Source organism: Rhopilema esculentum, chromosome 16, assembly GCF_057945365.1.
Source record: "Rhopilema esculentum isolate cy_ngs chromosome 16, ASM5794536v1, whole genome shotgun sequence".
Taxonomy (NCBI): domain Eukaryota; kingdom Metazoa; phylum Cnidaria; class Scyphozoa; order Rhizostomeae; family Rhizostomatidae; genus Rhopilema; species Rhopilema esculentum.
In genome coordinates this window covers 15,520,167-15,588,462 of record NC_142830.1, presented here as the reverse complement: position 1 = coordinate 15,588,462, position 68,296 = coordinate 15,520,167, and the positions used below count along the sequence as shown (strand labels likewise).

The 68,296-nt window shown below is 35.0% G+C and overlaps 4 protein-coding genes across 4 annotated transcripts; 2 read left to right on the top strand and 2 right to left on the bottom strand.

Annotated features, from left to right (window-relative positions):
• The first annotated feature begins 15,356 nt into the window (after positions 1-15,356).
• On the top strand, positions 15,357-22,454 carry LOC135681985 (uncharacterized). The gene is made up of 2 exons (XM_065196675.2): positions 15,357-15,998; positions 21,005-22,454. Exons 1-2 carry the CDS (start codon positions 15,716-15,718, stop codon positions 21,406-21,408), a joined length of 687 nt encoding a protein of 228 aa, XP_065052747.1. The 5' UTR covers positions 15,357-15,715; the 3' UTR covers positions 21,409-22,454.
• Positions 22,455-35,533: 13,079 nt separating this feature from the next.
• Positions 35,534-39,266, top strand: LOC135681986 (uncharacterized). The gene is made up of 2 exons (XM_065196676.2): positions 35,534-36,255; positions 37,707-39,266. The coding sequence occupies exons 1-2, from the start codon at positions 36,033-36,035 to the stop codon at positions 38,342-38,344; spliced, it is 861 nt and encodes a 286-aa protein (XP_065052748.2). The 5' UTR covers positions 35,534-36,032; the 3' UTR covers positions 38,345-39,266.
• A 5,245-nt stretch (positions 39,267-44,511) lies between these two features.
• On the bottom strand, positions 44,512-67,566 carry LOC135681987 (cytoplasmic dynein 1 intermediate chain 2). The gene is made up of 17 exons (XM_065196677.2): positions 67,279-67,566; positions 63,944-64,061; positions 62,047-62,122; positions 61,678-61,741; positions 61,141-61,201; positions 51,418-51,525; positions 50,778-50,940; positions 49,292-49,391; positions 48,809-48,934; positions 48,208-48,354; positions 47,772-47,885; positions 47,527-47,660; positions 47,059-47,137; positions 46,616-46,681; positions 46,149-46,289; positions 45,352-45,477; positions 44,512-44,772 (listed from the first exon to the last, which is right to left on the bottom strand). The coding sequence occupies exons 1-17, from the start codon at positions 67,357-67,359 to the stop codon at positions 44,623-44,625; spliced, it is 1,854 nt and encodes a 617-aa protein (XP_065052749.2). The 5' UTR covers positions 67,360-67,566; the 3' UTR covers positions 44,512-44,622.
• On the bottom strand, positions 51,532-61,134 carry LOC135681989 (nociceptin receptor). Its single transcript, XM_065196679.2, has one exon. The coding sequence runs from the start codon at positions 57,939-57,941 to the stop codon at positions 56,868-56,870; it is 1,074 nt and encodes a 357-aa protein (XP_065052751.2). The 5' UTR covers positions 57,942-61,134; the 3' UTR covers positions 51,532-56,867.
• Positions 67,567-68,296: the final 730 nt, after the last annotated feature.

Genomic DNA, 68,296 nt, shown 5'->3' with positions numbered 1-68,296 from the left:
TTTGTCTTCATCAACCTTACTTTGATTTTAGCATCTATTGCTTCATTTGTTATTTTTCTTTAAAATCCTCTTTCTTTTTCCCATACGCTATTTGTTCCACTAAAATTCAAATGGAGACCAGAAGCGGACTGGCCCACCGGGACACAGGGAAATTTTCCCGGTGCGCCCCTGTCCCAAGTTGCATTTTTCAAAAAAAAACTTGAAAACTTTCAAAAGGCAAACAATCTTTGCGAATTGAGTGAAATTAAGACCAATTGCAAAGTTTCCTCAATTTATCGTTATTGTTTAATGCATTGAAGGCGATCAGCAAATTCTCCATGGTTTTTCGAAATCTTTTAAAGAACATATTTGTGTTTTTGACAGCAGTGTCATAATTGTAGCAGCACCGAGAAGGCCTAGTCTCACTACAAACCTGGCTCGCTTGTATTTTTTTCAAGCAAGTCCACAATACTTGCAGTGATTCCATATGTGCCGAGGGTGAAGAAGGGGTGTTTCTAGATGACTCGCAGACTTTTTTGCCAACTGAATAATTACTTTCGCTATCTGAAAAATTTGCCAACTAAAAGGGGTGGTTGGTGCCTTGCTAATGGATCTCTCAAAGCATTTGATTGCATAGACCATGAACTATTAATTGCAAAATTTAATGCCCATGGTTTTTGTAAAGATGCTCAACTATTGATTTATAATTACCTGTCCGGTAGAAAACAAAGGGTAAAATTAAATGGTTGATTCAGCATTTGGTGAGAAACCTTTGCAGGTATACCACAAGGATCAGTCCTTGGGCTTCTTCTATTCAATTTATAAGTTGTTGATAAGGTTTAGGGAGGTGACTACAATAATCTTATTGATAAACATTCTTCCTCTCTCTACATTTACCCAAACTTAAAATAAATAATTTCTAGAAATCTAACCGGCTCTTTGAACCATATCAACCCGGTCTAGACCCGCGCCTGACTAAAATTCCACGTTTTTGAGATAAGACGTTGTTCAAAATTAAAATTTATAGTTGCTCAGCTTGTTCTCATTTTGTTCTTAACTTTTGACCAATTTTGAGGCTCGTTTTCTTATAAAATCGTTCTTATAAAAAATGATTGTGATTCATAACGGACATTGCATTTCCCACCAAGTACTTTTGCACCATTTTTCTGACTTTTGCGCCTTTCTCAAGTGAAGAACGACCTATGAACTGCTATTTCAATTTTCTGTTCTATTCTATTCCTATGCCATTCGTTTTCTGGTTGTTGTTGATGTTTCTGTTTTCAAATGGCTCTTTTGGTAATCATGTCAAAACAGTTAAAGAAAAGGCTCAGGAATCGTATTACGCACTTTTATCGAAAAGTAGGGATTGGGATGGATTTAATCCAAGGCTTTTCATGTTCTTGTTCGACAAATTGAGCATCCATATTTTGAATTATTCGTTTGAGGTTTGGGGCCAAAAGGAGTGAGAAACTCTGGAAAATTTACACTTGCAAGCCTGCAAATATGCTCTAGGGGGCAAATCGTCAACGACCTCATATGCAATTTACGCAGAATTAGGCAGAATTAATATATTAGCTACGCGGCATTTCGCCATGATCAAATTTTACTTTAGATTATGTAATTTTAGTCCGGAACGCTACGCAAAGCTTGCTTTCCTTATCTTATCAGATGATGCTTTGACTGGAGTTAAAACCTGGATTTCAGATACCAAGGAACTGGTCACATTCTACAACATTAAGGTCATATCTTTAACGAAAAGAAGCTACGGATCTATGCGCTATTCAAAACCACTTTTACGTTTGAAAAGTATCAAGATATTATTCCAGATATTGAGAAAAGAAGCATGCTTTGCAGATTAAGACTTAGTTCTCACAACTTGCATATTGAGACTGTCAGATATGGCAACGAGCCTACCCCCTAAGGATGAAAAAATCTGCAGATAATGCCATTCGATCTTCAGCCAAGCTATTGAAGACGAATTCTTTTTGCAATGGTTTGCCCCCTTTACTCTGAAGAAAGGAATAAACTGTCGATGAAAATTGAAAAGAGGCATCTCTATATAAAAAATCTTAGTCATGAAAACAAGTTTGTTTAGATGATGAGTCAAGAAGATACTGATTTTATTAAAATTCTTGCGATAACAGTAACGCGAGAAATTCAAAAGCGTGAAATTTATCAGACCTTATGAAAAAATGTGCTTTTCAGTTTACTGCTGTATATTTAAGCTGTTACAATTTTTTTAGTCATTTGTAGTAAAATTTAAGATTTAGCAATTTTGATTAACCATTTAAAATTACGACGTTTTGTTTTGATGAAGTAGATTAAGGGCCATTTCGGCCTATGCATTTATTATTATGATGGCCGGTTCCATAGGGGGGTGTAATTTTATATAGAGATGCCTCCCAACCCCCGCCCCCCTCAAGAAGAATAGTCATTCGTGTTTTAGTCGGTAAAATTTGAATTTTAGTCCGTAAAATTGGGATTTTGCCGAGTAGATAAACTTTTTATAGAAAATAGTACTTCGTGTAATTTTTAAAAACATTCAAAGATATTAAAATGTTCTGCAGTTCAGGTTTTCCATTGATCCAGAAGAGAATTTTCAGGAACATCACAGAAGAAGATTAATCCCATGATTTTTGACAAAAACAAAGACAATTTTAGCCTGGGAGATGCATTTTTAGCCATTCTAGAAGGCTTAATTTCAAAAAATTTCTTTCGCGTCGGATCCAACCATGGTTTGTTCTCCTATGTCACTAAACTTTATTCTTAGCCCCCCAGGCTCAGTTTTGTGGCCCCATCTCTGAGACTGCGAAGCACAATGCACCAGTCGTCGTCTACATCTCTTTACGCTAATTTCGTGCAAGAAATACATTTCACAGAACCTATCTGTTATCAAGAAGTGGGTCCAGTTGAAAAACAGAAGAATTCTATTCAGTGTTTCTAAAGGATGGATAAACTACGTGACCACAAAAGCTTATTCAAGAACTTTCATAAAACTAATAATTTCACAGCTGAAGTTGCTTTGTAATAGCTGAAATCTAAATACTAACAATGCAAAATATTCTCGTCCCCCCAGTTCTCGGCAGGATCAATTTTGTATTTCGTCTAAATCCTTATGAGAAAATGTTGGGCGAGGGCTAAAATTTTGGCAACGTACTTTTTGTGATGTTACCCTATGATTTTCAAACTGCCTGTAAATAGCCAAAAATGGGTCATGGGCGTTCCCTGCAGGTAAAAATTGCGTTCCTTGTTAGTTAAAGGGCGTTTTCTGGTGCAAAAAGAGGCGTGGTCTAAAATCTTTTGTTTTGTCCCCCCAGAGCGTAGTGGCTTGCGCCGCCATTGCCCAGGCGTTTACACGAGATCCGATCCAAAACCATTTGCGTTTACACGGCACGGATCCAGACAAGATCTAGAGATCAAACCCATGCGCTTTATCGAAAATGGCATGCATCAACGCTTTTCAAACAACTGAGATTAAAGCAAACAATCCAAACTGAACAATTTAGTAAAGCCAGTCACAATTTAGCCTGAAAGAGCTGGTAAAAAAGATAAACGCCCGCGCGCACAAAAAATGTCAAATGGAAATCGGCCTTTAACAACACATCATGCTGTGCTAAGTCGTTAGAATGTTATATACGTAATTGCCGTAGAAAAATTGTAGTAAATTGCAACACGTTAGTATTTGATTGGTTGCCGGGGTACGCTTTCTTTATTTTGATTGGTTTATATTTTTGTCGCATTTCATATTTCCTCGTTGACTAACATAAAAACGTCATGTGAATCAGGTGTAGGAGGAGTAGATACGTGGAGTTGTAAGAAGAAAATGAAGGATTACGAGACTTGAAATCAAGCTGAAGTCTTTTCTCTGCGTTCATTCTCTTGTTGATGCTAAAAACTAGCGTTCTGGAGTTGAATTCTCCAATAGATTGAAGATATCCATGAACATTTGAAAAGACGACGAAACTTCTTAAAAAAGTTTCTAAGCTTGTTGTTTCCTCTGTAAAGCTCTGTACATTCAAAACTGACGCTCTAGACAGTGGCGGCATTAGCCATTAGGCTGTCGTAGGGACAAAATATAGACTTTTAAAGACTTATTTAGGACACGCCACTTTTACTGACAGAAAACAGCTTTTTCCAACACTAAAAGGCCCAAATGCAATAACAGGAAAAAGGCCATGCCTTTTTTTATCTACTTAGAGGCATTTCTTAAGTTCATAGAGTTGCATTAAATAGATTACCTTGCAAAAAATTACTCCTTCCCCAAATTTATTTCTCAATTTAGACAAATACAAAATAGAGCTAGCCAAGAAAGTCACGTGGAAAAAGCTCAAGGGTTCTGAAGCAAACGTCTCATGACATAACTTTAATATCAGATAAACGTAACATACATGAAGTGGTTACAGAACAATTTGACTCGTATACAAGCATCCCAGTTATTGTTGAGGAATTGAAAAGAACGATCAGATTATAATTCTGAGGTTGTTCGGGAGATTAATCATGCCCTTCTTCCAGACATGCACTAGCCTCGTTTCAGAGTCATTGCATATGCGCATTATCACTGGAAGCCCTGGCAGAAATTTCAAGAGTTGTGTGCTCACAGGCAGAACAGTTGTGCGAATACTGTTATTAATGCACACGTGCAATGAACCTGCAACACTGATTGGTTTAAGATGGTATTGTTTCGAAACAAAGACTGAAGGTCTCGTCTCGCGAACAAGAGGATAGCTTGAAGAGATATGCTTACTGCTGCAAGTGCTTCGTCTTCTTTTACATATACATAGCTCCTGCGGGTTTTTTTCATAATTCCTAGAATGAATGGCCATCTTAAGGTTATGAAAGCTGAACTTTAAAGTATAATTTAAGCAACAAAGGCTATGTTGATATGATGGGATGTCGAAAACCGTTTCTGCGGCAATGTAAGAGTAAAGACTTTTGTGTGCATAATATAAATTCTCAATGACATTAGAGAAAAATTTGACAAAGTTTTTGAAAAATTAAATTCTCACAACGGGAAGGTAACAGGAGCGGAGACTGCTTTATTCTTGGCATTATTTTAGATTAGGATTCCGGTTGCAACATTAAGTTGATCTCCCCTAAATGTTAGTGTTGCAACATTTGGAGCATTACATGCGTCACAAGTTAATCAAGAACTATTTTCCACGCAGGTTAAAAGATCTTGACTAACTTCGATGGGCGAAGCTGTGAAACTGATCAGGAAGAGGCGATATAGGAAAGAGGCTTATAAAGGGAGGGTTTGTTTGACGACAAGGCTTGACTTAAAAAACCTAAAGATTTGCTCCTTTCACAAATTAATCTGAAAAGGAGACAAAATCGTAGTTGAATAATACTATTTGAAAAAGAAGTTGAGCTGGAATTTGATGTTTGCGACAATAGGTTGAGTCGCGTTAATCTTTGGCATTTTAGTGAACCACAATTAGGTCAAAAGTAGCGTTGCAAGTTCTTTACACGACATTAGTGCCGATTATATAGTCATGAATATGATCAACCGCTTTGTACAAAGAGATATATTTTTCAAATCCACTTGTTTTCAGTGTTATTAAAAACCATCACATATTATTTAGAGTAAATCACTTATTATAATCCCAGCGCATAGAAATCGGCCGAGCAAAAGGCCACATGAGCCTCACTATCTTCTGCTGGGTCATTCGCAATTCACATACAATCCCTAATAGCATTTTCATCTTCTTTTAATTTTATCAACCTTTTGTAATTATCTGAAGTTGAAAAACAAATTTTATTAATTATAACCAATCGAAATTATTTTCCACACCTTTTTCTGCTTTCCGGCTTCGGTTTCCTTTGTAGGTCGTGCAATTATTCTTCCGATCAAGAAACAGCAAAACAATGAGCATATTGATATTTAACTGCACAACTACGAACAAAATGCAGTATAACTATGGGCAAATGCTGAATTAAAAATAGAATCAAATATAAAAACAAGCTCCATAACATATATGTTGTGATTTTATCCTATTGCATCAGGAGAAGGTCATGCTTGTGATCTAATGCGTGTTCTCATATAGATGGCTTTAAATCCTTTTGACTTGTTTTGATTTGAAGGATTTCCTTTCGAACAGATATAATGCAACTACTGTACTGAACGACCTCCTTTTCATGAACGTTAATCACGAGATATAGTCTCTGTCTCGTGAAATGGATTTTACAACTGAGTATCACATTCAACAGACCTCATTTAAGCATAATTTAACGATTATCTAGAACTGATTTCTTTCTTACTTAATTATTTATCTTCACAAACCTTGATTTCTTTTAATCCAATGGAATTTTTATTAACTGTTTTATCAACTCATTCTGTAATCCAATCGTTTCTCATATTACGGAAATTGTATTTTCTCCGATTTGTTGATTTGCTCGCTTTGTAATTAGCACCTTTAACCCCAGCTTTTCTAATTGCAAGAAACTTGTACAGAAAATGTATTTTGGGTTACTTGACTGGGACTCATTATTTGTAAATCGCAATTAGAAAAATTAAAGACTTGTTGAATGCGGAATTGGAAAAAAGGATATATTATTTGAACTTGTTCTTGGAAGTAAAACAATGATTATGAACAAGGTTTAGTTGTTTACAAGACCTGGGGAGGAAGGATGAGCTATTAAATAGAGTTCATGAATAAGTCAAAGGGACTTTGAAAGAATTAGTGCTGGAAGAGTATCTGGTATTTCAAACAGGACTCTTCTATGGAAAAGAAGCGCGTTTTAGCTTCAATCTCCATCATGATAAATTGAAGTAATGGTCTAAAACAATTTGATCTTTTGGGTAAAGGGGCTCTTTAAAATATTGAAAGTACTAGTTACGTTTTGACTTTCTGAATCAAGTTTGAACGTTGTAGCAAAATATATTTTTCATAAAGTAGAAAATCAAACTCTTTTGGGCTCTGAAGTAATGTTTTTTGTGGCTCTGCGCAACGAAAATGAAGCTGACAAAACGAAAAAAATCATGAAATTTGGCCTGCTATCTGAAAAAAATCAACTGAACCAGTTGCTTGTGTTTTCGTGGTCGATATGAATTACAAATGGCAAGTGATTTACATGAAGACAAGGAAAACTGTGCAAACCATAGCAACAAATGATTTAATTTACAGCAAGCTATGTTTACGATACTGATATAGCTCGCAAGATGAACTCGAAATACACGTTTTAACTATACCTAGCAGCTGTTATTCTGACGGGTTATTGAAAAAATGCATAATGTCATGTGATCATTCAAGGCAATACCTCCTTAAATACTCGAAACGGAAAATTTGTAGCATAAAAATCATACCTATAACTGAAAAGGATCACTGGTCAAAGCTCACATTCCCTTTGAGTATGCAATTTTTAGATTTTTTTATCACTTTTTACCTTATCTAGCTATCTAATTAAGTCATTAATTAAGCAAGCAATAAATATCTATCTATCTTCAAAAATCTGTCTGTTTCCTATTTTTAATTTAAGATTGAAACCAATGAGCTTATCATACCCTTGATTATTTAAATTTGATATTTTGGAAATACATACACATGTAAAGCTTTTTTATTCCTGTTGATCAGTGCTAAAAGAAGTTAAAAGATATTTTTCAGACCATTTTCAAGTCTGAGAAATACAGTTCTGCTATTAATTTTTCTTTCCCGTTTTATACATTTTCAACGTAACAAGCATAAACTTTTGGACGCTAAAAACATAGACACTGAATGCATTTCTAAATACGGAGCTTGTCAGAAAAATAAAAAATTTTGAAAATTCTCTCTTTGCATTTACTTAGAAATTTTAATTTCATCTGTGCCAATAATTGGAAAGTCACCTAGATACACGGATGAGAGATTATAGAGGATGAATCAAAGTCAAATATGATGTTGCATTAATTGAATTTAAAGGAAGGAAGCTGTTTCTACGAGAACAAAAATATCTGGAGAATGAGAATCCAGAATATCCCATCTACAGAATCCATTTCATCCAAAAATAATTGTCCGCTTAGTCCGCTTATCGCCATTTCACAAGACATAAATGCATCCAAATAAATGCCTTGAAATGTATGCATCTTGCTGGAAAAAGTAAATTCTATATCTAGTTGTCGTGAAATTTGTCGTTGAATGAGTTTTTGAAAAATTTTGCTACGTTTTTTCCATAGAAAGTGAAGTAGTCAATTCGACGATTCTTTGTTTGATTGTAATTTTCTTCAAAACATTTAAAATGAAATCTTTACTGAACTATTCCTTATCAAATTGAACTTTTAAGTACATAAAAACTGGGAATAGAAGATCTTTTTCACGCTTGACCAAAGACTTGTATCTGCGTTTTCTGGTCGAAAAGAAATACGTAAACTCTTAAAACGCCATTTTATAAGTCATAAAAGCATCTAAATCTTTCCAAAACTGCGAGTTGTCAGAAACAGCGAGGCTGCGCAAGTTCTTGATCATCTTCTTTTCGATAAAGTTGAAAAGAATACTAAAACTGAGAAAATATTGAAATTATTGGTTATAAAATGTTGGGTGATCATTATGTCATGTTCACTGTATAAGTCGTGAATTTTGTAAACAACCTTAAAGAGTTTACTCGAAAAGACTAACACTAAATGTTAGATGCATCTTTTGACTTTCTGTTTAAGCAAATAACAATTGCCATTTTTAGCTAAAATTTCTGAAGCGTATTCGTTTGTTATTTCAGCATTAATGAGGCTTGCCTGCTTGCAATTGAAGACGATTTTTTATTTTGAAAAATCTTCGTCTCTCCTAAAATGATGGCTGTACCGACTTAAAATTCCCGATAATCAAAAAATAATGAAAAACAGTGCAAGTTTAATGTGCTAATTTCAGTGTGACAACATTTCTATTAAACCTTGATTAACTCTTTTTATGAATTTTGAGATATTTGCGTTCAAAATTCAAAGCTGTGTGGTATTGACGAAGGAAAAATATCAGCTAATGATTTTTTTCAGAAAATTTTATTATGCTGCTAATATTTTAAACAAGATGGTCGCCTCATATCGTTCTTTTTATGCCTTTTTTGCTTTTGAAAGTTTTTTACCGATGTCATTATAGTCAAACAAGAAATTTGTTGAGGTTGACAATAATTTTATTTTTTAGCAAAGCTTAGGATACTAGCTGCTCTTTCCAAAAAGCTAGAAAATCAGATCAGACATACATGTGAAAAATGAGCAGGTTTGAGCATCTTTTGCATTTAGTTTCCCTGTGATACCTTCTATATTTATACTCAACGTTACCTGATAAAGTATTAAGAAATGAGCTATGTTGTGCAATTGTGCAGCTCTTGGATGAACATATCAAAAAGATGAAAAACGATTGAGACTAATTCAAAGAAGTTTGAATTTTTGATATATTGCATTCAAGATCACCACGAGCATTATGTTTGCTAAGGACGATGGTTATTTACCAAATCTATTAATTTAAGAATTGCTTAAAAACCACCATGTTATATGGCGTCCTGTAAAACTGCCATGGATACAAAGCTAAGAAAGAACAGAGAATAGAAAAATGTATTTGAACTAAAGAGCAATTAATTATGTCCCTAAATTTGCTTGAAATGTGATTGAGATAAATCTGAAAGTTGAATATTGTAATGGGTTGCTAGATAACGGAATTTTTTCAATCTTATTGAAATTTGACATCATCGTCATCATAAATTATTCTAGAATTTCGATAATTGAGCTGTTTTTTCTTTGCAATAAGTGTTGATTGTTATTAGATTTTACATTGAAAACTGATTTTCGTCTAGAAATAATAAAGCATACCTAATTCTCAATGGCTTTGAGCAGTTTGTCTAAATTGCTATTTCTAAACTGTTTTAAGCATGACTGCAGAAAGACTGTGATGAATAGACTTTAGTTTGCAAGTACTGATTTAAAGGGATTGAAAACCCAACTTTAAAAACAAAGAACTGCATTCTGGGACTCATATCTGTTGTCCCTTTCTTATAAGTTCCTTGAGATTGTCTTTATCCACACAATGCGATTGTGTCAGCCCTATTTCCGCTGTATTTGTTGTAGGAGATGGTATCGATTCAATTTCGGGCAAAAAGTTGCATCTATCCTACCCTGGGTACCATTTCATATATAGTGAGTCTGGTACCCAGGGTACATCTATCCAAGTGGTTGCAGAAAAGGTTTCCAAAAAGAAGTACCCGTTGCATTGGGCAGTACAAGAGGTTTCAATAAAGTTGGTTCAAAACCTTTTTTCGTCAGGCTGATTTGACTGATATTCTGAAAAGATTTGAAAAGTACTTGAAAAATTGAGAAGGAAGGCATGATTTGATTAGGAAATTCAAAGAGTTTTGCGAAATGTAAAAAATAATTTCTGCCAAAAACAAAAGAAATGTTTATAGGATGCAATAATTGTATTGTTCGTTGCTACTATAATTGGTGTATTTGATTAATTCTTAGGGCATTTAGCACCAATCGGTTTTCTCAAAGAAATGCAATTAATCAAATTACATAATGTTCTACAAATTGCTAGCCTATCGAATAAAAAGGTATCCGCTGAATTCACATTGTATTGGCAATGCGGTAGACAGTTTTGCTCAAAGGACTGAAAAAGAACTTCGGATAAGGATTAAACACCCGAACAAAATATAGCCAGTATCTTCCTTGCAGCAGAGTTTTTGAAAGCGGAAAATCTATCCCTGATACGATTATTGCATTAATAAAATAACTAACGACTTACGAAATTAGATGCGAAGATTGATGCAATTTCAAAAAAGACACATTATCAGTTAAATGCTGAAATAATACACACAGCAGCTGCATGTAAACATTGAAACAATATCTATGATGAAATAATCTCAAACGCAAAAATATGTGTGAATTTTAATTATCACCATAATATTCGGTAAGATGAAAAGCAAATACTTATTGTGAACTAAAAGTATAAAGGGAGGTAATAATTAGATAAGAAATGGAATTTTGAAATTGCTAATTAAACTAAACACAGGATCTCGAATAACATCATAGAAAATGATTCATTCTTTCAGCTTTTCATCCCGTCTTTGATTGATTATCCTTCTTTGGAAAGGGTACCTTGTCTATAGCGATGAGAGCATGACCCAGCCTAGCGCGGAGTACAGAAAGCGCGCTCTTTGTTGATGGCGTCCTTATCCATTGGTTGAGGCTTGCCTTTTTGTAAATTGTAAGAATATTCACCACGGGAGAACTAGGATTTCAAAGGCTTAATCACATTGTCCATGCGATTCATCAAAAAGGATACTGTAAGATATTTTGATTTTTAGCTTATTACAAAACGCCGAAATCAATGTCTAATTTTCTTTCAAAAATACGCACCTTTAATATATCGATTTCATTCACTTAGTTACTGAGATTTTTAGCCAACTCTCAGCCTTTCCTATGGACTTCGTTACATTCTCATTCCTTCGCGGTGGGCGCTCAGGTTTCTCTACGAAGGCTGATGACGTTTTATCGTCAAGGAAAAGGATTTTCTTAAGACAACTATCAAAATTAGATGAATTTATAGTTCCCCGCAACTTCACAAAGATATGCTTATTGTTAGTGAACAAAACTATGGCGATTTCAATAAACACAAAACAGCTCTAAAAATAATGTCGCTTTAGATTTATGATAAAACCATTTCCTCAAACACTTCAAACACCGAATGGAGAATACATACAACCAGTTTTTTGTTTTCTTTCTACCTAGCATCCGAAGGTAGCACCTAGCAGTGTCCTCATACTTCCTTTTGGTGTGACAACAATCGTGATTCCTACGCCTGGAATTGCAGAGCTGTTGACTTTCCTTTCTCTTGGTGAAAGTCTAGTCATGTCAGGGTCTCACACCCAAGATCCTTAGATCTGTAGCTCGCGACCCTTCCCACTGAGCCACCTCGCTCCTCAAACCTGCGATGAAAGATTCTTTTGTGTGGTTCATTAATCAAATTTGTACAATAACTCGAGCAGAGTTAAAATGTTAAAGAGTATAATTGTTAACTCTGCATCTTTAACACCAAATTTTCATTTTAGGCATTTTTCATTGCCAATGGCAATCAAAGTACAGATTTGCCGTAAAGCATTTTGTGATAATTTTTCCCAATAATCTGTCGATTGGACGGACCTGAGGATAAAGAACACTTTTTGCTGCCTTGCCTTACCTACATGGTGCAAAGACCGGGTTTTCTTGTTATCATTAACACTATGTTAGAACCTTAAACTTTTTCAAACTTTATCAAACTTTTTTAATAAAGTGATTCTCACAATCGCTCTTCCTGGCAGAAAAAGTTTCCCACTTAAGGCAAATAACTATCATTTTTGATACAAAATTAAAGTATATATCAACGCAACAGGACGCTTCCGCTGAACCAATGCCATTTTTTTCAACACACACGTGCAGTGAGCTCGCCACATAGCGAATCCTCGGTTCAACGACTCTTCAAGTTTAAAGACCTATATTCCAGGGACAAATCTCTTGTAGACCAGTTCTCGGCTCAACACACCTCTGGACCATGTACCCTTGTTATGAGGATTTTATGGAGTGGCCACTGTGACGATTCTTCTTTTTTAGTGGAACTCTTTTCAGTTTATTTGTATTAGTATATATATATATATATATCAAATAATATTTCTTTAAGTGTAACCATGTAACTAGCAATCACTGTTACTATGAAATGGGATGTCTTGTTTAGGTGCAACGTGGCAATACGTTTTCATACTCCTTGCATTGTCAGCGTGTAGCGTTATTTGCTCGTTAGTAAATTAGATACTTTAGTTGAATTCATTAAAAAAGCCTGTCAATTGTGAAGCGAAAAAGATAAATATTATGAACCTAATGCTGCTAATACTTTAAGTTCTTGTAAGGTTTTATACTATTTGGGTTGGTCACGTGTTTTGAAATGCCTTCTTGAGAGCTGGGAGATGTTTTACATTGTTTACAGAAAATTGGACTCGTTAGTTGATTTTAACTTGAAAAAATAAATTTTGATGCATTCTGAAATAATTTTGCAATTTTGGCATTTCCAGTTTTTGGCTTTTCGGCGATTCGATAAGAAATCTTTGGAACATTTAAATCATGCTATTTCCAGGCTCTTTGGTTTAGACAAAGAATTGTTTTAGACTTGTTTCTATGTATTGCTCAACATATTTCGCATCCAAGATGACATATCTATCAGATAAACACTGCAGTGTTTATGGAGGGGACAAATCGCAAATCAATAAATGCCATGTCTTCTAAGCAAAATAAAGAAATAGTTCAGTGGAGAGAGTTTTGTTTGCACATTGCTTGATTAAAAAGAGTGTTTCGATAATATTACAAATAAAAGAAAATAAATTCATCCATAAAGAATCAAAAATATTCGAATAGAAACTAAAGATATCTTGAATGTCAATGAAACTTGTGATTTTGTTTTTATTCCATGACTCAATCAAGACCATTGACACAAACATTTTTCAAACATCTTACCCGTGTTTCTTAAGCAAAAAGGTTATTTCAATCGATATAAAATAGTTCCTGATTTAGATGTCTTAGTTTGTATCAAGCATTCCATAGTGGACAAAAGCTATACCTTACTGTACGTTAATGTATACTTTTAATGCTTGTCCTTTTGCAACTGGCTCAGTTCTTGATTAAACGTTAATCTTCTCTGTGTCATTTTATATTTGCAAGTTGATAATGGCATTAGGTTCTTTTTTTGCTAAGATATTGAATATGGTTTTTTTCGATACACAAAAAAACGTTTTACCAGAAAATTTGACTTGACTCCATGTTCAAGTTTTTATTGTCTGAAAAAATGCTTGAAAACCTGACCATATTTGTGTAGACTTGAAGAAAATTTTGCTTTTAGAACTAACTGGATCTTTTTCGTGTAAATTGAAAATTTATGTCCCACGTCATTAGCGTCAACGGTACAGGAGCCAAAATGAGGGTAAGAAGTGAGCGTAGATCTCTTAAGCTTACTAGCCTCGTTTTGAATTCTTCCCATTATATAATGCTTAGTAGCGGCTTTTACCTATTGATTTCAATTTTTAAAAAAATCAAAAGGTAAATTTTCAGAGTCACGCCGACTCTATTGGTAGTAGCTTTAATGATTAATTTCAATTTAAAATGAGTTCCAACGGATATATAATGATCTTGCAGAGCATTCTGAAACCTGCTTAGTTCAAATAGAATTGCAACACAAGTTGCCTGTCTTCGATGCAGCCCAGCTCTAAACTTTGGTCTTTTTAGCAAAGCTGCAGGGAGTGGAAAAAATTTATGGCATGAATTCATGTATAAAATGTAGAAGTCTTTACCACCTTTTAAGAGCAATCTTCTAAATTATAGCAATTGCAGAATAAGGTGACCATTTGCTGACTTACAGAAATTTTCATCTTGAGTTATACACCATTTTAAAAAAAGCATTTTCGATTTAGAAGCTTCTTATCCTGATGCGTTGTCTTACATGGATGATAGAATAATGTTTTTTTAAAGGTTGCAATTGCTGATGAATTTCTAAATGGTTTTCACGACTTGTTTTCTTAAATGCTTTTACTCATGCAATTGATTGATTATGTCAATTTGCATTTTTGTTTTTCACATTCAAGTTAGAATATTTATCATCTACTTATCTATTTGCTGTATAATTTTGTTACTTATTAACAACTTTGTTTCATTATTTTTCTAACCATTTACTTGTTTTGTTTTTCTTTTTGATTGCATAAATTACTGACTTATTCATTTAACTTATAATTACCTTACAAATTTATTGACTAACTGATTTATTTATTCATTCATTCATTCAGTTATTCATCAACTTTGTGTTTCATTGATCTCTGTCACTTCAAAATCCAATGAATCAATATCACCTGAAAACTGGATCTCTTATGTAATAATAAGAGTTTAGTTGAAATACATTTTACTGAAAATTTTGTGAGAAAAAAATTATGCTCATTTAATGAAAAATATTATATTGATTGCCTTTGGGAAGACTTGTGATAATCATGCATAATGACATGAAATTTATCGGAAAAGGGGTGTTTGTAAAACAGAAGAAATAAATGGAAGTCGGAAATGCAAAAATGCAGATTAATACAGTTAATTGATGACCTGAACGATGCATATGAGAAAGGGCGCAATGTCGAAAATTGCCACACGAGATTGCTTGATTCTTTGTGCAGCAAGGTCATCTTTTGTTTGAGAAAACCCTATAATGAAACTTAGCATGACATTTAGCAAGAATAATTACCGTCTTTCTAAGAAAGATTTCTCATTAAATCTTTCCGCATTAACAAATAATTTTAAGCTGCTACAAACACTGTCGGCTGTTTGCAACCATCCAGGACAAAATTCCCCACTTGCAATTACCTTCATTACACCCCTGTACAACAACTACTATACAGAGAAAGCCATCAGAGTAATGCTGAAAATGCTCTCACAAGAGCATATGAAATGAGATAAATGATATTAATTGACAAAAAAGGCTTTATGATGTTCCGATTTTATTATCTGAAACCTCTCGAAGAACCAGCTGGGCCTTTGAGTATTAATCCATCCATTACATTACTGGCACACTGACAACAATGAACGACTTAGAAAACAAGGGATGGCTTATAACTGTCTTTGACCTAGTTACATTTGCCGTTTTCGCCAAACAGCATCCGTATCGCGTTCATCTGAGATTCAGTAAACAACCATACGCCGAGAGTATCGGGCTAATAGGATACGTTGTTAGCGTAGTCTCAGTAAGTGATCACTGATACAAGATATCGCACGCACTGCATCAAGATGTGGAGGCCGAATTCTTGCTGTGCTAAGCATCCTCCTTGTTATAGCAGCTCATGTGTACTTGAGTCATCAAAGATACTTTCCGAATACATGCAGAGGTATCACAGTTATCATGGAAGTGAGTCAAGCAGTCATCATTCCCCTACTTTTTGTGGCAGGACGCTTTCAGGCTACAGAGAAAATATATCAAGCTATCCAGCCTACCCTACATATGCAACACATTACCAGCCGACTTGCTCCTACTGGCACAGCAGGATTTCCAAATACCATGACAGCATCGCAGGTATACCCTTTCGTACAACGGATCCGCTAGCACATTTCTAATACTTTGAGTCATATAAATATGAAAGGATGAAAACATTCAAAACAGCTCAACTAAAGCTTGTGTTTTCAGAATTTACATTTCAAAGTAATTTTCACGTTGCCGTGCTTTTTCATGGTTATGATTCCATATCAAACAAGGTTAAATGAACAAACCAAAACATTATTAACTTTATTTGATGAAATAGCCATGAAGCCTTAGCTAGTAAAACGGAGTTTACCAAGTAAAAGAATCCCGAAGAAAACTTGATTCAGATTGGAAACGAGCTTTTTGAAAGACCCAGAGAAGTTTTTATTTTATCTCTCATCAATAATCAACAGTTAGTAATCAGTCATCTACAAATGCTCTTAATTCATTTTATCATTTTGGAATGGCATATTTGTGGTGAAATGTCAACATATGGAAGCACTAGGCATCAACAGGGGTGTTATAATGTCTCAAACAGCTCGTTGCTGAAGATTTTAGAGTCATATTTCATTCCGTAGTTCCTAATAGCCTGGCCAATAAGGTGTGAGTAATAAAGCATATATAGGTTTGTAAAATAAAGGAAGACAAGCGTCTGTAACATAAGAATCTGTAGAATATTTTACAGATAGTTTACTGAGGAAGAAAATATTCAAAAACTAATTAAAACCTGCTGCGAAAGAATGATGGGAAACGGTGATGCAATCTTATTGGAGAAAATATTCAGGTTGCTCAGTACTGATGCAACATACAGGGAAATACCAGATATTGAAGAGCTAACAGTGGCATTTTGCTCTTCACTGAGCTTTACTAAACTTCTCTTAGTATGAATCTAAAGTATTCGTTTAATTACAATCCTAAAGGAAAAACATTTGAAAGTAAGCATTTTACAAGTTAAAAGATGCTCTCATTAGGACGTAAGATTTCATAATTAGCAAGACAGCTTTTATCCATTTGTCGATGTATAGGGCGACTATTGATCAAAATTGATCTATTTCAATTTCTTAAAGCTCTTTTTATCTAAGATGAACAAAACTAAAAGAAAATGAACGTAATTTATTTTAATCTATGACAGAAAATGAACGTAAACTATCTATGAATGAAAAGCACCAAAACATCAAAAATTACCTTAACATTTAGGTAATTGATACTACTGGCAGAGGGAGGGAGGAAGCGCGACAGAGAGAGTATTCGATCAAAGCCTATCGACAATGTCACTGCGAGTATTTTGAAGACAAACCTTAAGCAAAACTACAATGAGATCGTTAAATATTCAAGAATCACCAGAAAACGTTGTCCATTAAATGCATGAGACAAATGCAAGGGAAAGCTAGAAGGAGTGGCACTGACTTTGCCTCCAAAATGTGCAAAGTTTCAAATTGTATTAGTTTAAAATGCGTTTAGAGCTTTGGCCGTGTCATTTTGATAAATTTGATATTTACTTCGTTTCTATTTTTTTGTTCATTTACCCAAGTTACAAATGGCTCCAGTAACTTCACTGAGAAAATCTTGTATACAAAGTGAAAGGCAATGATTACCAATTTCGGAAAAATTTCTTTGCGGCTACAACCCTTTCCTCTCACTGAAATAAAGCTAAAATATACATTTTCGTATTAATTTTCTAGTAAAACCTTTAGACATTTGTATTGAAAAGATAATTGAAATCTTCGGATATCTTAAAAGTCCAAACAGGGAAATTTTTATGTTAGAAATTTTGGTTCTTTCAAAGAGAGCTACGTTGTAGTTTCAGAAAGATAGTATAAATGTTACACAAGATTGAAGAAAAACATTTTAACCTCATTTTAGTATCTACACTAAGATATACCTTTTGTAAAGATTAGTTTATATCACCCAAATTTTGACATTATCAGGAAGATTCGCTTTACACAATTTGCAAGAATTCTTTGAAATCTTTATCAGTACAGCTTTTTCCTTTAAGAGGCAAAAATTAGAATTGAAATTGTTCATACATTCAGCTTAACCGACCCTCTGAATGTTTACTTTTACAAATATTTTGTGGTCAACGGTTTTTGAAGTCAAAAGTCAATCTCTAGAATTTCCATGCAGTTTTAGTAGCACTGCCTTGACTAAGAAATGAAAATATTAGATAGAATTTTTGTAGCATTGTACTGGAACGTTCCTTCGTTTAAATTTTATAGTTGTATACGCAATGGTTCATAAATAGGTAAAATCGAACGGCAGCTCAAGAATCAAGATTTTTCACCTAGCTACTTTTTACACTGATTCGGTAATGTCTGCTGTGATTTTTCAAAGTTCATTTAAATAGTTGCAACAAATTGACGCAATTGGAAAGTTTTTTAGTTGTTAAAACAGATTATAAATGAAGATCATGTCAAGAAAGCATTATTGTCCTTGAAAGCAATTGTGTTGAAACAAGCGTAGTACCAATTCAAATGAAATTGTTCATGTCATTAAAAAACTGGATATTCTCAGTGTTATCAAGGTTAACAAACTTTACTGACAAAGGTTAACAAGACTTTGAAGATAGATTTCTATTTCCAAAATCCGCTTTCTCGTCATCTGAAGACTTGGCTACTTTTCTTTGCCTGATCTCAAAAGTTGTCAAGCAATAAAATGCATTTGCATTTGTTTTTATGCAAACACCCAAAACAGATCAAAATGGGAACGTTTGGACTTACGAACAACAAAAACAGTTTAATGCACTAATTCATGTTATGTTTCTTAGTGATTAGAAAGCTAGTTTCCAGGTGTTCAGAATACTGTTAGAAAGGTTTAGTAGACCTATTGTCAAAATTAAACTTTGATGAATGTTGCCTGTTTTTCTTTACAAGATTCATTTCTGTTTTGATAAAATCATTCTCTTTTTCCTTACTATCCATTTCTTCACAGACCGTATTAATACATATTCATAAATCGATAAAAACTACTTTGAGGTTAAAATAAAAAGACGGACAAGCTTCAAAACCATTGATCCAATTGCTTTTTGCAGCGCTTCCTTCTTCATCTTGATTTCAACGTATTTTTAAACAAGCCGCAAGCGTAGTTAGACAAATCTCAGCAGGGCGTTGCCTCCCTTTATGATAAGATTTACCGCATTTTTTAGAATGCAAACCTGTTTCAGCTTGAAGGGAAAGACCCCCTTTGAGCTTTAGTCCTTAAAATTAAATTCTCTGATAGTAAATCGTTGAGCACTGTAAGTGAGAAAAGATCATAGCCAATGCTAGAAAAGTGAGTCGTAAAACTCTAGAAGCGTTATAATTTTTTGATCTGATGTAGATTTGAGTTCATATATGATAATAACTTATTATAGTCTATATAAAAGGCAATGATAGGCTTAATAAAACAAACATGTTTCATCAAAATGTGGAGACGAACTGTATGGTAGCAAAGGCATAAAGATAGGTTAAAAAAAAGAGTATTTAGACTTAATTGCATTCGAAAGCTAACGATGGAGAAAACCACCAAGAAAGACAGCATATAGTTAGTAACAAATAATTCATTTAAATTGATCAACTTTGCGTTGAGATTTTTATTCACCCTAATACCTAATACCTATGCATTTTCACCCCTTGTATTTTTTAAAATTAAGCATTGTTCTTGTAATAAGCAATCTAGTTCATGTTTTAGTTAGAAGCCAAAATACTAGCTACACTAATAGAGGCTCTTTTTAAAGAAAGACATTTGCATCTTGAGATCCAAGAACTTTATTCTACAATTTTGAGATCCAAGAACTATCTCAGAGATATAATATACGGGAATTTTTTCACCTGTTCAGGATAAAATGTCTACCTAATATTTTTTAACTATATTTTATTTATACAACAGTCTTTACAAATTACAAAAGACTGAGACAGTTGATTTATTCTTTGATTTTTTAGTAAAAATGCAAAGTTAAAAATAAGATTAACTATTTACTTGTTTCGAAATCCTAGAAAAATTGTTTAAATTTTTTTTTTGTGTATTTTTATACAAAGAAAGGAAGTTCTGCACGACTCGTGGTCTTCAAAATGTTTCAAGCAATATTAGTTACAAAGTAAATCACGCTTTTTATGTTTTGATAAAGCACCTAAAAGCTGTTTAGTTATTAAGCGAAACTTTCAGCAAAATTTAAGTATTGGTAATCGAATCAGTTTCCTGGTGATTCAAGCAAAATAAATATATTGCATAAAGTTGTTAGAATCTTTAACAGAACGCAGCCTACTTGCTTCCATATAACCTGTTCTATCTTTCTATAATGGAAAGAACTAAGCAAATTTGCACTCATAAAAACTTCTTTTAAAAGCTCAAATATAAGAAAGGCAGAATTAAAATTCAAGTATAACAGCTGTCTTGGTTACGCAACTGATAAAATCTTGTTAATTAAGTAATGCTTACTTTTATTCATCATCCCGATTAGGCTACAATGTGTTAGTATGCGCCAGATGACCTGTTAACAAGGTGCAAATATCTTTATTGCTTCTTAAGTGATACAAAATCAACAGTTCAGGGCCTTGTGGAAAAGAATACCTGCCAATTGACAGTAAACCACTGATACAGTCATCCATGTAATGTCATGAAATATAAATTAATATTAAAGAGTTTTCGAAGACAGTAACAAAAAGAAGAAACTAAAATGTTTCACTCGGGCTACCAAGGAATTTCGCAATTTACGAATTACAGAGCTTTAGATTGAATCAATTATGTTTAAAATCTTAATAATATATTGTTATCATAACCAAACAACAATTATAATCATTTTAAATTATTAGAAAAATGTTTAAAATGAAATAGACAGTTTTGTCACAAAGTGTAGTCAATTTGAAACGAAATGAAGTTTGTTAACTTTTGACTTGTTGAATTGTGTACGTGTGTTAGTTCATTCTTTATCGTATTTAGGATTGCAATACAGAAAATGTAATTAAAACCAGACAGTTGCATCATTTTTAGACCTGATGGCAGACCAGAATTCATAGTTTTGAAAAGGGGAATTCAGCTTTGGGAGAGGTCTCGTTAAACTGAGCCGTTCTTTTCATTCTTTCTAGGCACATTGGGGTACCCATATCCGAGGGATACAAATAAAAGGTTCAGGACTAGCTTCACGACAACACAGTTAACAGAACTTGAAAAAGAATTTCATTATAACAAATACCTAACAAGAAGACGAAGGGTAGAACTTGCACTTGGGCTCAATTTGACGGAGAAGCAAGTCAAAGTTTGGTTTCAAAACAGACGAATGAAATGGAAAAAACAGCTCAAGACTGTGAAAGACGGAAACATAAAAACCGAGGAAAATGACGATCAATTGAACAATGAACGATGTATTGCAGATAATACTGAAACCGAACAGGAAAGTCAGAGGGAAACTGAAGATAGTGATGTTCAGGAAACTGAAGAAGATGACGATGACATTGAGGAGTCTGATGTTGATGACAGATGTATGGAATAGGAATGCAATTCTGGGTAATTTATTCCAAGAACCCGAAGATCAATGTGCAATTTTCAATGAACAAGGGCATTGTTATGTTAAAATTGATTTGCAGTACAATTACTGTAATGCAAGATGAATCTGATAAGTTTGGCAACATTCGCTACAAACCTGCGGCTGAATGTAAAGATATTCTGTGTAATAATGCAAACAGATGCAAAGTGAAAATTATAGTGCAACTGTATATAAACGACTTCGAGACACAGAGGAAAGGAGAAATTTCCGTAAAAATGACGAGGATGCAAAAGCAGCAATTTTAGATGTCTTCTATTCATTCCTTTTCATTTAGTAAGAAATTCTCTGCACAAAAGTGTTGATCAATTATGAACCTAATATTTTTAGTAAAATTCTGTGAGGCAAAAAGAAATTGTTTTGCTGATGCTATTCATCAGTTGGCTTATAAGTGAATGTCTTGAGATTTTTGAATTTGTAGGTATTAAGCGCCATGGAGGAGAGACACAGGAAATACCAAACTGTATATGCTCTCCATTAAAAAATTCTCAGTCACAACACCTTCCTCTAACTCATATAATAATGATAAAAAGGTTTGGTAACAAAATGAAAAAATATTTTGTAACAGAATCTACCATTCACGGTGTATCTTTAAAAACATTGTGTGATATAAGGTGCATCTGTCAAAAAATTATCGACTCATAATAGAAGCGTTTTTGAAACAGTTGTTTTGTTTTAACTAAACCTTAATAGCAATTATTCCTAATGTACAGTAGTAATTCATGCAATAGACTTGAGAAACGATTTCCTCTATAGGAAATAGCACTGTAAATACAGTATGATTTTCTTGCACTTTTCAATATTAACCGCTGCGAGAGAATATGACTTTTTGATGTATTTACCAAAAATCAAATATTTTGCACAAAGAACTCGGCACCTTGATATTTTAGCACCTTGAATAGTTTTAATTGGAGTGTCTTGCATAAGTATAGCAAAATGGAAATCAAAGCAAATATTTTGCAAGTAGATAAATTGAATATCAAATGATAACGTATGAGAATGCATTTTTATCAAGACTTTTCTATGTAGTAGATAACAACTAAAATATTAAAGTTTATTTCACCTCCATGTTCATATCTATGAATACTGACGGAGAAGATAAAAGAATTCTGCAAATCAACTTTAACCATATCGAGATCGGGGGGGGGGGTTGGGGCTCATTTTTCAGCTCGACTAGCACTTGGTTAGCTTTTTGACTTTAAGTTTTTATTTATATGAAAAGTGAAATTATGTGAAAAGTAAAAAAAATATACTGGGGGAGAGATGATGTTGGCTGTTTTCTTCATAGTGGTCAGAGCCAACATTTAAGGAATTGCCCTAATAACCCTCTTGGATTTGCTAAAATCAAAATTACCAACTTAAAAGTAAATTTTGCCCTTCTAACACTGCTTCGATCAACATAACTTGGTTTTATGAATCAATCCTATAAAATGATTTTTTGTGTACTATTGTTTTCGTGTCTTGTTTTCGTGTTTTGTTTTCGTATCTATTTCTCGACATCTTTTTTTTAAAATGATACATCATAAGCACTGCTGTGTCTATGGTAATTTTCCTCAACATGAAACAGCTTAAAAGGCCCGGTTTGGATAGGGTTTAACTTTAAAATAGGCAGAAGCTCCAGCCAACAAAAAAGCAACAACCACTGCCACTTCAGAATTAGATCTGAAAGTTTAAATTACAAAAGTATACTTAAATCATCTTTTTACTAAGCAATTTACATAAAAGTCTTTGAAATGTTGATACGTCAATGCGTTTACTAGTCCAACTAAAACACGTGTTGAGATCAGTCGCACTATATCATCATTATTAGCTACCCATTTAAGTGGATGGCCTACAAATCACCGCTTTAACGTTAAAACAACTCGAGCAGAAATGTTGCAAAGCATTGAAGACATAATGAAACAGAGTTATTGGTTAATGCCAATTATTGGATAATGCAAATTAGATAATATTTTCAAAAAACTGCATGTGAGCATAAATATATGAAGGGCGTTTGAAATAATATAATTCAAGATTTTCTGTAGAGTATACCCAAGCTAAAGCATACTATCATGGGTTTCCTTGAAGGTTCCAATCGAGAAAGCAGTGATGTTTATAAGGCACTATTCTTAATGCCAATTGAATCAACTTTTTACTGAAATTTTTTATGTTTTCTAACCACTACAAATCGGCGATTTAAGTGTTGGGTGAAAGTCGTGTCAAGAACTCGTGATTGCTGAAAATATATTTACATCACTTTTTAATTGTTACCTAGCAGTAATATTTTTATCAATATTTTGACGGAATAAGGAGCTGGCAGGACATATGGCTAGCAGAGGAAAAAGCTTGGAACCAATCACAGAATAGAGATCGATCTTCTACGATCCAATTGATTCCTGTCAGACTTATGATTGTTTTGTGGAGGACGGGGTGCGGTTTCGGTCTTTTCTTCTGCAAACTGCTAGTTTTTAAAGGCAACAAGGCATTTCAATAACTTTAGACCAATACAATAAAAATAGCAGGGAATGTAGATTGAAATATCCTTTCAATCCAGCATCTGCAGGGGCAACGTAATCCTTAGAACGCATTTAGGAAGAATTAATTGCCCTTATTTTTTAATTTAGTTCCAGTTAGGGACGAGAATCTGCAGATGAAGTGTGTTTCTCATATTTAAGGTGTTAAGCATATCGTTGGCAGGAATTGCCAATTAGTTGAAGATATGCGCTGAATATGAGGAGAGCCTCTTTAACAAGGATTACAGAAAAGATTTCTTTGTGAATTGCTGGGTCACCCGGCTCAGTGCTATAGCTTATGAGTTCATTCGTAATAACCAAAAAGTAGGAATTTTCTCTAATCCTATATGTTCTAAATGCATACAGAAACGGATACATTTTGAAAGGCTTTTCTTCGCTCAAATCCGGATGAGAGTAAGTTAATAGTAACTAGACGCGTTGGAAATTGAAGATTGGCCGCACGTATGGCTATAAGAAGGCACGTATAAGAACAGTCTTAGTTCAACCTGGCCGCAACTGTGAAAAATATTTTAAGACGATCATAGATGTTATTACTCTTAGCATGGATTTGTTTATGACAATTTGCAAAGATTAACATTTCTTACAGCATTTATCGGCGGGAAGCTAAATTGAAATTAAAGGATCATTATTTTAAATCAGACAAACTTCAAAAAAGATAAGGCACGGGAAAGTTGCAAATCGATGTAATTAACTGGTTCCATTTTGCCAATTAGGAGGATTCTTCACTTGCCTTAACAACAAAGCTAAAAACAAACATATGCCTAAACGAAATATGACTGTTTGCCTTGGCTTTCTATGCCACGAAGAATTTCGATAATCGTGTCTTCATTCAAATCTCTCATAATTGAGATTAATTCAAGTGAGTCAAAAGTGCACGGGTCTACCATCATCTAATTTTAATTCATCTAAAGGCAATAGCTGACCAGGGTCGATTCATTGCTTCGTGGGTCAAACGATTCTCAGCAAACGATAACAACAATGTACCATCTGACACAGAGATACCGTAAATGATTTGTTTTCTACCTCATCCATCAATTAATTCATAATCTGGAAATATGAAACAAGCATTTTCGTCAGCTAAACGATTCTTCTTCCCACAAAGTCTATTAGGTTACAGAAGGTTCTTAAAGCAATTATAACAAGCTAAGTGCTAGGCGACTTCATTTTTTTCATTATTCAAGCATAATGGACTTTTTCAACCATTTTAATGGCAATCTGAGATCCCGTCCACACGGTGACGGATATTTTTGAAAACGCAGCCATTTTCATCCGTTTTCAGTTTCTGTCCACACGTAAATAATCTTTTCACAATCTTTTCTTTGCAACCTTTTGAAATCGCTCTCAAGAATAGAAATTGGTTCATCTGTGGACGGCAAAAACGTAATTTTTTCAAAAAACGCCACACACAGAATTGAAGTAAAGATGCCAAAATAAGTAAAATGCTACGATAGTCGGATATCAAATCTGGCATCTTACTTCCCACTTAAAATTGCATTCTTCAATTTTCGAAATATGTAATCATTACATATGAACTTTACAATCATAAGTAGCGTTTTCAGAAATAGTTACGCCTCGTCGCCTGTCCAAGCAAGCGATTCAGTAGTCTTATCTTCTGAATATTTCTTTCCTTCGCCATTTACTGTGGTTTTTCTCATGTTAGAAATTATCATCGCTTTGCAGAAGCAGTAAACAACGCAAATGAAGAATTGGCGCCAAGTGATTTGTGCATGTTCATGGCCGAATTACAAGCGTTTTTATTTGGTTTGCGTTTGCGTCTTGACGGAGATGTTTTTCAAATGATTGTGGTGTGGATAATTTTCGTCCTATTATTTAAATGTATTTCGTCCTCAAAATCTTCCGTGTCGCAGTGTTTGAACAATCTCTTATCAAGGCTGAAACTGCTGAGTATCTCTGTTTCGATATGTACATCAGTATCCGCCCATCTTACTATGAGAGAACCTTCCGTTCTTTTTAAATCAGGTATTTCAGTCAGGTATTCTTTCATTTTAAAATCTGCTTTCATTTGAAAAAGTGGTGTTTTTTCTGTTTAGCGGTCTCAGAGATTCTGTTTAATTTGGTTTTCCATTGTTAAAAAAATGACCTAAGTTTTTACTTGATCAATTTTTATGGCGCATTAGTGGTATATCGTCTGGCAGTGTCGCAGATTGAGCTTAAAGCAGAAACTTGGGGATTGCTTTGACATTAGTGGTCCAAAAGCAAATATAGTCTGAGAAGCTTTCCTTTCAACTTACACTTCTTTTAAGAACGATTGATCATTTAGCGTTTCTAGTCTGTGCCACAGCCTAATCAAAGATGCAAGGTTATTAATTAAAAACTGTGCTTTGCCTAGTTCTCCTAGAATGGCTAAAGAACCACAGTTTCTCTCTAGACCAATTATTTGTTTGCAAAATTTCAAGTTTCGTTTTTAGAATATAAACAATGAATGCTTCTGAATTGTTATCAATGTCGATTTGAGGCTTCCAATATTTGTAACGATTGTACCTAAATAACGGAAACATTTCATTGTCTCCAGATCTGAAGTGCCATTATTAAACGAGGGGAAACTTGAAGTTCTACCATTGTTACTAAGAATCATTGTTTTTCTCTTTTTGCACTTTATATTTAGCTTCCATTCAGTGCAGAAGTTTGAATAAAAAAGACCAGTTGTACTCTTCGTAATACTAACGAACTAAAGCTGAGCGCATTTTTGATAAGGGATACCTTTCAAGACACTGCAAGCAAATTACTGAACAAACTCTCAACAGAAATTAGAGAACAGAAATTGTTGACCTCATTCTGCACAAAACTGAAAGCGGATTTAATGAGGCGTGGTAAATATCGACTTTGCCCTAATTCAATTTTGATAGTTTTTTCATAGTGAATTTCCCTGTTATCGCCTAACTTACATTGTAACTTATTCCTTTCACAGATTGTAACATTTAGGGAAATTGTATTTTTAGCTCGAGTTGAAGAGCCACAGTAATTGTGGATATACTCGATAAACCTTGTATGTATGTATGTGTGTATGTGTGTATGTATGATACATAATGTATTCTCTCAAATTAGCGGACGCCGTCGGGGCACGAGCAAGGTGTCCGCTATTTGGAAGTGCCCACCTTTTGGAAAGTTTTGCAATGTAAGTACCAAATTTGAAAATAAACCCAAGCTTTGTATTAAAAAGGTGTAGTCAATGGTGGCGCCAGGGGAGGGCTACAGCCCCTCCGTCGGAAACGTCTATCCCCCCATCCGAGGAAGTTATTGGAAAGAGGTTGAATCGTGAAGGTGGCTATGGTCTGCAGATTCCAGTAATTTACCACTTTCATGGACAAGAAAACTTAGTAAGCTGGGCTGTAAAGAAGCTCAAAGCTGGAAAAAAACCAACTAGATTGTCGAAAGTCAAAGTGTTTGAAATATATATTTGAACAAACATTAATTTGTCTCAGTTTTTCGCTTGCTGGCTCCTAACTTTTTTATGATTGTCCGCTAATTGGAAAGAAAAAAGCCATAATGACTATTTTGTGCAAAAAATATTTTCCGTTAATAAAAGTGTCCGCTAATCAGAGGTGTCCATTAATTGGAGAGAATACAATGTATATGTTTGTTTAGAAAGTTTTCAGTTTTTAGGGCCGGGAGCGGATTTAGAAATGAGAATGAGCTCATTGGCATGCATGAGGTGATTGACAGGATTCCTGTTTAGCATTACTGACTTGCATTTGTTGTCAATCAAATCATCTTATTAAATTATCCATTTATACCACCAATCAAAATTTGAAAAGTAATGGACTGAGAACACATTCTTCTTTAAGGCCAACATGACTAGCGATCTTATTAAGGTATCCTTTGCTAATTTTTACACAATATTATTTGCATCTTTGCTCATAGCCTTGAGAATTTTATATGTTTTTCAACACATTTCAATTTCTTGTAATCGGAAGAGTAGATAAGACCTGCTTACGCAGTGATAAACTTTATTGAAATCGATAAATGAGATGATTTTCCTTTTCTGTTTTCTTACGACGTTATAAATTTTCATTTTTCAGGTGGAAATGTGATCTGTTGTTTGCTGTCACGGCATAAAGGCGATCTGGGTATAGCACATTTTGCTTCTTGTGTTTGCTTCTCCTGTAAAGTATGACCACATTGTAAAGTTTGCCGAAAGCAGATTCAATTTCTATGCCTTTGTATCTTTGAGGGATTAAAACTGATCTCTTTTTTTGACAGGTCGCAAGAATCACAATTTTTCCTTTAGCATATAAAAAACAACGTAAATCATGTTAAATATTTAGCACACAGGGGAGTATCTTCACTAACTATTAGAAGTTTGTCCAGTATTTTGTCTAGTCCTTCTGATTTATTGTTATTAGATTCTTTATGCATTTTGATATTTCTAATGCGGTAATTCTTTAGTCTAATGCTGTGGATTTGCTCGACGTCTTTGAATCTAGCAAGGTGGCCTTGGTCATCATTAGCTGGCAGTGCAAAGAGGTTTTGGAAAAAGGCATCCCAGTCCATTCTTCATTGAGGCTGTTTCATCGGTACTTGTCCTACCCCATTTCAAAATAGTTTAAGATCTCATTCTTCAATATTCAATGATTTATCTTTTACTCCAGTTTTGTTTTTTTTTGAAGATTTTATGTATCTGTTATAATCTCATCTAGTATGAATGAATTTATTTCGCGTATATGATAAATAGGTCTTTGTACATCTTTTGAGTTTTTATTTTCGTTTCCTGGATCAATATTTTGTAAAAATACTATTGATATTAGTACCAATATTTTGCTGTTGCTAACTGCTTTATTCTGCATTAATCTCCTGCAGCTTTAAGGACTATGTTGGTGAAATGAAATTTTATCAGAGTTTATTTCACGAAGGATGTTAAAGATTTTGATTTCACTAAGGGTTCTTTCTTTGCTGAATTGTATCTGTGGGTTTCGATTATCGTGCTTCCAATCTTGTATTTAGTCTTAATGCGCTGCTTTTGATGCATTTGGGAATGATAGTAAAATAGAAGTTATATAATCACGGTTTCTGCACAAAAGTGTTGGCCCCTTGGCTCATATGACTGTATCTAATTGTTTTGGGTCGGGCTTATCGTGCTTGTTTTGTGTGTTCTTTTCACGCTGTTCTCTTATCGAACCACGGACAATTGGATCTGTTGTCGGCGAACGTAACTTAGTTTTGAAATTAGTAAGCCTCTTTATTGTTGGTTTGATAGTTGATGACAATGAGCATGATAAAGGGAAAGGGGCTTAGGATACAGCCTTGCACTAAAACCTTCATTTGTCTTGATACAGTTATCATACAATTTGCCAATTTTTATACAGTAGCCTGACAAACGTGCATAATTAACTAGTTATGTCATAAATAGTTATCGACCTAAAAAGAAAGCTTCTTGAAAGTTTGGTTTTTGTTTCCCGACTTGCCTCGCCTAAACAGACAAAAAGCTGTTTCAAATCTTTGATATCACTTTCTATTCTGAATTATTTTTATCATCACAAAATATTCTAACATCAGAACATTATCTCACTTGTCAGCTTGTTTTACAAAAATTATCATTTAAACTTTCAAATCAAATTAGTTTGAATTTTTGCTGCACTGCATTTTGTAATCAATCTGAAATTAATCTGATATTTGACTTTTGTGAACACCCTAAATTTTCTTTTGAGTTGCTTAAAGTCTAGCTTTCATTCAAATAGCTTTTTTCAAAATGAGAATAGTGTATTAAGGAAGGATTGAGTGTTAATTAGAAAGCAAGTTTATTTGTATTTGTTTCTCCTTGTACCCGAAGGTAGTTTTTGGACACTGGGAAGATTTTGCTTATCAAACAGTGTCCTGGTCCTTCCTCTCTACGTAACCACACATATTGATTCCTATGCATGGAAATACAGAGAGCTGGCGACTCTCCCCACTTTGGGTGGAAGTTTGGTCATGCCAGGTACTCGAACCACGGACCCTTGGGTCTTTAGTCAGCGCCTCTAAGAACTGAGCCATCTTCGCAGGTTTATAGTGATGGTTTCAAAGAAAAAATGATGATTAAATGAAATTTAATCAGAGTTAATTTCACGAGGGGCTTTTAAGCGTTAACTAAATTGCGTGAGATTGTTGTTATTACTATTTCATTATGTTGTGCCACGCTTCCTCGCGTTTTGCTTGTATCTGCTCTACTAGTTTATGGGCAATGCAGGGAGTCTTTCGGCCTCCTGTGAATTTGATTTGTATAACTAGGGTAAGATGTGTGTTTCGTGGCGTTTTTCATCCCCTTGGTTAATCTAGGGGTATTTAAGGCTTTGGCATAGCGTGGGTCTCATCTTGCTTGGTGAAGCCACAATACAACTAGGCTGTTTCATTGTATTTTCCCAGCCCTCCCTCCTTCATTTTGTTTCTTTGTGCTAAATGCCTTTTCAGTGTAACTTTGCGTGCTGAGTTTCTTTTATGGCATCGTTAAAACCTCTCACACCTTTAGGCATCTTTTATGCTTCTTAGAGTTTTCTGATGCTATTAGTTAGGACTGGCGCATCGGCTATTAGTGGGGAAAAGAAGCTTTTCCTGTCCATTCCCTCCCAATTATCAACCATATTTGGGGGTTATTGTGTAACTTCCCTTAGTAACCCCTATATGGTAGGTTGAGCGATTGGCGCCGATGCACCAACGGCCCAACTCGCTCTCGATGATGTGGGAACGTAGCCTCATGACTGACCTTTCTGATGTCTATGGCAGTTTTTCTGAGGGAGCTTTATGCCCTTTATGTTGGATTGGTATTCCCGAGTTAGTAAATTGATAATTTTTAAGCATTTCAGGAAAAGGTCTTTGGGTGAATAATGACGTTACATGTAAAATGTGGTGGATGATATAGCTGAATAAATGCCTTATTATTCCAGGGTCTGGATATGCAGATGGGGCAATGCTGTCGAGTTAGGTAGCATTAACAGGGTTCTTATGCGCGTAGCTGACGCGATGCATATGGTGTTGTCTCCTTTGACTGTCCATTTGTTAATGAAGCGAAAGTTAATAAAACTTTCTCAAATATAAGCACTTAAGCGCTAGAACTTTGAAAGAAATTAAAAGACCTTTTAAAACAATGTTGAAATAATTTTTCCAAAAAACATCATTTTTTCTAATCATGAAACATATTTTTTAACTTTTCAAAGAGTTGTGTGACAAGTTTTCAGTAATTGTTTATCTTGTAAAAATAAAGAAGGTTTATTAAGAATATCACGAATTATTGACCGTAATTCTGAAGGAGTATAGCTGAATTGGTGGTAAGTTTCAAAAGCCTTTGCCGTGCAGTCTCGTTTCAATCTAGCAAACCCTGAATGAGATCGCAGTTAACGAAATCCATTTTTGATGTTGTTTCCACTTTTTGAACTGATATGTAAACTCTTCTGACAAAAATTGAAAATAGCTTTCCACTTGTGAAGCCTTGACAACCTCAAAAATATTTTGCTTAGTCAAAGAACCATAAATGTTTTGAACATTTAATGTCTTTCTTAATAATAAGCTGATTCAAAATCAGAACCGACCTACACTTTTAGTTTGTTGACTAACTTATCCTAAACGAACACTGTTCTATCTTATCTAATGTTTCTTTCATACTTTCGTAATAAGAATAAGTGGTTTTCGAATAAACATCATTCGTTTAATGCTCGAAGTTCTGTATTCTAATTTTTTAATTATGCAGCAATGTAGTTTGAACAATTTTTATATAACGTAGAATGCACTGTAGAAAGGAATCACCAGTTTTGATTTTATTCATTCTTGAAGAGAGACTTCACAAAAACTGTACTTTGGAAGTGCGACACTCAGTCACACATTAAAACGGAGTTTGAAATATTCAGATACCTTTGGGTATTTCCCATTAACACTGACCACTGTATTAATCGGCGCAACGGATCCAATGCAACGGATCCACTGCAACAGATCCACAGCAACGGAATCAAGTTATCTTCCGGCGTTATCCGTTAAAATACACAGTTGAGTACACTACAAAGAGACGCTGAAAACTAAACAATGCCGAAATAACATTAGAACATTTAACATCTTTTGGTGATATTTAAAGCAACTTTCACATTGTACAGTTGGTGTTGTGACGAATTCCGTTCTGCAAGTTGGTGACAATCGTTCGGCTACTATTTAAGTGGGATATGGAGAATACGCCAGGAAACGATTTACTCTAAAAAGAATACGTTTAGGACACAAATAACAGCCGTATGAATTAAAAGGAGCGCACTAACAGCAGCCTAGCAGAAAAATCTTATATTCACATGTGAACTTCTTAAAGGGAAAAAAAGAAGCCGCCGATCAAAATGCAACCATTCCCCAAAACAGCTGAGAAGCAACCTATTTTGTTTTGAAATTTCAATCAGCATTGCTTAGCTCTTTCTTCCACTTTTGCAAGATTTCTTTCCAAAACTAGTGCACATTGTAAACTCAATGATACAGAAGAAAATGAAAAATAAACAAGAATTTGATATGAACTTAAAAAGGTTAGAATTTTCTTTACTTACTATTAAACTATGTTCGTAAAGCATTGTTTAAATTTCATAACTACATATATAATTCATAATTTCCATGTTAATAAGGAGACCTCTTAGTGGCTGTTTTTTGGACAATGAGAAGTCTTGGTTCCTTCACTCTAAGTTCGCTAAGTTCAAGTCTGGTCTGGTCTGGTCATGTCAGGGTCTGGAACCCCAGACTCGTAGGTCTTTAGTCCGCAACTCAAACAACCGAGTCGAGTCATCCTCACATTTCATAATATGTTCTGAATTGAATGTGCTAAAGAGCATTTTTTAGCCATATTCAAGCATTTTTTCTTGCCTTATTTTCAAGTTTTGACGCTCAGTAGTTTCTAGAAAAGTTTAGACAACCCTTTGCTGCGAGAGTCTTTCAAGATTGACTTTACTGTATTGATTGGAACCAGATTGGATCCAGGAAAATTTTGGTCTTTTCCAGGAACCCGGTAACACTAATCCTGTCATAGGTTACTCTAAATAATTTGATCGTTTCTTTATCAACCTTCCCGATTTTTGTAACGCTTTATTAGTTTTCGAGCCAAATTCTTCAAGTGTTTGAGGCATCCCTTCGTCCAAGATTTAATAAACATGAATAATAATTACTTCGTTCAGAGGGCTTTACTCATTAAAAGACTCTCTCTTGTTCGTTTTTTAGAGAAAAGAATAAAGGTGACATAGATGCCATAGAAAGAGGGTCTTTCTAAGTCGGAATTTGACAAAGTTTTGCATAATACAGAATATGTATAAGATATTTATTATAAATAAAATCATGCTAACTGTCAGAAAAGACTCATCTTGTTATCTCTCGTAAAATTTTGTTTAAGCTAACAGGTCTTCCCTTTCTTCAGTTATGCAGCTTTTATATCAAGATTCTTTTTCTTATTTAAAGAGGCACGTCCAAGAATTTACTTCATTCTTTCTGTTGTTTATGTCATGCTACTTATATTTGTTGTTAAGATGCTATTTAGATATCCAAGGCAAAAAGAACCCTCCCAGTTATATCTTATTTAATCAACAAGTAAATGTTTGCAATTATTTAAACCAGGGGTGCCGTCTTAAAAAAAAAGGAAGGGGGGCTCTGCTGGAAGCAAATTCAATTCAAGAAGCCACATCCACAGCCAAACCCTTTCTACACGCAATATACTTGCAGTTAAGACTCTTTGGTGTGTATATTGAATCATTCAAATTATTCAATGACACAATCTTTCTAAATGGTTATCTAAATATTTCCTTTCTGTCTTTTCTTTCTATCTTTGTTTCTCTTTGATGTTTCAGTGGCTACCAGCATGATTGCCTGTTCGATGATCATACAGCCACTCTCATCTTTTCTATTTTTTCATAGCTGAATGAGGTCAGCTAAATAAGCTGTTTCTATTCCGTGCTGCAGCGCTTATATTAAGTGAGTTTCCAATGTTTCTAAGCGAATACCCCGATCAGTGAATTCCATCTAAGAATTGTATTATCATCTGCCTCCTCAAGAACTTATTTCTGCTTGTTATTCCCCTATATTCATCAAATGATACCTTGCTTCCAATGCTGAGGAGAGGGGGGTCAGGGGGGTCCAGACCCGGGGGCCTATAGCTATAGAGACCTATAACTGAGCCTAAAAATTGAACTGTCAATAATAGTAACAATAATAATGTCTAGTATGAATGATACACGGTAGATGGAAGCAGAAACAGAATTGACCCCTTTATGTTATCTCAAACAGAGCTAGCAGTTTTAGGTAAATTTCTAATAAATTTCTATCTATCAGTATATGGAAGCAATGCCTTTCTTGCCTTTACATCTGCAGAATGGTTTATTATGTGGCTATCGTCAAGTTTTTCGGCAATATCAGTTTCTATGGACAATAAAGTCAGTGAGCTAGGCCTGTTTTGGCCAATGGTAGAGCGAAGGTAATTCTTTATGAATCTGAGCATACTAAATCATCTTTCAGCTGATACAACACTTTCAGGCAAAATCAGAAGAATCCTTAATGCAACGAAATAACTGTGTCTTTTCAGGCTGTGCAGAGTTCGGCAATTTGTTACCTAGGTCATATTCCTTCATCCTTTAGTATAGCAAAACTAAACTGATCCTCTCGCCAAAGCATTTCTATTGCCAATGGACTTGAATCGCATATTTTTCTCTGCTTTAAAACGATCAAAAATAGCAATGTAGACATTGATCTTAATCAGCAAATGACTTTTCCTGAATTTCACTGTCAAAGCAGATATGAATTTGACTGATTTCTCTTGGTTCTCAATACTTTTTTGGACATTTGGGAGTTCCCAGTTACGCTCAATTATATTAAAATAAGGTGGCTATTACTTTTGCTGTCTATTAAATAGGTTAACAGAGCAGGTTAGCCAATATAGCAATTCAGTAACCAAAATAGCCACCAGAGCAACTTAACCAACTACCCTCTAAATTCTGTTTTTAATGGATTATTATGTACATAAAATTTTATGTATTTATTTGATGTAGTAGTTTTAATAGTTGGCTTGGATTAGCCATTTCACTGTAAATAGCTATGTAGCGCCAACTTTAAATAAGTTGATTATTATTATTATTATTATTATTAATATTATTATAAGCAACCATCCTCCTCAAAAATTTTGAGGTAAGCATTGGCCCGTACACCCTAGAAGAGTCTGCCTTAGAAGCAGCTTTTCTATTTACTTTCGTCCTGACCCAGGGCCTATAAATCCTCTCCGCGGCCCTGCTTGCTTCCCCCTTCCCACTTCACAATTAAAGTATCAACTTCAGATTTCCAGAAGACAATACCGTAAACCGAAGCAAATCTTTCGAAAACATAAATCTTGAAAGCTAATTGAGGTCTTTTTTCATTTGAAAGGGCTTGCAAAAACAAAAAGTCTTTTATATCCGAACAGCGTACAAAGTCAATTTGAAAAATTCGATTCAAAAGTCAATTCAAACAAAGATTATTCTAAAAATAACATGTTTTCATAACTTTGCAAAAGTATGTTGTCAGGAAACATTTTGGATCCGCCAGGTTTCAGCTGTAACACTTTTCCAACAACGAATACGCGACAATCATCCATCACTGTCTTCAACGGGCCTTGTGACAGCTAGCGCAGTCTGACGATGACCGACCTGACGTCAGAAGGAGGGCTGGGCACTAAAGAGCAAAGCACCGGCAAAAGAGAACCCAAAAAAAGACTAAGGAAAGAAACAAAGACTATTTTCCTTTTCACAGGGAAGTTACATTCGTTCAGTGTACGCTGCAAAGGTTTTACAGGATAATTGGAATTCCGGCAAGGAAAGAGTCATTTCAGTGCTGCGGAGGACAACTGTTGCATCAAAAGGGCTTGAAAAAATCGAAATAAATTGGTATGCAAATGATGAGAGGTGATTGGTTCCTTGGGTTGTAAAGCTAACAGCACAAATACTCAGTTCATCCATCAATGTCTACCAACATATGAGCAAACAAGCAAGCCAAGGGAGACAACAACAAAGGGTGCAAAGAGGCAGATAGAACCAAAGAAAGACAAATCGGTAAAATTTCAAAGCATAACCAAGCAGTTCGTCTTGAGATATTATCAGAATGGCAAAGGTTAATGAAGAGGTAAAAGGGTTAACTAAGAAATGTGATTTAAGCAAGAATGACAGGCAGGGATTACGCAAAAGGTCTCATATGACCGAGACACAGGATGCAAAGCAAGGCGACCACGTTGGAGAGAGAGAAATAAAGAGGCCCAGAAGAGCAGGGGAAAAGGAGAACTCAGTCGTCTACCCCTGGATGTTAGATAACCGCAGCAAAAAACCAGGTATTTGTATGATTTTGTAACATCATGATTATTTATCAAAGTTTTCGTGTACAGACCAGCTGAAATGTGGCGTGCGATAAAGTGGACGGAATGTCCGGAGTGACAGAAAGTGTCCGTTAGCTTTGCCATTAGTTGCATATAGTTTGTTGGTCAAATGATCATTTGATCATTATGTTTCTTTTCCATGCTATTGGCTTTAGCTATAGAACTACGATGATTTACTTTTCTTCATATGCGCCTTTTAATTTTTTTTATAATTGTTTTCATGCCACAAACTTTCGGCCATGTCCGGAAAACTGTACTGATTGACTCTTTGTGGCCGAACTGCAAAATTCTGGATTAAACGAGTCTTTTAAAGATTGCCGAAGGAATGAAATTTCTCACAAAATAATTTTCTTCATTCTACTGTAAGATTTTCTAAAGTAGAAGCCGTCGAAGCGCGTTTGTCTGTGTCGTTGGAAGCGGTCTCGGCTTTCTCTTGAGCAAGGCCTTGCCCGGAAGGCCAACGCGCAATTTACAGCCACCTTCGTGAACATTGGTTCTAAAATAATTTAGTCCTGTAAGCCGGGTTGAAGCTTACTTGAAACAGCCGCTTTTAGAATGCAGACGACGGTGTTCGTAAAGGTTCATCCGTAGATGGCAATAGTGAGGAAGATATCAGGTCTGAAAGCAAAATGCTCACTTCAAGGTGCAGTTCAAGTGTGAACATGGCGTATCGGCAAACCAAATGTCTGGTCCTTGTATATTTCCGCCCTGCGTAAGAGGCACTTGAGGTTTAAAACGTCCACTTCGATGAAATTCTATTAAAAATACAAGCAATAGCCACTTGAAATATATGATAGGCACTTCACGTCAATTTCCTGAAAAGGTCGAAAGTTGATGGCGTTCATTTACTCAATAGAATAGAGTTGTCTAGGCATGCTTCCCTTTCCATCGTTTTTTCTTCTGCCCAGTCTATTAAATATTCGTAAATTTTAGTCCTCTGGTATCAGTTGCTTTCTTTCTACTTCTTAAACCTTTCTTTAAGATATCATTTATAAGAGATTCAATATTTTGTTATTACTAGCCTAATGATTTGAAAGTTATACCTTGTGTTGCATGTGAAATGGGAAACAAACCTTGCGAATATCTTTTATTTGCGCGGCATTTATCCTAAGTTAATCGCAAATTACTTTTACTGTATATAAATGTGACTATGAATAGAACATTGATTTAATTTAACAGGGATAAGCTTTGGGATAGTTAGTAAATTTTAACGTCTCAGCTGATAAATGCTTCCATCAGAAATCAACAAGAATTTTTTTGCTTCTCGTATTTCAATGCTATAAGGAAATCAAACCCCCAGGATCTTATTCACATCACAGAAAGCAACTTTCCCCTCGCTCGTTTCCACACGAGAAATATTTCAAAACTAGAAGAATTTTTCTAATTACATGTTTTTTTCATAATAGATACAACAAATGAAAATAAAAATCCAAGAGGGAGAGAAAATGGAAGCCAAAGCCAGTTTAAATACAGTCAAAGGCAGCTGTTTGAATTGGAAAAGGAGTTCCACACTTTGAATTACCTCACAAGCACAAAACGAAAAGAACTGGCACAATCCTTGGGCCTAGAAGAAAAGCAAGTAAAAGTTTGGTTTCAAAACCGAAGAATGAGACAGAAGAAACAAAGGTCAAATAAAAACATATCACACAAAACGTACGAGGCTGACAACGTGTCAAAAGGTAGTAAAGTTTCTCGTGTATTGCACTACTTCAGTGATGTTCCAAATTATGTCTCAAAAGAAAAACCGCATAACGATATTTCCAATGAATTGGAGGAGATCATTTCAAACATAAACCTGAAGAGATTGCCACATAAGTCAATGAGTGATGGACAGTTATCTAGCAACATTAATGATCCAACTGCCTGTTTTCCATATGCAGAGCTACCAGCACAATTTAGGACGATGCAAGGAGAGATAAATAACAGTTTCAGTCTGGAACATTCTGAAAACAGTGGTTTTGAAAAGTTTAGAAAGAGTGTCAATCAAAACAGTTTTTATCTAAATTGGATCCATCCGAGCTTATATGCCCAATACCTTTTGTAAAGTACTAGGTTCATGAATTAACACTAGTTCCATGTTTAGTGCTGTTCTTTTACCTAGATAGCAGACTTAAATGTTTTTGTAGGATTCTAATTTTTAAGCATTTCTGTAGAAATTTTCAACTTGTAAATTGTAAAGATTTGTTATTTAAAAGGGCTTTGTATTTAAATACTGCAGGCGTCAAGTTTCTCGATTTCTTTTAAGAATAATTCAGATTTCCAATGTGATAATGACTGATAACGTCATTTGAAAACAGTTTTTATACGACAGCTAGACAATTTAAAATTATGTAGTGAACAACAGGCACATTTGGACTTAATGATATTTTGAAGTAATTTGATCTTTCAGTGTTTGATATTGCATAAAGCATTTATTTTATACAAGCATTTATAGATCCAAGTGTCACGTGAATTTATTAACAAAATATTTTGCAATTTGAGCAATTTATTGCGTAGCCTATGCGATTGGAGCAGTTGAATAGAATTGTTATCGTGAGTGCATGATACCTAAGATAATTATTTTCAAAAAGATTTAACTGTTGTTGCTAATATGTTGATAAAGCGTGGATTTGGCAATTAATGTATTCGTTTTTCAAATGTTTCTCAAATTACCATCCAGATTCCCTACAATTAGGCCAAATGGTTGCAGAAATTCAATTTTCAAATAGCTTAACAATCTTTTTCTCATTCTTTTTCTAAATCGGTTACAAAGAAAAAGCTATTTGTCATTTTGCATATTTCAATCATACCTTTTATAAACCATGAATAGGAGATTGTTTTCTTTTTTATAAACTTAACCCAGCAAAAGTTAAGGCAATCTTTACAAAATAGAAAATTTACATGAAGGCAGCATTCTTATTTTCTTGCGCATTTGAATAAAGGTGGCAATACAATAAACACATAAGAAAGCTCATGTAAAGAGGAAACAAAAGACTTAAAATATTCAATGGCAGGGCCTTCGATGAAGGGGGGCCGGGGGGGGAGCCTTGGCCGCCCACTTTTTTGCAAAAAATAGAGTTTTCTTCAAAATCTTTTGTTATGGGTGTTAATTTTCCCTTGCCCCCCCCCCCCCACTTTTCAACCTTTTTCACGACATAAACGCAATGGTCAGAGTGCTCCTGCAATAATTTGCATCTGAAATATCAGCGCGTTTGACAATGTCATTTGCCACCTTATCTTCCTAAACTGAAATCAATTAATTTTAAACGACAGAACCTCTTTCTAATTTTATATGAAAATATTTTAAAAGCAAATATAGCTCCTGAAAAAGGGGCCAACAGAGGTAAGGCCTCCCTCTACCCTCAACCAACGGGGGAAGTATTCTGCTAAAATTAACTCTTTTTATATGAAAAATTGTATAAGGGCACTGCTCGCCCAGAAGTTAAAAAACAAATTAAGAACAAGCTAAGGCTGAGCTGCAGTAAAAAATTATTTTGAAAAATATTGTGAACCTCTCTTATATAAATTTCACAACAAAAACTTTGGTAGTACAAAAGCATTATATATGTTAAGCAATATATTTTGTGGTGCAAAATGTCTTGCTCTACTAAGAATGATAATGCCTTTTGAGATTTTCGTATTTACATTTTGAATGTGGGACTTCCAACTTAGATTTTTATCAATAAGGACACCAAGATATTTAGCTTCTTCTACTTCTTTTATTGGTTAATTATTTAGTTTTGGTTCAATTATTTAGTTTGATTTTCTTTCAGAAGGGCGTAAGAACAAAAAATTAGACTTATTGAGGTTTAATGTCAGTTTATTAGCAATAAGCCAATCTGACAATCCAGCTTTTTAAGTTCTTTATTTGTTTTCTTAGTTATCGGTGGTTTATATACCGCCTTGCATTTTTGCAAGCTTCCTTGCCTTCTAGAAGAATTTCAAAATAGGTTAACAATCTTTTGGTGGTACAAAAACTAAAAATAGCTTCAAATAATTGACTCAACATTCGTGGGCGATTCACGGACATAGAAAGATTGACAGGAAATTGGTTATTGACATCTCTCTTAATCTTGCCAATTGAGGCTGCCTTCGAGCAAACCCCCATCCTCCCCCCCCCCCTCCTCCCCTCCCTCCACAGCACCACTGTACCTTTGGCGTTGGTCATCTAAGACTTGGAATCTTAAGATTACATACAATTCTAGATTTGTTGGCACTTTTCAACGAAACTAGACCAAAAAATGTCAACAGCTTTCGACACGGTAGACCATGAAAAACTTATCAGAAAGGTGGGAGTATATGTAACAGAAGGTATTGTCCCAAATTATTAAAGGTGTGGTTAGCAAAAATTTTCTCCTCTTTGCCCCTCCAAACTTTTAACCCTGGCTACGCCATTGATCCTTATCTTAAAGTTAGAAACGGAATTTAAAAAATGGTTGTTTCCATCATTTATCAGTGACCTGGAGGGTATGGCACCAAAATGCAGTTAGGGTCTAACACCCCCCCCCCCCCTAATAATTGTTGCTTAATTCCGTCCCTGACAATCCCAGTTGCTAGATGTTTATCAAGCACTTGTTGAAAGAATAACTTGGTATGGGGAGTCCTCTCCGATAGAAAGCTCTCTTCAAAAATAACATAGCAGAGCATTTGATCTAATAGATTTTTTAAGGTAATGATGCTTGGAATTAAAAGGTTATTAACATAGAACAATTGATGATGATCGACAGAGTTGCTATCCCCTATAAATAGTCTATCAGCTGTGCTCATGAAGGACTAAAAAATAAGTTTATCGAAAGGTCTGCCATATCAAAATACAACACAAGGAATCGGAATGGTCTCTTTGTACATATCTAACTTTAGTGCTGAGTATCTTGAGTATTGTTTAGAGTATCTTGTACCCTGTCCACCCTTAAAAACTATTCAAATAGCTCTCTTAAAGTAGCCCTCTTGAAATAGCTTTCTTGAAATAGCTCTCTTGAAATAGCTCTTTGTGAAATATCACGGGAATTTTCTTTTGTCCCTTCCATGTTCTCTCTCCAGCATAATCTAACTTTCAAAAAAGCTTGAATTTATTTGACCCAAATGATTGCAAATTTTACTCATTCTTTGCAATTTCAAGACCAATAATGATATCCCCTGCCCCACATTTACCTGATATTTCCCGTCAAAAATAAAGCACAGTGGTATATTAAACACCCTTGTTTTTATGCAAAAGACAGAATAGATGCAACTGATCTCTAAATGTATCCTAAATTATTACAACTCTGTAGTCCGTTGTAACCAGGGTCCACGCCACGGTCTAAGTGGGGGGGGGGGGAGGCTGGCAAAACTAGGGGCCAAATCTTCTTCTCCTTTTCATGCTGGTATCATAATTCGCACAGTTCAAGTCTAATACTGTGCTTAAAGCCCAGACTATGAAGGTAAAACACCTATTTAAGGACTTGGTACCCCATTCTAAAAATCCATGTTAATTTAATATCCATGTTAAAGAGAGTAATCATTTATAGAAGAAAGTCAAACTAGAAAAATGGGCACCAGTACCATTTTTTAAAAATAGCCTCAACAAGAAGGAAATTTTTATTTCATTTTCTCTTGACATATTTTAATATATTATAATGCACATTCTGTAACTCCTCCCTTTTGCACTTTCTTCATAAATCAGTAATGATTTATGGAGATTGGTCCGATTCGAGGACTGGGGCCAAGTACCCTAGTCTAAAAATAGCACTTGGGGGATTTTTCGGCTTGTGTCTGTTCGGCATCGTCATCAGCGCACGAAATTACCTCAGAAGTTTACCGATTTTTATGCTGGTATCACAATTTGCACAATTCAAGTCAAATACTGTGCTAAGGGAGCCCAGACTAGTTTCCTGATCTCATCATTGTGACGTCACAAACTAGCCTTGGTTTCGGCAAGTACTACCGCACTTCAAACTCTGATTAAACACACTTTCGCTGGTCCAATTATGACAATTTTTGTATCAAACGTATCAGAAAAGATGGTAAAATATAGGTCTTGAATAAAAGCAGAACATAAAATTTAGTTGCATAGAAACTACAACATGAAATAATTGTAAGAGCACAACAACAGCAAAAGCTAGCAAGCAGGCAAATATCGGAAGAATGTAAAATGAAACAGGGAATAATTAAAATTTTAAAGAAGATTTTAAAGAAGATTGTAAGAGTGTTTGCTTCCTTTTTTATCAAATAGCTCATCCAAATTAAAAGCCCTTTCTCGATTTCAAAAACCCCGTGACGAAAAGGAATAACTTTTTTATTCACACAGGAATAAAACTTTTGGCTGAAAGATTCAACATCATCCGACAACGATCAACTAACAACTTTTAGATGAATGTTGGATTGTTTTGCCGGGGATTTGGGTGTTTGATGGTGCAAAATTCAGCCCTATTGTTCACAGAGTTTCTTGGATATTGAATATTTGATGGGGGAAGATTATTGGATTCGTGCAAAGCTCCAAATCTTAGATCTGATATGAACAAAGAAAAGCAATCTTCCTTCACTTTGACAGAAATAGGCTAGATTTTAGAATTGGGACAGATTTTTTCGGATGGACAAAGAAAAACCGATTTGTCAGGAAATTTGGGTGAATTGAGAAATGATTAATTGTTGGTTGGGTGATATTGTTTTGTAATGATTTAGATGTTCAAGATTGTTTAATCAATGTTGTATGAAATTATAAGTTGTTTAGCGCGACTGTAGAAAGAAATACAGAAAATTTTACCTTTAACAGCAAAACCTGAAAGAATACCAAGAAATACCCATAGATGTTAGATTAGTTAAATATGCTTATAATTAGGTAAAATTTTCCCAATAAAGATTTGTAGTTTTCCAACAAATTACTGTTATTTTGGCTTGTATCGTACAGTTATGAAGAAAAACCAATCGATAGTGATTTGATGAGAAGGAGCAAGTGTTCATGTGGTCATATTTCAGCAAATAAATTGAAAATTTAGCTGATTTCGCACATTAAAAAGTATTTCAGGACGCCCTCCCAGATTATGTGATCAAAATTCAAAAATTCTATAGGTAGATCTTGGTGCAGTCATCTTTTTTAAATTCTATAGAGTTCTTGTGACGGCACAAAAAATATATTTCTATTGTGTACAGATAGAGTATCGTAATGCCTCGAAGAAGCCCGGGCGCTTATTTAATTTTTGGGGCTCCAGGGTGGGCGCTTATTCAAAGGAGGCAATTAATCGAGAGGGTGCTTTTTTAGAAAGTAGATTTGGGTGCAAATTGTATTTTTCATTAATCTTTCTTGTTGAATTGCCTTTCTATTATGTTTTCGTTGAAAATTCGAATAAGCGCCCGTTTCTGAAGGTTGAAGGATGGGCCCTTATTCGAGGGGGGGCTCTAATTTGAGGGGGGCGCTTGTTCGAGGCATTACGGTATATTTTGTAGTAGATATCAGGTCCACATCTGCAGCATTGTAGCCACTAACAACCTGCTTTAACAAAAATATATGATGATGATGATGATGATGATGAAAAACTTGATAGTGTTGCAAAACTTGATAGTGTTGTAAAAAAGGTAGTAGCCTATTGTTTTCGTTTTGAAGGGAGAGAAAGGAAAACTAAACCAAGATCAGAAGACTTACGGTACTTGTAGCAAACTTTGCAAACTTAAGTATCATTAAACGTCAAAAAAGCAAGTTTCACAACAGAACGAAATGTTTCAACAGCCATGATTTCTTTCTTATAGGTCAGATCACAATGATGTTTTAGCTCTTTTTTACTCATTTGTCAGAATGTTCTCAAGGCTTCTTACAATGGTCAGTGGCCTTCACCTTTATGATTCAAACTTTAAAAATCAACAAGGAAAAATAACTTTTATCAGCGTGTCGAAAAATGACTCGAAACAACATCCCTGAGAACCCATGTGGCAAGGCGTGCCTCCTTCGAGCCTCTTCTTACAAAGCAAGGAGCATAGCAATCTATAACAACATTTCCTGTTTGCTGCGGCTCATCAATGTGTATTGCTGAATCGCAAATTTGCATCAATTTACTGAATACGCCAGGATTAACACACAGGTAAGAACCATTTTTCTATCTAGCATTACGTTACAGGGCCCTTATTGATAACAGTTCCTTTGGCACTGAAAAGGTTTTACCCTGTATAAATATTTCTTTTATTATTATTATTATTCTAAGGGAAAAACTTCGAACGACTTTGACCAGTAAGAATAAACGTACAAAGAATCAGCAGACTAGCTATTTCTAAAAATTTCAAATAAATAGAAACAAAACTAGTTTAGATACGTTATTACTACTATAGCAGGTCTTTCTTGGAATTTCCATTTGAATACAGAAAACATCTATGGTGTCACATTCTAACTGGAGAAATATAGCTTGACGGAGATAAGGCCTTGAAATCACCGAGTTCAACCGAAGACAGATTCGCTTGATTGGCTTGCAGTTCTTGCAAAGTGTTTACAAATCGACTCCATTCATCTGGGCGTGGCACAGCAAGTTGCTAGAAAAATAATCAAATTGGGTTTGACAGCATTCGACAGAAACAAATAATTTTATACTTTCTTTTAGATTTTTATGTATACTTGGCACACACAGAATGCACAAATAGGTAACTATACTTTTACATTAAGCAGCTTGCAACCCCCTCCCTCCTAGTCAAATATTTTGACAAATAAATTATTTCAAGACTAGGCGTCGCTTGGTTCTTCAAAGACCATTCTATTTTGAAGCCAAGCACAAGAATATAAATCGCTAATATGAGATATTTGCAAACACAAAGTTAAAAATACAAACTTAGACCCTATAAGGCAACAAATTATCAATAAGGCAACAAAAATATCCGGTAACTTGAAGGGTACAAAGTTTCAGCATTTAGAAAGTTGAAAACAAAGAAATACAGTTCGAAAGATGTCAGAGAGAAGTATTCGACAATAAAATTATCTTCTTAATTTGCTTATCACATAAGCTAATACACTTCAACAAGAAAAACGAAATATCAATAAGGTATATACTTTTTAGACATTTGCATTTTATAGGCGAGATAGTACCACTATATAAATGCATAAGTAAGTGAAATTACCTCTCCGACGTCATAAATGTAAGTATGGCCATCGTCATCGCCGACAGCTATTTGATGTCCGGAGGCTGCCCATCTCACTCGATTGATAGCGGACAGCGGCTCAATTGTTACACTGCATGTGGGAACCTTAATAAAGAAGGACATGAGAAATAGTTTGGACAAACGAATCGGAGGTAGATTGGAGCAGATGACATCATGAAATTCAGATACATATCCTGGCAACAGAGCCCATAGCAATACTTGCTTAAACATTGTTTTCAGGTCAATCAATTAATTGTTTTAACTATCTAAAATAAGATAACTTTATAACAATAAGTAAAGAATTTTGGGCAACATGGCGAAGAGGAAATGTTTACTGGAAATTAATTAGCTGCAATATGATTTTATTGGATGTAGAATTCTTCACTATAATGACGCTGAGGATCCTCCAACCGATTAATAATGGAGAAAACAACAGATGTGGAAACAAAATGTTTTCTAAACGCAAGGGCTTAATCAAATATCTGGATTACTTTCAACTTCCTTTAAACTTCTAGCTAGAGCATTGCAGTGAATCATCTTATTCCTTGAATGTGTTTAAGTGCGCAACATGATTTCCGATCACTACACGTCTAATACAATTTTATAAAAACTTCAGTAAAATAATCCATCAGACAAGAAAAAGGGTATATGTAAACCAAAATCAGCCTATTTAAAAAATGGTCCCTGTAATGCATAAATGATCGACCTAGCCAACAGAAAAACAAGTTTCCAAGAGACAACAATAACTAAAAAGAATTGACTAATTCGAATCATACTTCGGTATCCTTGTTAAGGTTCCAGAGATCAAGTCTCCCCATGCCATCAACCGCGGCAAATACAGCTGGGTGGATTGGCGACCATTGCACATCGTATATATAGTCACCATTGTCCTCAAATGAGTAAAGCAACTTTGTGCTCTGCAAATTGAATTTTTGTTCTTTAAATGTCACACGATGTCAATTTGGGGTACTACTCAAAGACATAAAGTAAAGCAATGCTTATTGAGACGTTAAGATTTCATATTGCATACATTAGGCTATTTCATATAGCATACATTAAGCTACTGAATGCAGTGACACATATACTTGTTCACTTTAATACCCTTTCACAAAATATCTTTCCCTACATAAAGTTAGAAAGTTTACGGGTTGGAATTACTTATATGATTGCCATATTACAATTTCCATATGATAGCTAGCACGCGTCTGGTTTACCAATCTGAAAATTCCGGTGCTGCAAGTACCTTGTTACTCCATAGTTTGATGGTCCAGTCAAAGGAACTAGTCAGAATCAGGTGTGAGAAATCGATCTACATTGAAAAAAGGAAATTAATTGAAAAAAACTCTTAATCGATGATAAAATACTAAGACATTTCTCTTTCATGAACAACAATACCGCTAGTTAATTTTATAACTTTTTGAAACTAAACGCGTAGTAAAAGCTTCCTAGCAAATGTTTTTCTGGGTCCAAAGTGCGATGAGATGAAACTTCAAAACTTTATGCATTCTATTCAAGATGGCCGGAAAAGTGCAACAGAAAAGAAATAAAAAATCAATTCCAAATTAAAGCAAATTTGTGCTCTAACACATCTGGCCTGGAACACAATTTTAACTAATAAAAATTTCTGCTCCAACACACCTGGCCTGGAACACAATTATAACTAACAACACTTGTGCTCTAACATACCTGGCCTGGAACACAATTATAACTAATACCGGTGACCGGCCCATTGTGACCATCAAACTGATCGATGATGCCAGCCTTGCTGCAGATATACAAAATGAGGTCAGCATTAGAAGAACAGAATTATTTTATAACACATTTGGCAATAGCATACAACAATTACAAGGATTGAGGGAAACCTGCAAGTCTACCTTTGAAGAAAATCGAGTGGGGGATATCTGTAAGATCATTGTCAATGAGTTTCATTATAAGATTCCCCTTAAATTCGGTTGTTACAAGAAACATCATTCGAAAAAAAACACAATATGTAAATATGTGGTGAAAGACAATAGCGAAAAGAACAATGTATACAGGTATATAAAAGTAAATATGAAAAGTATGCCCGACTGAGATTTAGGAGGACAAGACACTCGATTTGGAGAAATTTTCAAATCAGTGAAGTAAAGAATTAGTCTAATAGATTAAACACACCTTCCGTGTCGATGGCCAGTATATACAGAACCATCTTCACTGCCAACAACAAAATTATTAACATCTCCAGATAAAAACGACATGCTTGTTACTGAAACGGCTTTGGATTGTTTGTGTTGTAAATCCATTGTTTCCTGGAAAAATACTTACAGTTCAAGGCAAGATAGGGAAAAATTATCTTAAACGGCAAGTTAAATACACCTTGCCTACGATTCAAATGTTTAAAAATTGGCAATAATAGTAACCTGTGGCTGGGCAAGCATGTCAAGACTCCAAGAACACATGCGGCCATCTGTTGATGCAGTGATGAGATTGTGGGCATTCTGTGTGCCAACGACATCGATGCTATACACAGGATGCTACAAAGAAGCATTTCCAGATTTTAGATATCAACTATATGGCAAACTTAAATGAAAAGGGATATTATAACAATTTGTTTTTATCTCATAAAAAACTTAATACGAATTTAATTTGAAATATCGCTGTTGTTAGAATGAATTTTCCCAGAATATGCAGGCTATTAAGAGGAATATACTATAAATCAAGATTTAGCGCTGAAGAGGTTATTTATCGGATTTCACGGGATCATATTGAAATTATCAGAAATTGGATTCAGAAGTCTTTTACTAAAGGTGATTTATTTACTTAATGTAAAGGAATTGAAAAAGAGTTGGTCATCACCGTATGAGCAGTTGAAGACAATGGCGTCTTTTGAACAGGCGTTTTCTTTCTGCTTCGGTTATCCCATAATACAATTTGTCCGGAATATGTGCCACCAATGATTAAATTAGGGTGGAAATTGGCAAAACAAACGGACATCACAGCGGACTAAAAAAGAATGCAGCCCTTGGAGAATTCAATTTACCATCATGTTTAAAGCGGTACAGGAAGCAACCGAATTAGATATTGCAGACGAGCTTTTGTCAAGGAAAATCAGTCAACGTTCAAAAGTAGAAAAGGAATTAAAATCAATAAATCACAAACTCGTCGTGTCTGCAGATTTGAATGATATGACACTCTTCAACAAGAAAAACGTAAATTTGGACCAAATTAAGAAATGATTTGTCAATTAAAACAAAATAGCAATAATCATATAAAAATAAAAAATCTAATTACATGAGGCTAGAATCGAAAAATTGTTTCTTCCCTTGATTCTTTTTGTCAATCAACAGAGTCTAAGCAACATTGTTTTTATATGGTTTACAGTTGCACGCTCTTCCTTTAGTTTCTTTGTATCATTATGAAATTTTACAAAAATTAAAATACAAAATTATTTTTTTACCTGATTGTGGAAAACGTATTCTGGAGAGGTTTTATTGTATTTCATATTCCAGACCAGAGCAACGCCATCCGGATCTTGAGGAGCAGACTCGTTTTCATTATAGGAAGAAACAAGTAGCTCGGGATACTAAAACAAAACAATCTTACCACGTTAAAACAGTATAAAACATCATTTAATAGCAGACACTGGACTGTTAATGTCTATCCAGCCTAGACTGACATGCTGGCTCCAAGCACTGCGAAACGGTTGACAATACTGAGGTAGAAATGGCAGGCTTACTCCCCCAGTTGACACGCTTGGAGGAGAAGGTTTAGGTGCATAAGTAAAAATTGTTAGATTGCCAGCAGAACAGTTAGAGTTTCCAAATGTTTGGAACATTCAATTGCGGACAGTTATTCATGAAACAGTGCAAGTGAGCAAAGGATACATAACAGGAACATTTCGAGGCGTCATTGGCCTGTACTCAAGAAGTAAAACAGTCACCTGAGAAGACCAATCCATGCAGGTGACGCATCTGTGCTTCGACCATCGCTCGTCATAAAACTTTCTGTTTAATGACAATCTTGCAGCGGCTTCTGCATCGCTGAAAATCAATCCCAAGCTCGTATCGAAGTGAGTGAGTCAGGTTATTAAAATAAACACAAAAGAATTCTGTTTGTGTTGTCAGGCTGACTACATCCTGTATCTGGTACTATGACACTAACTAGTTGAAGAAGTGCAGCTAAAAACAACCTAAATATAGCTGTTGATAATCAACAACAGACTAAAATACTTTATTGTTTTAATCTTCATACATTCGTGAAAATTCTGAAAAGGAAACATTCTGAAGTCACAGGTAGACAGAAATATATATTCAGGATTCCTTATATTCAGAATTCAGAAAAGGCCAGCCAAACTGTGACGAGAATTATAACATTTTGAAAAAAGATTGTTCCCTAAGTTCACTTATCTATGTTCACTGTTAACATGTTTACAAGTAAATGTCACTTTGAAATGTTCGAAATGATCATCCGGAGCAGAAGAACAGCTTCGATGAAGATGAGGCACACAGCTCGATTATTGGCAACAAAAACCTTAGATTCGCTGATTACTGTGCAATGATGCAGAAACCACGAAATCATGCAAAATGCTTTGCGGGTTGATGTCTTACGCTAATGATACCCCGTATATGAACATATCATGAACTTTTAGCAGTGGAAATTATGGAGGTAAAAAAACCTCACAGCCTCAAAACTACAGCCTGGGAATTACATTTGTTTCGCTTTTCATATCAAATTTAGCTCCTTTTAAACGGATGGTTGAGATATTCATCGATATGCTAACCACAGACAGAAGATGAAGAAGAGAAGACTAAGCGTCATCAAGGAATCGTTAGTGACGCTAGGTCAACTTAAACTTATGAATAACCTTAATGGTGCGGAATTAATTTTGCGACCACTTGCGGAATTCCTCTACACTTTAACTGATATGCAACTCAGTTTTTAATCCTGGATTGCCTAAACTTTGACAATTAAATCTGATATTATCAAGGCAATCAAAATATTGAAGTTACTCATTAGCATATGACGTCATAAGCTAACAGTGAAAATCTCAAGACGATCAATTACCGAAACGTAAAACGCTACAGAGAAATTCATCTAAAAGCAAAACTGCCAATTATTATAGAGACATTTCAATGCGAATCAATACTTTTCAATGCGTTGCAGTTCAAAAATGAACTGAACCATTTTGGCAGTATACCTGTTCCAGCATTGTGATATATGCTACTAAAATTCCAATTCTTAACAAGCATCTGCTCTTTTAAAATGAACTTTGCAAAAATAATAAAAAGATCATATAGGAAAGAATAGGATTTACTAAATCCTGTTGTTATAAATTTAATTTTGTTTGCGGATAGGATTCTGACTAATGCAGTACATTTTCTGTGACATTGTGGTGGAAGCAAAAGTCAAAATGTCAATTTCCTTACCCTTCAGCATCTTCCGCGCTTCCGCCGTAATCAAAGCAAATGTCCATATTCTCACATATTGCCTTCTCAACCAGACGTGTTGCTTTGTCAAAAAACTGGGAAAAGTCTTGCGAACTAAGAATATGCGATCTCTGCTCTTCGCTTAGCTCCAGCACTTTGGAAACTACGGAGCAAACATTCGACCGTGCTTATTCAGAAATAAAGAAATGCGATAAGATTTTGCTTGTGTGTGATGGCAACGTAGCAAAATGGTTTCGTTGGTTATGTATCAATACATTGTGAATTCACTTATAGTGTAAAAATACTAATCTTATTCGAATATTGAACACTAAAGTAAACGCAAAAACAGTTTTACTTGATTTTTACGTCATAGAGGGCACTGCGATTCGACCATTCAAAGTTCCTGGAACCTAGATACGTATGCATATGATTCCGCCTAATTCTGAGGCAACTGACTGTTGCTAAAGTGTCTGTCAATAACACGTATTTTAGAAGGCAATTAATTTTTCATCACCAGAAATATCAGCGAACTCCTAAGTGAAATTATTTATGTTTTTTTGACCGGGGCGGGTCAGCCAAATAAAAATGAAGCTACATTCGCTTACAAATGGATAAACTTAAAAATGGTGTGTTGATTTACCTTCTTCCTTCTTTTCCTCTAATCTTTTTTTCTCCTCTTCTTTTTCCTGCTTGATGGCCTCTTGTTTTTCTGCCTCTCTCTTTTGAAGTTCTAGACTTTCCCGATCATCTACAAGAATTAGATGACTACATCAACCAATAATTCTGATAAAGGCTTATGAATTCATTATGCGATCATGGGGAAACATTTCACTATGCGATCAGCTCACTATTTCTTTGCTCCATGGAATTTGCGTAGCAACTACGCACTTGCCCATCGTTCCCATTTTATTTACAAATAAAAGAGGTAACAGTTTCAATGGGATTCTTTCTGAAAACTTTTTCTGTTTAAAATGCCCTCACAACGAAGCGCGGCCAAGCAACAATTTAAGTAAACTGTTTTTCCGACCGCCAGGCTAGTGAAAGAAGAAATAATAAATTTTGTTCCAACCAGTTTTTACCAAACAATTAAAAACGTTCCATTTTAATTCATTCACTAAATCAAAACTCTAGCTATGGGTAGTACTGTTTGACTGTAACAATTTGACGGCAAATTTGCAGCAGTCAGCAGAGCTTCGACTTTTTTAAACTAAACTTCTGCCTTGACGCACTTTGATAATCAAAGCACAATGCATCATTAATTGCTAAACAACTAAAACATTTAGAAGAGAATTATCTCTAACGAAACTTTCACGATAAAGAACAAATTTGCAATTTCTCTTCTGTTTAGCTCCTGGCAAATTGCTTATGCCGCAAACAGTATGAGGTCTTTGGAGATTAACCGAAGGATAACGTAAACGACAAAAAACCAGGTCTGAATAAGGAAACGCATGTGACATTGAAGAAGCAAGATTAAATATTCTGGACTCATTTCAGGTGCGGCAACGAACACAAAGAAAATAAAGAAAACTGCTGAGACGATTAAATCTCGATGCACAGCCAGAGTGCCTTTATAACCGAGACAAATGAACATACAACTGGGCTAAAATTGACTGTTATTTCAAAATGAAGCACACTTTCGATGAGATAATAATCAGCAACTTGGCGATGAACGCCATTCGGCACACTGAAAACTTTAAAAACTACATTGGTTTCCTCTTCTTCATCTCGGGAATTTAATTATTCAATAATTCATAGTCAAACCTAAAAACATTATTGAAATTGGCTATCTTTAAGTGGTTGAACAAATTCAAATAAGAAAGAAACGCCTCGCTTTCTCAATTTTCCGACGCGTCCTTAAAATTTGACCAAATGCCGGAAAGGATATTTTTCTTTATCCGGCTTAAACTTTCACGAAAGGGCAAATTAACTTGAAGGATAATGTTGAATCTTCATGTTCTAGCTGACGGCAGCTACGTGGATGATTAATTCGTGCGACAAAATGAGGAAATGATAAGTGTAGAGCTTGAGAAATAAAAATTGAAGCCATTTTAACAAGACAGAAGTTCTGGATACCGGTGCCAAAATACAGATTATGTTCGACACACTAACGAAGTCAAACTATGTACCAAATACATTCATTTTGTTTTGTAAGAGCTTTTCATCTGGCAATAACGGGAGTTGTATGTGTGGAGGGGAGCAGTCGTTTAATTTCTTCCTTGTTTTCAAATATTCATAAAAACTAATCTCAAGATAAATCACGTCAGTGCGTGGTGGAAGAACAGGCCTAGCCCCTACTTGATATATCTTTCTCCAAAAATGCAAGAAAAATAATCTGCCTGCAAGAAAAATAATCTGCAAAAGCCTGAGACAACATTTGACAATAGATTCAACAATGGAATTCTCTTGGAAACCATAAAACGATTAACCAGGTACAATACTCAGTGATATCAGCAACAATAACAGGCTCGAGAGGGGGGGGGGCATGGGTGCTTGATGAAACACATTGTTTGATAGAAGGGGGTACCACTGATTGATTCATTTCTTTCCCCTCAAAGAATCAAATCGCCTGGATGCGCCTTCAATAAAATACCACCGGAGCGCCATTTTACATATTGATTACGAAATTAAAATTATATAAACGACCAGCTTTCAAATATCCCAAGAAATGATAAAATGTTGCAAAATTATGACGTCGTAAAACACATTTTCAGAATTTATGAAATTTGACCAAAAAACAAGGAAAAGCGTGAAGAAACAAGTATAAATTTAAATATAGATGAAAATTAAAGAAATTCTTTTAATATTATCAAGTTTTGATACGGCCCCCAAAAGCAGTCCGTGGACTGATTGGGCTACCGACTTAGATAAAAATGAAATAAAATGAACTGTTGCAAATTGACGGCAATGTAGCAAGGGAAAGACACGTACCAATATTTGAAGGTATTGATTTGAGAATAATAAATTTGTCCAACAGGAATTGTTTCAAACACATTCTTCTAAGAAATTTTCGATAGTAATCTCAATTCTTCAATTGCTTAATAGTCGGAGCCATTAGAAATATTTTCAGAAATATGCAAAAAGACCAACTTTATTATAAAATTTTGTAAATAAATGCGTGTGGCGTTTTACGGATTTGAGAATTTCCCGCCAAAAACACAAATGTTTGGATCCCTATGAAATCTGTTGGACGGAATGACCTATCGTTAGCAGCACACAATTTCAGCATACTTTTTGTCATGCTAGGTAGTATTATTGATAACCGAGCAACAATTTATTTCATAATGGTTGACTATTTTTCTGAGAAATCAACTTTTCTGTTCGAATTTCTGTTGGACGGAAAACCAACAAATTGTTTAGGAAGGCAGGAGAGGGTTCCTACTTTATAATACCAAAGTCCTTGAATCTGTCATTTTTGTACAGAAGGCATTAGCTTTGGCTAGTAAATATACAGAGCCCTTAAAAATATCAATCAAAGTTCTGAGTTTGTGAAATTTTTAAAAATTAGGCTTTATTTAAAAATTAGTATTTAAAAAAATACTTGGTACCTTCAAATCTGAATAAACACAGAAAGATAATTTTCAAGCTGCGGCACTAGCATTCTTATAAAGTTTCATCGTTGTGCCTTTCAAATTTGGCCATTTTCCCATTTATCTATTAACGTTTTTTCTGAGGCTCAAATGTTACCCTTATTCAATACAACACCCTAGAGGGAAGTATGATGTTAATCTCAAATTACGAATTTGATATTATGGCACAAATTATACAAAGATGGATTTATCAGCCACTTGTGGATGAAATATTTTGCTTATTTAAATCTATGCTAATTGCAATAGATTATATATTGGATGTACCTATAGCCTGCGAGCTTCTGTTTTCATGGGTTCAGGCAAAAAACAATGCAGCTGTTGTGGAGATGTGCAAAATGCAATGAGCATGAAAAATCAATATTTTGGGTTGCTTTAAAGCATCTAAATAACTGAAACAGCTAAGATAGACTTAACGGAGAAACAAATCACAATAGCCAAGATTCTGTTAATTAAAACACCAGCTTTGCTTCCTTATTTATATTGCATTCTGTTTAAAATGATAGCTTAAAGCCAGCCTACAGCAGGTTCCTAAACTGCAGTAGAACAAGCGATCAATGCGGAACACAATCATACAGACTGTGATATTTGCTAGGTTTATTTGTCTCTGTATCCGGTACGATTCCAGCGAGTTTATATTTGCTCTAAATATCTGGCATGTTTGCAGTGACAATGGAGAACCGGTTGAGAAGGAAAAAGGCCGGTTGCGCAATGCGGCATCTGAAAATGAACAGTCATACTGTAATTTTTTTTGAATATCCTGAAATCAAAGATCCCTTCAAATATTTGAATAAACCAGAAGCAACGGCTAACGTTTCTTACACGGACAACCACAAACTCTCATTTTCTATAAGAGGATTTGCTCCAAATCTTGTCCTTGGGCTTCGTATATTTGGGCGCAACGATTGTAGAAAATGGTTCCTGTGGCCCATCTAACAGTAGCTTGCTGAAGTGAATTTTTTACGAGTTTCGGCATGTGCGGGACACAGGTTTCTTCGTACAATCGGTTCTCCAGAGAGGTTTTTGCTTTACGGGCGGCAGAATGAAATTGAAAATGAATATGCTTTGCAACTGAGATGGAACAATCGAGGAAAAGCTGCGAGCAGCGCTAACTGTGAAAGGTTCATTGCTTTAATAACCACAACAATAATAAGTTCCAGTTTTGGGGTTGTGGTCTCCTTTCATGATTCCATTTCCCACATTATTTCTCTGCTTGCTTCATGACGGCTTCAGAAAGGTTGGCAGAAAAAACATCGCTCGCTTCTAACACTAAAAAACTCAAAGCTTGGACACCAGGAGAAATGTGCATTTTTCTAATTATTCCATAAATATCTTAATAACTTATTAATAAGTCATATATTAAAACTTTCCTTTAATATTCCTAAATATTCCTAGATCAAGAGATACTTTGTGCTCTCAATGGTCAATAAGGATGCTTTTGATTAGGAGATTGATTTCAGTACATTGAAAACTCACTATTTTCTAGTTTAAACATCAACACGATTTTCTACTTCAAAACGTAAATGTCTATTTTCCTCTTAGCATAAATATATCTATACGTATAGGTAAAGACTACATCAATTTTGCAAGACTATTGAGTCTATTGAGTATACAAGACTTGGGCAAAGATATCCTATTCACCCAAGCAAAAAGGCAGAATCAGTCTTTTGCAACATCTAACCATATGGGCCTGTTTGCAAAAGCATTTATGTTCATTCTGAAGTTTTCTTTAAAATTCATCAAACATGTAATACTGTAAAGAAATAGAGAGGCCATCAAACCTAAAAAACTTTTGTCAGAAGTAACAGCTAATCTAATTATGTTTTTGAGAAAAGGTTTGCCCAGTGCCAAACGTAGTAGATAAAAGGGTATTACGAGTTTGAAATTTCAACGAGAAGAGTATTCCAAAAAAATGCCCGGACAAACAAGCCAATTCTTTACTGTATTTATATTTTAACAAGAATTCAAAACAAGTTTTTGTTGTCATGTTGTGCATGCACATATGAATCTTAAGTAAAGGCCAAAAGGAAAAGAATTAATGAAAACTAAACTAATTCTGAACTACAGATAAACATGAGGGGGTGCCTGTTAAAGAGGGCTTTACATGAGTGGGGGTAAATGAGAAAAATAGGTGAAACTTTAATTTTGATGATTTGAAAATCAAGGGAGCAATGACATAATCATAAACAACCGCACCTTGTTGCTAAAACGTTCCCTTGCTTAAACCCACAACTTTGGTAATAATTGGGGTCATTTAACTTAAATAGTTATCTCATCGCTACTTATATAAAACCTGAAGATTTGAGGACATTTAACGTAAGATTGGTAGCGGCCTGAATGTGCACGAAACTATGTAACTAACTGAAAAACTGAGAAACAAACGTAAAAAGCTATGAGTAAGTTTTACGACCAAAAAAGGAACGTTGCAAAAGGAATGAAATACAGAGAAAATGGGAGTAATAACTATATGCTAAGTTCAGTCTGTGGTAAAAGAATCTACTGAGCGTTATTTTCTCTGCACAAAGTTTGCGTCAGTGATTGTCTGTTGGGGATTAGGTTGAAGAACTGAGCGCCCAGCCACGGATGTCAATCTATCGCGAATTATAATGATTGTTCGGCAACAAAATACTCTGTTAACGACAACTTTGATTTCCTCTCTAATTTCCTTCATTTGAAAACAATAAACAAGAGGGTTAATGAGAGAGTTCAAGAAAACAAGGGTAGAAATCCAGATCCAGGCATTGAATGGCAATTCAACAAGAGTTTCCACCACAGTAAAAATGACAAAGGGCATGTAGCAAACAAACATTGATCCTAGGATCGTGAAGGCAACGCGAGTGACACGTGACGTCATCTCAGATCGACTGCTATCGCCATTTTCTTTCCGTCTATTTGCAGTCTGCGACTCTATTTCCTTCCGTATTTTCTTTACCACAAACGCCGTTCTTATATTTACATAGAGACTCCAAAAGAATATCCCTAAAGCAACCGTGCTGCTGACGATGGATGTTAAAACTAAGTCAGGGGTAGCAAAACTGCCAAGAACCATGGCAAGATTCGCAAGCCAAATGATCCCGATCACAACAATAAGTTTGATGTGACTTTCTTTTATTTTCACGTAGTAAAATGGATGGAATATTGACACATGTCGATCCAAAGTAATAAGAAATAAGCTTGCAACAGAAACTGATGACAGCCAGTTCCCTATAAATATAGTAAATGTGTTCACAAAACAGAACTTCCTGCAATAAGCTGAATTTAGCATAAGTGTCCCAAAAAAGGGCTGCGTAAGAATTCCTGTCATCATGTCGGTTGCTGCTAGGTTGCATAGAATCAAGTTTGACATTGAGCGCAACTTCCTTCTTCGATAAACTGTATACAGCGTAAGAAAGTTGAAAAAGAAGGTGAACGGAGAGGCGATGAAGTTGAATGTTGCAACAGCAACCACATTCCAAAACGATAAGTTCTCGAATTCATAGTAAAACGGAACTTTGCCACAATTGAGCGATTTTGCAGGGCAGGAGTTTAGAATTTCTTCTGCAGCCAGAGTGCCATTGATACGTGTCGTGTTAAGGAACATAATTTACACCGAGGACATCAAACCAGCTGATATTCTGGTGGCAACCTGAAGGCATATGACGAAATAGGCAGTACCTCGTACTTTGTTTTCAATGAGTCTTTCTTTCATCATCATTGGATGGATATAAATGAATAAAACAAAAGCAAGTTTCCAACATGGTTGCTAGATATCATATAATAGAAACTCGCCGAAAGTAATTAATCTCAATAGAAAAGTTTGTTCAGCTGCTGCCGCTATGATCAAGTTTAATATAATATGAATTCGTCTGCATGCGTACTTAGTGAAAATCAATCAGTATAAATTCTTGAATAAGCTTCACGCTGCCACAGAAACACCGTCAATGCTAATGCATTCTTGCCACCCTTAATTCAAACAGGTTCTAGGAATAAACATCTTCGCTAAATAGGGTACAGCAACGGAAAAAAGTTGTTCAACTTCTATTGACCAGCATAATAGCATTTGCTTTGAAATATATCATCAAAGACTGGTATCTTGAAATATTGTCCTTTGGTGCTTCCAAGAGCTTTTGTCTGAGCAATGCCGATAGATCCAGGCTCTGCGAATTACGAACCAACTACAGCCAGCTCTTGCAACTTCCGTGCAACTCGCTTTTGTAACTTCGTCACATTATTTCATGTCAATTGCGACAAATGCAATAACAGAGTTGTTGAGTATAAAGAGCGACCGACCTTGTGTACATTAAAGTCGGCAGTTGCCTCGGAAGCACTAAAGGCATCCCCTAATCCATAGATAAACTGCAAGGAAAACTCGCATTGTCAACTAACAAAATAATGTTATTTATCACTTCTCCTGTACAAAAAGCCCTGTTGAAACTACCAGAAATCAGCCATCGGGTTCAGCCCAGCTGCATTGACACTACACAAGAGCTTAAGAGTAACGCAAACAAGAAAGTGGGATAAGTCCTCCTTTCTTTAAGCGAAACAGATGAACACAAGAAATCCTTCTTCATTGTCAGATCTGTTGTGTGACGTGACAGTGGTGATTGAATTCTAGAAACAGTTCAAGTGACGCTAAAAATCCACTAATGTAATCTCGTTATTCAATAAAATGTGCAATTCACCTGTCTAAGGCCTAGAGTTAAAGATTTTCAAGCAACTCTTAAACAGCTTTAGGGATGGAAACTAAGAATGTTTAACAACTTTATAGAATGGGTCTATAGCCGAATCAGATTTTTTTGGGAATTACCAATTTATAAAGTAATCGCGGCTGTTCCCTCTTTAGAGCCGCTTTTAACCTGTTGCTCTCAGGTAAAGGCTGTTTGATTCTATACACTGGCCTCTATATGTGTCCTACATACCATGCTTCATATCGGCAGAAAACGTTATAGACAACAAAACCTTTTCGAATGGCAATAACTTCCTGTCCCTTGCTGAAAAAAGTACTTTTTCGTTGTCAAATCAAAATCAACTCTAATCGCTGGTAGACTTTTGTTGCCTTGAGGCATTTAGAAATCAAGATCAAAGAATATTTAGAAGATCGCCATATGTACATTCTTAGCTAAAAAGAAAAGCTAAAATTTGTAAGTAAATTTCATCTAAGTGTACATAAAAATCTTAGCCAGCCTCCCACCGCCACAAAAACTATGGCGATTTAATCAACCAATGTCGGCAGCCCTTCTACTACAAATAATTTCATCTGGGTTTAATCTAATTGGTTAAAACACGACGTAAAGTAAACAGGGCTTAAGACGACGTAAAGAAAAAGTCTAATTTTACAAAGTCTGATTGGGCCAAATTTCCGAAAGTCTGATAAGGACAAATTTTTGATAGTTATCATTTTATCTCTCCTTGGCCGTATTCAACTTGATAACGGAAGGCGGTATGGCAATTGCAATGGAAAAATTAATTCTGCAAACATCAAAATTTTGCAGGTTAGAATCCTTCAAGTAATCTAATTGGCAAATAAATCAAATTACAACTTCATCATATTTTTGGGCATAAATCTGCACTAATATATCTGCATGAATACAAATTGAAGCACTTTAAAACTTGAAAAGCAACTTCTCAGATCTTGATTCATTAAGCATTAAATTCACAGATATTAAATCTTTGGCTTCCAGTTATTGAATTTCCAGCAAACCGAAAGCACAAAATGAAAAACAAACAAAGCACTTTTTCTACAGCTTAGGTTCTGCGCTTTGTTAGCATTAAAACGAGTGCTTGAAATCTGATAGAACGAGTTCAGCATTTAAGATAGGATAATGGCGTGGAATTTCGTAATCCAATTGGAAACACGGTGTCACCTGGGACAACACTCGCGATAGTTAAGTAGCATTTCATTGCAAGTGTTTGCTATCGGCATAAAGGCGATCAAAAGATGTTTTTCTATGTGGTTTACCGTTGATAGATATAAACTGTAAATAACAGAATGGGAAAACACAATTTTAAGCTCAGCTGCATTTATACGTTTTCTTCTTGTGTTCAAATTTGCTTTAATTTTCAAAAAAAATTATTCCTGCACACATATCCAGATAAAAATGATATTGATAAATCAAGGACAAGGCGCGCATCAATCATGAGCATAATTTATCATTAAGTTGCTTTTCACAGAGAGACGAAACGGTAGCAAATCTGCATTAGTGAAGTTAAAATTACAAAATTGGGGGTTTAAAAGGAAAAAACATATTTTTGGCGACACTGGCAATGCTAATAGGCCCAGGGATATTTTTTAATTTTTCGTCCATGTTTCCTTAAAGAGCTTGCTGAGAGAAACATGATAAAACAGTTGAGCATTTGAAAGTCAGATACCCTTGCTAGCGCTTAAGGTTGGCTCAGGAGGAAAGAGGAGTCGAGCTTCAAAGTACTCATTTCTGAGTGGAGCGCTTCACCGACTGAGCTACGGCTGTTGATATAGTGGTGCCAAGATTACGATATCAAAATATCTTACTACATTTAGCATTGATAGGCTTTTGTCTGTAGTTCTTATTTTTTAGTAATGCCTTAGCAAATTGATATAAACAAAGAAAAACAAAGAAAATCAAAATGAAACCTTTTAAGAAAAATTTGAGCAGAAAAAGAAAACTGTAAAGGAAGCACTTCGCCAAGCTCCTAAGTGGAGCACCAGCTTGGAGACAAATATTACGATTTATTGTCTTGCCTTAACTAGACCTATGTTTGTGTAATCTTAAGAAAAAGGGCACGAAATAGCACTGTAACCATTCAACAATCGAGAACCTTACCTTCAGGTTCCACAGGCTGTACTTCAATAGTCTGTGTTTCTTTAGTGTAGGACACCATTTCCTAACGTATACAAAGGAAGTAGTAAACATAGGGACAAAAGAACAAGAATATATTTCAAGAAAAAGTTTGCAAAATCAAAAACTTAACAACCTAGTAAAAACAGGCTCATCTCAGGTTGACATGTCAAAAAGAAGTTCATTAAGAAAAGAAGAGAGTCTTAATGCAAATTTTTGGTTTATACAGTAAGGAGAATACATGAATAAAAAATAGACTTGCTTGAATAAACTAAACGAAAAACCTATACAAATGTGTAAAAAATAGCTTTATTTTATCAAATCTTATGGTTTGCCATGAAAAAAGTATTGATCCTGTTTAAAAGGCAATTCATCATAGAAAAAAAAATTGAATCCACATCTTGGAAAAATCTGTACAGAAACGACGTCAGTATTAGAGCAATTAAATGGAGGTGAAATTGAACAATGGTATTCAAAATAGAAAATCTTTAATAACATTAACATTTTTCAAGACAGTGTTACCTTTGGAGGGACATTTATACTGTTGAGATGAGCAACAGAGAGCTTTGGCACAGGCCTTTGTGGGCTATACAAAAAGAATATGAAATTCAATGTATTTATAAAAAAAACGAATTAAAGTATGTAAAATATCATGTTGACATACACTACAGGGAAGGCTATGGAATCATTTCATGCTTTGATTCTGATAAAATGAATCTGCACAACTAGCTACAACAAATCAATGAAATAAGGAGTGTCACATCAGCTGCCTCACCTAAAACTGCATCATTGTTAAAATGCTTTGTATATGCATTGCATACCTGCTTAATTCTTAAAAAACAAAAAACAAGTATACCAAGTTGGATAAATAATTATATTAGAAGGGCTTACGCAGGTGATGTTGGCTTGCTGTCTTCAGATGATATTGATTGACTATCCTGGCTTGCAATTTGCGGGCTTGCAACCACTGAAGAAAAAAATTATATTATTGAGCACAATTAGATATCATCAGAGAGAAAAAACAAATACTTAAATCATTGACTAACAAAAACAAAGATGTGTCTAAAAGGATTGTGCTGGAATAGCCAATGCCTCTTTTTCATGTCACTCTATAGAAGCAAATGTTAAAGCTTATGATAATAAATACTTTTTGGGGGATCAAACTCTATTAACTTTGTGGTGGACTGTCTCTCAGGGCTCATTAAAAATATTTTTTGCCTGCGAGCGCAAAGCCGAGTAAAAATGTGTCTGCAAAGAAATAGGGTGCTATTTATAGTCAGATACTGATAAAATGAGAACCCCCTGTTATGCTCGGTATTGTTACACCAACTACGTTTGTCAAAAGCAGATACCATATAAATATCATCATGAACAGTGGCGGACACTTGGGGGGGTGAGGGGGGGCAACGGCCCCCCAATAATTTAGAGGACAATGGTATTTTGTTCGAAAACAATGGGAAATGTGATGTCATCTTATTAAAACAATAGGCTTGCCCCCCCAATATTTGACCAAGTGGCCGCCCCTGATCATGAACTACACATAAAACATAATGAATGACATAATGAATGAATGACATAATGAACAAATGACATAATGAATGCTACTAGCATTATAGTATATACATAAAAAATGTAATAATCCAGTTTTTATCTGTACGAGTTGTTTTGGGTTGTCAAGTAGCCCTATCGCTTTTATCAAATAAAGACATCTTCAGTAAAACCGCTTTCTGATATCTCAAACGCTTCACTTTAAATGAAGCAGTTCTCTTAACAACATTCAACTTTTTTCAGGTTTGTGAAATTTAGGATATTGCTTTTACTTCTTTGGCAGAGATTGCAAGAATTTCGACATTACACTGGGTTCTTCTCATTTCAAAGATATGAAAAAGAGCCATTAAAGTTTTTATTCCCCATAAATTTCGTTGAAATGTTTTATTCAATATAGTATCTAATAAGCTTTAACTTTATCATGCTTTTGTTTGTGTTGTCGCAAATTGTCGAAAATTTTTGTTTTTGGTGAATTTCTCTGATTAAATTTTGCTCAAATACGTCAGAAATTGATTACTACCAGATTCAACAACTTGAAGACTTTAACTTGAAAGGCTGTGCTTTCCTCAGCCTGTTATGCATGAATGGGCTTTAAGTCAAAATATAATGCTGTGAGAAGAAAGCGATAAAATAATTGTGAGTGATCTCTTCTATCAAGAGAAAATGGAGGAAAGAAGAAAAACATCAAATTTGCTTTTGAGAATCAAATGGTGCCTTTAGAGTAAGGACCTTCTGTCATTTTGGTAATAAAGGCTTGCTGCTAACACCTTATATATTCTATTTGTTCAATTTCAATACCAAAAAAGATGTTTAAAGAAAGCATGACTGTAATACAATAAAGGTAAATAAAAATTGATTCAGAAATGTGCCAGCAGAAATTCCTGAGAATAAATTTTTATGCCTGTGAGCGCTGCTGGCCCACTCACGTGAGAATTCTATCTGGATTGGAAACAGAAAAAAAACAAGAGGCCTCCATTAGCTCAATTAAGTCACTTCTTGAGTAACTATGAGAAAATGAAGAAAAAACAAGCTCAAATTTTCTCACTTCAAAGTAGTTTCTTATGAATGTATTTGTTTAAAAGGTCATTTAATCATTATCATATTTCATTCATTGATTCATTCGTTGATTCATTCATTCATTCATTCATTCATTCATTCATTCATTCATTCATTGTTTGTTTATATCATTCATGATCATACATTCATACTAACACTTAAAAAGATCATACTTATATCATACCTGTGCTAGACGAAGGCAAATCAATATCCTCCAACAGTTTATCAATATCAGATTGTGATGCAATAGGGCCAGGTAAGGATGCTTTCTGTACACCAGCACTGGCAGCTGCCTTTTCTGCCTGAGCAACAAAATAAAATCAAGCATAGGTAACAAAATAGGGCTTTCTTCATTGTGAGCACATTATTCTAAAAGAAGACAAATTAAGTAGGACTTACACTGTATGCAATTCCTCATCTCTTATCTACTTACAGTGATTTATTCAAAATCATAATCAATCTATTATGACTACTGACTTTATTTGTAGAGTAGATTAAGAATACAAAAAAATCCACATAAATTGTGTTCTTAAAACTGATAAAAGGGTTAACTCTTTCAAAGTGGGACAACCATGACACTAAACCCTTGACAAATCATATAGCCACTCCGCTGTGAGTTGGGGGGAATGAGAGAATTTTTTCACACTCATACTTTTAGAAAATGACTTTTTACCAACAAAGAATGCCTATTTTACCCATAGGAAATACCCAAATCGATCTTTTGGTTGCAAAGGTGGCTTCAGGCCTTGCCCGGAAAGGCGCTCGATCGAGCGCGCGCGCCTAGAGCGCACCCAAAAAAAGCCTTGGAGAGCGATTTATAGAGCCCCTCAAAACCTAAAAACCAATATTAACACGGAGCAAAATAAATTTTTGGAATTTGTTGAATCAACTTGATCAAGCATAAACAATCTTCCCAACAGACCGCAAAATTATGATTTGCGTAAGATTACCCCTTGAGAAAAAATTCAGCAAATTCAACGTTGGGTTTTCGATATCATTTTCAATCTAATAACCCTCTAATAACCATCAAGGACACAGGCCATCAAGCGTATTCTCCGGCAGATTTATTTGACTTTCGAGCAAGCGTTAATCTTCTATTGAAGTATATATTATTTTCTGTTTTTCTTAATAACTTAAAATCGCCTGTGCAAATCAGCGATCACATTTCCGTCCAAATTATCGCATTGCTTTTCATTTGCTTTTGCCAGTAGCGTTTCTTATAGAATAGATAACATGAAAAAAGGAAACAAAGTTAAATGTTCGATTTAAAGCCATGCGTTTTGATGAAGCAATATGTGAAGCTGAACATAACAGTAGTGATACTGACACTAATAAAAGCTCATCGAATGATGGCAACTTACATATCTAGAAAAATCTGAACAACTTTGCGACTATGTTCTATTATATTTCTATATTTATATTAACATAGTGTTTGTTGCATGTTTTATTATTTCATATTATGGTGCTTTCTGGTATCACCGTTGAATTTTATATTTAACATTCTTCCGAAGCTTTTGATATGAAGCTCTCGATCTCCTAAAGCTCTCGAAGGATGCTCTCAAGGAAATTTACTTAGAGGTGCGAAATAGAGCGCCTAGAGTTTCTAAGGGGCTCTTTTTATGGAGCACCTTCATTTTACTTAGAGCAAGGCCTGTGGCTTCAAAATCATAATCATACCACAAAGAATATATTTCAAAAAATACCACTCCCCCAACGTTTCCTAATTGAATTTAGACAAAATACAAAACTGATCAAGTTGAAAACTGGAGGAAACTTGTTTCACTGTCCAATCCTATGTCAAAAAAGCTGGCGACAATTTCTCATTTTAAACAGTTATTTTTTAACCATATAGTTTTGTTCTGTTAATACTAATGGTCACAAAAGTATGGAAATGGCATACCAAAATGGCTGCACCAGTCACCTAGGGCCTAATGCTCCCCAAGTTTGAAAGCATAATTAGGGCTTGGAACTGAAAATATCTGGCAGGAAAATGCATTCACCATTATACAGACTTCAGTTGAATAAAAATTTAATGATTGTTTTGCTGTTTTTAGTAAATAATTCAGTCAAACATTGAAGCACTGCTTGAAAATAATTCCATGAAAAATTTCTAAGTATTCATATAAAATGACAATAAAATTTCACTTTTTGAGGATGAAAGGAAGAAGGATGAAAAACATTATGTTTAAAAGAAAACTGCTTAGCTTTTTTCTGATGAAAACTTTTTACAGAGAAGATTATTTTAGCAGAAAAAAACCTCTCTCCAAATGTTTCAATGTTTGCACCATGCATGAGCCACTTAACATTTTACTTTAGGAATGCTTCTTGAATTCTGATTAATGCTCATTATCTCGGCAGATAGGAATTGAAAAAACTAAATTGAAACATATAACTGTCATCGTTTCTTTTAAGTCATAAAATGAATACATCCAAACTGTCTTTATTATTGAGCAAGCCAAGTATTTTGATTAGTGATCAAAAACTGTTAAACCTGTCATTTAATGATTATCAGAGAACAAGATAGGCTCAATGCACCCTAAGACCATCACTGAAATTCTTCCATTTACTTAGAGTTGGTATTTCAGCTTCTTTAAAGTTGAAAAACATGGCTTCTTTATAAGCCTGGTAATAATTTTCATTCACCCTCAGAATTCCTTTAAACCTGCCTGTTCTCGACAATTTTCTCTACCAAACTAATTTGTTCATAGCTTGTCAACTCTACAGGCACTTCACAGATATTGTAGTGCAGCCCATTTCTTTAAGGAATGATCAGCCTGGAGGTGTAAACTTTGTTGTTCTCTTGTTTTTTTTATTGTATATCTTGTATTTTTTAGATGCTCATAGAAAATAAGATTATCTACTTTTGAAAACAACTTTCCCAGTAAGCTTTTATTCATTTTCAAAAGCTACTGACTATTTTCCAGCTGAAATTAGATTTGTTGAAAAGCATTCCTGGCAGTTTACAAAAACCAGGTATGAAATTGATATTGTAGATGCAATACTGGGGCCATGAGGGGGAGGGAAGCTGGGGGGACATGTCCCCTCCACTTCTCGGAAAGAACAATTTTGACAATAGGAACTTTGCACGACCAATATGCAAAAGTGCATAGATTTAACTATTGAGTGTGCTGGCAATATATCCAGGCGCACAACAAAGTTTCCAGTCTGCCTACCATGTAACCAAATGGCTGGTTCTGCCACTGTAAACAGTACCTATGCACCTAGATGGCTCTTGAGTTCTTTTCGTATGTCCAACAGTTTAGCAACATAATAATTGCTGTTATCCTTACATTTTTAGCTTGTATCTTTGTTATCTGTTTTCTTTTAAGTAGCAGTGAAACGTTTCTGGTATGCTTTTAGTAACTGAATTGGATTTAAAAGAACTTGAATTGAATTTTTGTATGGCTCTAAACTTTATAATCTAAGAAAGTTTGATAATATGATGTAAAAGGGTGAATTGTATTATAGACAAAAAAGCTCTTTTCTTTACTTCTGTTAATTAAGGTTACACTAGCATACTTTTTTCTTTTCTTCTCGTGCCTTTTTCATCTCCTCCAGCTTCCTTCTCTTTCTTTCGAGCTCTGCCTTTCTGTCCGCCATATTGTTCAATTGTATATAGCTATCGCAAGGGTAAACTTCAGTCGCAAGAACAGATAATTTTCCAGTTACTTACAAATTAATTCTATGTTTTCGTATGTATTTACAACAGTTAAGCATTGTATATGGTAGCAAACTGCTTCTGCTTTGCCTGCCTGCTACACAGGCCTAACTTGACTGAAGAAATAGCCCAACCTAATGCTCCTTCCCAGGAGTGCTTAGATGCACTTCGTAATACAAGGTAACAAGAACTCCTTGGTCGAAAAACTTTTTCTTTCTAGTAACCCATCCATATTATTGTTCTTCTCTTACTTTTATTCTCAAATGACTGTTATAATAGAGACATAAATAATGTCAAGTATAAGAAAATTACCAAACATTACCACAAACAAATCAATACATGAAGAAAAGGAGAAGAAAAATTACAGATAAAATCAAGCTAAAAAATTTTCTTGAGCCCCTAATGCATAAGACCAAGAATAGAAGAAAATAAATTGCATAATTTGGAGAAAACAAATAATCTTCAGTCAATTTAAGCTTTGATTTCATGCTTAAAAATGTCAGGCACAATGAAAATTTCTAAGGGCTCCCGATGCCTAAGGGAAGGTCATGTCCCTTCTTTTCGTAAATTTTTTTATAATTCTAAAACGTGTCCTTTTCCAGCTTGAATCAGATTCCTCAATTTTTTTAGCTCAAACCTAGATCGGTCTTTTTACCACATATTTAAATATATTTTGATTTTTGTTAACAACGATCTTTCGAATACATCTGGAATAAACACAAGTTTATACTGAAGGTAATCAGCAATAAAAACACAATATCGTGCAATGTAAAAATTGATAAGCTGCTACTAACTCTCTAAAATCCTCTAAAGTTTTTTGTCAGTGGTAGCGCCAAAGGGGGCAGGGGGGCTACAGTCCCCCGTCGGAACTGCTTAGCC

Coding starts and splice junctions, on each gene's coding strand:
- LOC135681989 (XM_065196679.2), bottom strand. CDS start 57,941: ATGTTCCTTAACACGACACGTATCAATGGCACTCTGGCTGCAGAAGAA.
- LOC135681986 (XM_065196676.2), top strand. CDS start 36,033: ATGGCAAAGGTTAATGAAGAGGTAAAAGGGTTAACTAAGAAATGTGAT. Junction 36,256..37,706: donor TAACCGCAGCAAAAAACCAG/GTATTTGTATGA, acceptor TTTTCATAATAG/ATACAACAAATGAAAATAAA.
- LOC135681987 (XM_065196677.2), bottom strand. CDS start 67,359: ATGGCGGACAGAAAGGCAGAGCTCGAAAGAAAGAGAAGGAAGCTGGAG. Junction 62,123..63,943: donor TTTGCCTTCGTCTAGCACAG/GTATGATATAAG, acceptor TTTTTTCTTCAG/TGGTTGCAAGCCCGCAAATT. Junction 48,355..48,808: donor AATACGTTTTCCACAATCAG/GTAAAAAAATAA, acceptor ATTCTTTTTTAG/TCCGCTGTGATGTCCGTTTG.
- LOC135681985 (XM_065196675.2), top strand. CDS start 15,716: ATGTGGAGGCCGAATTCTTGCTGTGCTAAGCATCCTCCTTGTTATAGC. Junction 15,999..21,004: donor ATACCATGACAGCATCGCAG/GTATACCCTTTC, acceptor CATTCTTTCTAG/GCACATTGGGGTACCCATAT.